Here is a 72,089-nt window from a genome sequence, read left to right on the forward strand (position 1 = left end):
AGAAGTTTGAATTTAACAAAAAAAAGTTTTGATTCAGAAACAACTGACTGGATTCTCATAGTTGTAGAGCATTCACTAGGCCAAAACCTTTTCAAATCTGATGGAACTGTTTGTTTCAGAGCTAAAAAATTTTCTGAATCTGTGAGCAGTTCCTGCTTTCGTAAGGGGAGACAGCACAATACATAAGGTTTGTGCTCAGAGAATATTCTAGAGCAGCAGTTTGGCTTTTGCGAGTTGTCAGAGCTTGATTGACTTCATCATCACTGTTCCAGTTTGCACTATCTGGATATTTGGCTCTGCTTCTGATTGCAATTTGTTTTTCACCCCTCCTCATCTAAACTTCTCATCTAAAAGATTTACCCAACCCCTGAAACTGCAGGTGTTCAAATGAAGGCATTACAAACTTTGAACTGTTTTCTTCCTTGCACTGAATCCTAATCTCTGAGAGGAACCCACTGCATCCTGTGCATAATGCAGAGATACCCCGCTGTGCTTTGTTTATAAAAATGTCTAAAATTTACAGCTATTTTTTTTACTCATCATTATCCCATAAACACACAGATATCCAGGTCAAGTGCCTGCATTTGTCTGGGATATTCAAAACAGAAATAATTGTACTTTCCTGCCTTTGTACTGACAAGTGCTTGCGAGGCACAGAGGTTTTCAGTCCTTGTTCAGTTGGCATTCAGCACAATCTATTTGTTTTCCATTTAGCATTATTTATGTCATACACCCACAAAGGCAGATATAGCCTTTCTGTCTGCTTCCCTGCACCACAGAAGCTACTGATCAATAAAAAAGAAGGCTACCTTCTCTTCTTAAGGAACTTTGAGTTCTAGAGTCCAAACAGGATAAGAAAAGTAACAAAACCACCCCATAAAATGGAAACTCACTACAACCCCTTTCTAACTCAGAAGCTGAAGTGTGGAAAACACTCTTTCTTCCTTAGCTCCAAACAACATATCAGCCAAAGGTTGAAATATTCCTGTGTTTACATCTCACAGGTGCCTATTTGAACATTATCAGTGAAGAAATAGTTAATTCTTATGTACAGTCAGACTTAGGTAGCCCTCAAAGCAAGAGAAAAGTCCAGGGTGTCAAAGACTGTGAGTACCTACATGTGGTTTGTATCTAGTGGAAGTTGAAGGAGTTCAGCCCTTTTGAAAACCAGATCCTGTTCACTGAGGGTCTAAATCCTTCTGTTAAGCATGGAAATTTGGACATTTCTGTCATATTTCCTCACTGGTAAGATGATGAGTTCAGTCAAACCTACTTGTTTAACCCCATTCCATCCACTTCCCCAAGCTGAAATGAAAAATACATCTACACTAATCCCTAGCAGATACTTGACTAAGCTTTTTGCAAGAACCTTCAGTAGTGTTAAGTCCAGTTTTCCAGGTAGTCTTTTCAGGTTTTTAATTATCTGGAATAATAAAGCATTTTCTCCGTTGCAGCAATCTGTGCTCGTTACTGTCTGTTCTATTCTCAGTGGATGTGAATAATGGTTTGTTGCCTTCATTTCTGTTCCAATGTTTGACAAGCTAGAAGACCACTAAGTTTTCTCACTCGTCTTCTCTATGCCCAACCAACCCAGTCCTTTCATGTGTTCCTGTTTTATACACTCCTTTCTGTACAAGACAATGTTTTCCCAATGGCATGTTTGCTTATATGGTGGCAGTAGGCCAGAAAAGTACAGTACATGGAATTGCTAGAAGAAATCTTGCCAGTTGCTTTTTGATGTTCACAGTATATTAAAACCCATAGCCAAAGCAAACTTTGTTCTTTATGCACTCCCACCAGATTGCTGCTGGGTATTCTTATTCATGTCATCTGAACAAAGACATGAACATTACAGTTAACAAAGTTTGCAGAGGTAGTTTATTCATGGTAGTAAAATGACCTGAATGATCAGTCAACAGAATGTCAGGCAGAATGTAGCGCAGACAAGTTGATGAATGCAGGAAAAAGTTGTGTGAATTTCTCCTGATGGGCTCCAAATTGGCATTTCCACTTGGTGGGAAGGTCAGGGTTTGGCACGGTCAAGTTCAGGGAAGGCAAATGGGGATCAAAGGCTTGAAATGGCTTCTACAAAAGGAGCAGTTTTGTGACTGGTGAATCTTGACTGGAAGAGATGCTTGGGGTGAGAGCCACAAAATCACGGCAAGCTTGGAGAAAAAGATGGGGACTTTTCTCTGTCACTGTATTGTACAAAAATAATGGGAACCATGATCTAATCAGGCAAGAGGAATCAGTATGTTGCATGTTTCATTGTAGACTTATGAACACTTTCGTCTGGGATATTGTGGCTGCTGGATGCAAGGGAATTTACCATGGGCTCAGAGAGAAACTGGACAATTTCATGGAAAAGAGCTTCACTAAGAGTAACTAAACACACAGAAAGGCATAGAGCCCAGGAATCTCCTGAAGAATATAGTTAGAGGGTGGGAAATCAGGATAAAACATCCTTGTACTGAATTTTGGCGCTAGTGGTTTGTGGAGAACATTAGGCCTCATGAAGCTTTGATGTTATCCAATGCTATCTTGCTTCCTAAACTCAGAACAATGCACTGAATTTTTGCCAGGTGCAACCAATATTTCTTCTTCAGAGGAGATGAAAATGAAATTCTGGGCTTGTTGAAGACAACGACAACTTTCTCATTGACGTCAACAGATAAGCACTTCATTCCAGGAGCTTCAGCCACAATAAATTTTCACGGAAGTAAACACTGCAACCAAGAAGCCTGCCAGGATGCTGAAATTTATGAGAAAATAATGCAAAATTCAAGGTACAGCACAGTGTTAATCAGATTATCCCAAATGCACAGAACAAATGTCCTGAATGGTGACTCTCAGAGACAAACTTAACTAGAGTAATATTTTGATTTATCATATTTGAACTCAGAAACATTATCATAGAAATAAAATTTTTCTGAAAATAAAATTACTGTTACCACACCATGGTAATATTGTCTCATTCCTTTTTTGAACTAGAGCAATTGAGAGACCTGCAAGATTCTAGTCAAAAGTGGAAGTTTTAGGGCAGAAAATGGCAGTTGATTCTAGAAATGATTTTCATAGACTTGGCACTGCTGGCCCATTAATGCTTTTATTGTAGAAGATAGATATGGTTTTACATATGGAGAAACTTAATTGGAAGTTTAACTTTATTCTGATCTAAAAGCCCTTTCTCTGTTCCTGAGGTGTGACAGCCTCATATGTTTGTTCTGATTGTGACATTGATCACTGCAGTTTGAGCTCTGATACCCTGCAGAGACACAACCACGTTTCCCTCTAAGGAAGATACAAAATTTTTGTACAACTCTATGGCACAAACACTGCCCCTTCCCTCCACTGGGTACACTCCTGGGACCAGATACTGTATGAAGTGTCACAAACGGTGTGAAATACAAGAAAGTGCTGGGTCACTTACTGGCAATTTAAACACTTAGTAAAGACTCTAAAGCTTTATGGAATCATAATAAGATTGCATCAGTTCCCAGAAAGGGCTTGGGCACCGCAAGAAAATGCATGAGTGTTTGAGTGCCCAGAGTAGGACTTCAATTTTCCAGTTAATCCTCTACAAGAACTATAAAGCCATTATAGATATAGATAAGTATCTAAAGTGAAAACATGTACAGAGATATGTAAAGTAAGCAGCTGCTCCTATGTTTTGCTTGTTCTATAAACAGTACTCAGTAATCCAGTCCAGGGACAGAGCCTGGTGCATAAGAAGCACTATATATACAAATATCAGGAAACTTGCCTATTTAGAAAACAGTAAGTATATTACAAATATTATTTCAGAATAAATTATTCTCTATTATGTCTGGAAATTTAGCTGTCATTTTAAAATCAAATCGAAATATCACTTTAATAAAATGTTTCATTTATTTCTATCTGAACAGTTTTGAAAGGAATGGAAATACTGCTAAAAGGAAAAGCCATCTTTAAATGGCTTAGCAATGTTTTTGTAATGAGGACTCAGAATTCTGCTTCCCAGTATGAAAAGCCATCAGCTTTCCCTTACATTTGGTGTGGCTTTCAGTTCCTCAGAGAGATTCTAATTCCAGATTTTATTTTTTGGCAAAGTTTTTTAGTGCAATATTGGCTTGGCTGAAAATCACTCCAATGAATGTGACTCCATGTCAAAGTGCACAAACCTGAATATTTTGGTGGGATCTGTCAAACCTCAAATACTCTTTCTATTGACTTCAGTGGGGGGGGTGAATCAAGGTACACTGCTGTATATTTCCAATACATGCGTGCTTTGTAAATAAGCTTGGAGAAATGGTGTGAATGCACAGAAATGGTTCTGTGACTGCTAAGCAATCAAGAAGATATCCCTATCCTGTGACTTGTTTTATGCATGGGGATGACACAGACTGACATTCCTGGGGCTATTTTTCTAATACTACAGATACTTCTGAACAGTGGGTTAATGTGCTTGACATGTCTGGTATAATTATATCACACTTTTGTCAAGAAAGAGTTTTACTCTAGTGGTGTGTCAGCAGTTTATAGAGGAGTAAAGGCCAATCAGTCTCAGTTAGGGAATAGATTAGAGACATCTTTAGTGGGAATGGGACAGAAAACAGCTATGCAGCCAGGGCTACATCAGTGAACTGGGACTGTATGTTGCACCACACACAGTACAGGAATAGTGAGGAAGGGAGCAGCCCCTGTTTCCTTAAAGAACCTCTCATTAATGCTCTTCAGAAATCACCATTCACTCACCTGGTTTGTGGTTGGGCACTGGAACAAGCTCCCCAGGGAAGTGGACACAGTGCTAAGATTGTCTGAGTTCAAGAAGCATTTGGACAACCCTCTCAGGCACATGGTGTGACTCCTGAGGCTGTCCTGTACAGGGTCAGGAGTTGGACTTTGATGATTGTTGTGGATCCTTTCCAACTCAGTATATTCTATGATTCTATGATTCTATGATTCTAACTTCACCTTATCCCTTCACAATATATTGGTTCACCATAGATGACTGTAAAAGGACCCAGAATTTCAGCCTACTTATTTTATCCAGAAGGCTAAAGACTTAATTACCATGAGCAGCAATCTAATTGTAGGTAACTCTTCAATCTTGCAGAGAAATCTTGCAAGATCCAAGATTTGCAGGCTGAAACTGGAGGATTTCAGGCAAGAAATAAAGTGTGTTTTTATTTGTTTATCTTTATTTATTTATTTTAATCAGTGAACGAAGTAGCTCCCAGAACATTTTATGTAGGTAAAGGTATTTTCTTTAGCCTTAAAATTATTAGCTCTGATCCAGTAGCTACACAGAACAAGTCACTCTTGTCTTCTCCTTGGATTTAGTTGTAGGTGGGTTTTTTTGCACTATAAAGTATACTATAGCAAAATTTAAAGTCTGTCACAGTGTCCTGTCAGTTCTTAATTCTTCTTATTTAATCTTGCCAGCACATTCTCCTGCCTCAGCTAATTTTTTTATATTGATTTTAAAAATACCTACGGCTGCCAAGTTAGAAGTATTGGTAAGCATGCTCTGGGTTATGGATAAATAAAATGGAGGCAATAGAACATCATTCTTTGAGTAAATATATACTTCAGAGGATGAAGTGGCTTTAATTATAAAACTGTGCTAAGAGGACATTGGGATAGACATAGCATTATATAGGTAAAGATGAGGAGGCAGTGAGGGGCAATGTAGTTATGTGGAGAAGCGTAGTCTGGAAGAGCCAGAACTGAGGCTCCCCTGCAGCCATGGCAACACAAGTGGCTCAGATAGTTATCATGATGCTTCCTCTCACCTTTTCCAGCAGCAGAACATCAGTGCCCCTCCATCAGCCATAGGACTATTGTGTTTATGCATGCCATGGCTTCTGACAGATTCTTGCTCACATTAGAAGTCTTGAGCCTTCGACTGTGCTGGCTGGCTGCTATTAGAATGATGCATCTTCCCTCCTTTTTTCTTGTTTTCTTTATGCAAAATCAAACTCCTACTGTAGTTCATAACGGAACATCCCACAGAGGAGGTTATACAGATGTCTGGGAGGAGATAATCCCATGGGGCTGATTGTCTACTTGCTGTACATAGATATATACTTCAATATAACATGTTATATTTAGATATCTAAGTGTGTCATAGTATAGCCATATAGTTTATGTATATTAACCAGGTATGTACCTTACCTTATGGCCCATCTTCGCGAACGAAGATTTGGGGAAAGGTCTTTTACCTTTCCAGCCTGTGCAATGGATTTTTTAGGTGAGACACAGCCTGCGCTGAACTGAGCCCACCCTTTAATCCTAAGGTTCATCTGCCGGGGCCAAGCAAGCTTGGACAATGGCAGTGAGGTCCTCAGGACGTAGGTTTGTTTAGAGTGTCCTTCTCATAGATGGATGGCCACACAGGGCTAACGATATATCATCAGGGTATAACATCTAGGTATATCATGCTGTAGATATAATTTAGTGTTTAATCTAAAGGCTCTGAAATGAGCTCCTTTCAGAGCAGTGATGCTGGAAAAGATTGACTGATGGTCTGGCAATTCCTAAATTCTCTTTTTTAATATTTTTTTGCAATAAATAATTTTTACCAGACACTCACGAATGTTATGATTTTATGCTATTAAAATGCACATCCAAGTGTTCCATTATCTAATGAGCAAATTTGCTAATCTCCTAGTGAAATCATGTTTGAATGCAATATATTTTCTGTTTCATAGCTGAGAAGTGCACATTCTTTACTCTGTTGTAGCATAGCAGTGTCTCACAGCCTAACACCCCCAGAAAGAAGTGCTGAGATTCATAAGATTCCTACTTCTCCAAAGGCATTTTTCCAAACTGACATGTAGTCTTTAAAAGAAATGTTATAGCTGGAAGGGTTAAAACTGTGTGAGCTTCATACAATTCCTTTTTCATAAGAGGCACAAAGCTCTTTGTTATGCAGATCTGCGTCTGTACCAGTGATGTACTTCATATCTCATGTGCTGCTATTCCTTCCTACCTTCAGTCCTACGTTGATAGAAGCTGTCTTATGTGGGAATAGAAATCTGCAGGTGGGATCTCTAATGGGTATTAAGGTAGAGACAAGTAATTGAAGACATACTGAGGTTATAAAGTGATGACTTCTGAGCTTAGGGCCACATTTGCACTCACCCTGAGGCAGCTAACTGAAAATATTAGCAATGACACATATTTTATCCAGTTCTTTGTGAGTGTAAAACACTTCACAAAGGTGGTTAGAAAAGCTATAATGGGAACTGCACCACCGTTTGCCTCAATGACTTGTCCACCCAGGAAATTACTAACAGTGTAGTTCTGCACCACGAGCTAGTCCTGTCCTTTGAGGTCATTCCCTGTAGGGAAATGGCTGCATTTCATCTGGAACAAAACTCTAGGTGGGAGAAAAGAGTAAGATATGAAAGATGAGAGAACTGAAATAGTCAATGGTAACTGGTTCAGGTATATTTTTAAGGGCAGCTTGGCTGAGTAGTACCACTTACATGGTGATTTGAGCAAGCACCAAATGTGGAATCAACCATGGTGGAATTACGCAGGTGATGGGAAAGGCTTTATTCTGCTGTGGAAAGTGGATTAATGATTGGGGTATTTCCAAAGGTGGTGCTTGTCACCGAGTATGGTGAATGTTGACTATTTCTTGTTATCAGGTGACTGGGTACTCGTGAAATTCAGGTGTGGTTGGAGCAGGACCTACTTTACCAGATCTTTCTGGGAAAATGAGGTACCAGCTTTAGCAAAGCCTCCACTTCTGCCTGGACAACTCAGGACATCTAATTTGTTATTTTGGTCTAGTGACCTTTGATTGTCCTGACAAGTAATTGCGGACATGAGTTTAGCATCCCACTTGAGACCACTTTAGCCCAAAGACAGGCAAACGACTGAATAATGCACAGGTAAATGCAACATGCATTTCCAAACCAGCAAAATTTTTCTTTCTTTCTTTTTTTTTTTTTCCCCTTCTGAATGTCACAAGTTTCAACTCCTAACACTGCAGGTATTTAAAATGGCCACACTCCATGCTGCAGGACCTTTTCACCAGGAGAAAACTTTCATACCAAAGTGAAAAAGAAAATATTTCAGAAGCTCAATTTTTCCTGGTTGGCTCTTTATATAATTATTTTTCTGGTTTTACTTTGTAGATAAAACTCCCCACTGCTTTTCTCCTAAATAAAACATTGCAAGATTAAAATATATTTGCATGCATGCTCTGTGATATCATTTTATTCCTCTTTTAGCTGACACAAGACTTCTTGCTTCTTTTGCATTGTCATCTATTGCTTTCAGCAGTCTCAGAAGTAGTGCAGAGTCACTGACTCTTCATGTATTTTCTGAGATTTCCAATGATACAAAATTAGCTTTTATTTTTTAACAGCTTTTGCTCACAGGTGCTTAATTACCCTCCTATTTAATGGTTTTATCCTCATTACTTCAAGGTCAGTGTGAACAAGATTATCTTCCCTTTGACCCTGATGTGCCAAGGGATGCAGTCAGCATCAGGGAGGAAGGGCACAAGCACAGTACTCAGCATCCTTCCACATGATCTGCTAAATCCTCTTCCAGTACACATTGCACTTCGGGGATTATTGGAGAGAGTCTGGTCTCCAAAAGCTCCCCTGTCAAGTTTCTTTTACGTGCCTTCACTGCTGCACAAAGGTTTCTACAAAGCAGCAACTTATTTTACGAGACAAGACCAGAGGGAGCCAGGGAAGGGGGAGGGACTTCCTAGGACTTTGTTCCTCTTCTGCAGAATAGGAAGCTGCTGCTGTGAGTGCTTAAGTCAATGAAGCATTGAATTTGCTATCTCCCTGGGCTCGGGTCATTAGCTGTGGTGTTATTATGGTTGTGCAGGTTAATCTAGGCCTGTTGCAATTCTCTGGGTAATTGAAACGCGGGAGAAAAGCCCCATCCATCAACAACCTCTTCCTTTAACGGGTATCTTCTCTTTGAGCACCAAGGTTTGTTTTCCCTGGGGCAGGTTACTGTGCTGTTACTAAGAATACAAGGATTTTCAGACAAGGAGGACTTTGCATGGCAGAGATTTTGGAAAGCGTTGAGCAGAGCTTGATGGCTTGTAAAATTATGCACTTTTTAAAAAATAAATTTACTATTGAGCATGGTTGATTTTATTTCTTTCTAATGATTGCATTCAGGATGAAAATGATGGCTAGAAGGCTTGGATGCGATGATAAAGATAACTCACATCTGAAGCAGGATCACAGTTCAGGGGAAAAGATCTGCAGAGAGGAGGAAAGCTGCAAAACCAAGGAACAACAAAGCGTGTATGTGTATCGAGCAAAACTTCCTGGGAAGGAGGAGTAGGTACAGCAAATAAAGAGCAGAATTCTTTACTAATGACAGTAGCAGAAGTGCTCTAGTCCTGATTCTCCACAGCTGTAAATAGCTATAGCCCCAAGAGATAAATAAAAGCCCTTGAAGCTTGTCTTTTGTTAGGAATAGTAACCTTTTCCAAGAAAGTCTAGCTAGAAAATAACTTCAAATAAGGTGTTTCAAGAATAGGCTTATTGTGTCCAACATGGTCATGGTCTGTCATTTGCAAGAAGGGTATTGTACATTGTGACCTAAATATACAGTGAATATACTATTGGAAGGAACTACTTTTGGAAAAAAAAACCACTCAGAGTGGTCAGAGCTTGGTTGTCTTTCTGATCATAAGCATCAGTACCAAAAAAAGCAATTTTGGTATCAGAAATCAGAAACTGGAAACAGTAGGGATGAGTCTGCTGTCACCTGAGTGTTGGAACTAATCACTAGTGAAACAAAATAGCATTTGTTTTTCATAGGTCAGTTCTGAAACAAGCAATAAACATACACAGAATATGGTATTAATATAGAAAGTCATAAAACTTAGAAGGCTGATATATTCCCACCAGGAAAACTGGCAAATATAACAGGGAGAGCGTTAAGACTGTCAAAGAGAGGAGGGTCGGGAGATTTGAGTACAGATAACATAGGGTATTTTGCACACTATAGCAAAAAAACTTGTTAGGTGAGATTATTAGACTGGGATATGATATTACTTACACCAAATTCAGTGAAATATTATTTACAGCTGCTGTATTTTTCTCTTATTTTTGTTGATATAAACTAGGACAAGAGTTGGCACAGAACCTCTTAGAGCAATTCTTTCTATTAAACTTCATGATCTTGTCTGTGTTTTTTCCAGTATTGATTGGGAATTCTCTGTATGCTCTTCTAACATTAGCCTTGTGTTCTTCCAATGCACTTATGGCAAAATTATTTCCAGGACAGTAGAGAATGATGTATTATTTCCATAATAAATAGCCAAAATAATCTCCAATTAAGGAAGTTATGATATTGTCAATAAGACACACTAAAACAATCTAGTGACTGGACAGTGGTGCTGAAGCATTTGCATTGTATTTAAGGTATATTATTTCTATATATACAACTGTTCTGCAATCTGTGGGCCATTGGAATTATGTAATAGTGCATACATGCCTTTTAAAAAATATATATATAATATTATGTATATAATGCCTTTTCAACTATATAAATTGACTAGGCTGCAAACGTAAATTTGGATCAAAACTTCATCCCTCAACTACACAGTAAGACTAGAATGGAAATGTTAGCCTGCTTTTTCCTACCAGCTGAGAAAATTGCTGTTTGCCTTTGGGAATATATTTCCCACAGAGACAAACACTATCACTCTTCTGGAAGGCAGAGATGCATCCACTGACTGTGTGTTAACACAGGAGTTTGTGAAGCCCTACAGTCGGTGGAAGAACTTGAGACATTCAGAATGATTTTGTACCACCATATGTATTGGCTGGAGAAAAGAAATACCAAATTCCAGAAGGTCTTAATTTCTCTTATAAAATCAGTATTCTTTCAAATCTCACCTTTTCAAAAGGGAATATAATGATATATGTTTTTCTTCAGCTTTATAATCATGGTGTAATAAATTCTTTATTTTTCAGCTGTAGCAGCACTTTCAACAAGAAGGTCTTAAATTGGGTATATGTGACCTGGTGGGCCAGAAGTGTCAGTATCAAAATGTCAACTTGCTCTAACCATGGAAATTTAATGTGAGTCATACTGGATAAAGTAAAACCTAGGGACTTTACTCTGTAAACTGGCCAGGTCAAATCATTATGTAAAGAAGGAAAATAAGTCAGAGCAAGCAGGAACTAATTTTCTGCTTATGGATAGTATGTGACCATACCATTGGCCTCGATTTCAATACCAAATAGTTTGTTGGATACTGGGCTCTCCCCAGAGGCAGCTAGGAATTTTTTTCTGATTTTTTTAGTGCGTGTTTGAGATTATCAGCAATATCTCAATCTTTTTCTTCCTAGATCCTAATGAAAAGAAATACAATTTTTGGTATAAAAGTGTAGTGCCTCTGGAGCCTATACAAACCTAGACTCAAAGTTCACTTTCTTTCAGTATTAACTTCATTTCTCAATCCTAGAATAGCTAGAATATTTGTAGCAGATAGAAACAGGCACCCAGAGAAAATTATTTCAGTGCCTCATGGCAAGGCTACTAAAGGAAATTGCAGTCTTTTATATCCACATTGATCAGGAAGCTATTTCTGTAGGATTCGTTCAGTTCTGTAATTTCTATTTCAGATTAATAAACAGATCCAGAGGAACAGAATTCACACATCACCCCTAAAACCTCTTATTCAGCTGTTTCTAGAAGTTGCTGCACAGCTTTTGCTTTCAGCTCTGCTGTTGAATTTGAGGTATTTAAAAATTTCATTACCTTCTGTGGCACTGTGAATTTTGCAATAAGCAAAATGTCAGGGAGTAGGTATGTGAATTCCCTCACATTCTTTCTTTCATGCCACTGGTGTATGTGAGTTCACTCTTTCTGTGTGAACCATGTTTTTTTTCAACTAGTAAGATGTTTGACTACCAAATCATATAATCCTTAGACTTTTTTTTAATGTGACTCATTGCCTCTCTTGTCTGCTAATTAATAAGGTTAAGCAAAGTTTTTGTTGATGAAATGCAAACATTGCATTTCTTTCTGCCATTTCAGAGAAGTGTCCCCAAATTATTTTATAATCTATATTCATTTACATTAACATAGCCTAAGAACTAATTTCTAGCCAACAAACCAAACCTTATGATTGTTCCTGGACCTTAGAAAACAGTGGTGAACAAGTAACAACTTGCTTTGATCTGTCCATCCCCCTATTCAGGTTTTAATATTAAGCTACTTGCAGCTGCATTTGAAGAAACTTCAATATTTATTTTCTCAAAGGCTTTTTTTACCCATGTAAAAATTTTGCAAATGATCTGCTGTGTATTTGCCAGCAGAGTAGTTTACTCAGCTGTGTTTCTAATTCATGGTGTTCAGAATTCATCACTTGCACACAGTTGCTGGTTTAGGTAATTTAAACTGCCCCTAATTAAATGATTCCAAGGAAACTTTCATGAGCACATCTCAACCCTTTATTCCTGAATCCCATAGATGTTTGGGCCACCGGCAGACAGAGGCTGCCATGTCTCCTGATGACTCTGTTGTTTCCATCCATCTGTACCAGCCGTGTTTGTGTCTCTTATTCCTAGGTGCAAGATGATTTAATGCAAATATTAGTGCTTTAGGTGCTATATAGTAAGCAGACAAAAGGTAGTGACATATGTATGGCAGTTCAGAAACAAAATAATTTCTATTAAATATAACTGCTTTCATCCATTTTCAAATAAATTCAGATTGTTCTACGTTTGTATTACTGTATTATTCATTTAAACTGTAGAGAGGTGCCCTTTAAATAATGTAGAAAAAATTCTGAATTGAATCAAATAAATAATAGACATAGAAAGATCCATAATGGAATGGAGTTGTTTCAATTAACATCGATCTTGTTAAGAGAGTGTTAAGGACAGAAGCAGGGCTGGGAAGACAAAGTGTTGTGTGTCAGCAAAACAGGATCAGTGGGATCCCCGGGGCTGTTCTGGCTGACATTCTAGTTCTCAGCAGGAGCAGGGCTTGGTCTGGAAAGTACCCAGAAGTTTTCACTCACCAGACCCATAATCCTTCTCAAAGTGCCTTTTTTAGTTGGCCTCCAGTTTCTATCGTTCCTCTTCCCTCTCTCTCAGAGGACCAGGATAAACCCAACCTTGCCTCGGATGAGGAGCAACTCTGCAATATCTTGGCAGTGCCCAGTTTGGGAATTTATTGCCCCATCTAACACCCCATCCTACAGCCACATGAGCTGCAAGGGTATTCCTGACAGATCAGAGGGGTGTCAGGTTTGCAAGGAGACAGCTCTAATTTCTAGCAAGTCTTCCTTTTTGTCTGCCCAAAGAAGGGCTGACGAGCAAGATACAATGCTCTGGTGGTTGTGTGGCTGGGTACCAGTTCATGGAGCATTTACAGTCAGGGTTTCAGAGCAACTCTACATGTGCACAGCACAAAGTACAAGGACACCAGAGTCCTGGCTGACAGTACATTGCAAAAGTGGCCCAATAACTCACCTATTAGGCCTTACTTTGTGTTATATTTTATCATATGACTCTATAATACCTTATTATTTTTTCATAATACCTCTATTTTACAGTGGAGGGTATGTTAGATACACTTAGAGTTGGGTTTGTTTTGTGATATTTCACTCTGGTTTTAAAGTTCATGGCATTAAACCAAAAGACAAAACAAACCTCACAGGCAATGTATTACCAGTAAGAAAGACAAAGCTCTCTTAGGAAATCTCTGTTAAAGAGGTACTTTGGTCATATGGAGAAATTGTTGTTACTCTCTCAGCATAGAAATAAAAAGGCAAGAAATAACAAATCACTAATGGAAATGACAAATTCTTTCTCTTTAGTATTAGAGTGAGATTCTGCATTGACTATTTCCCTGGCTGTTCCATTAAAATGCTTCAGGAAATAAGAAAATCAGAGCGATAAAGAACAGTAGTGCTCATAATGGAGAGCCCCAAATGTTTTGTAGAATCAGGCATTGATCCACTTGACTTCAGAGAGGGCAGCATTGTATCAGCTGGTGGAAGGGTGCCAGTGCACTGTATTATCAAGCTTATAAAGAGGTCTGTGACCTTTTCAAATTACTACAAAACTGCAGCAGATTAGCAAAATGCCTTAGCACTTAGAGTGGAAAAAAAATTAAATATTTTATGTGCCCTGAATAATAGCAGAAAATACATCTTTATTTCATGTTGTAATAAACTTTAACATTGTTTTCTACAAGAAGCTTGCATCCAAGAAACTATGCTCTTAATGGAAATATTAAGCACAACCTTGGAAGAGTTATTAAAGCTTCATATGAATGGCCAAACAGGGCATTGCTGAATTCCTTTCTATTTGTCTTCCTTCAAAGATGATATAGTAGCAATAATAAATGTAGGGCAATAATGGATATAAGCTTAGTAGAAATATTCAGAAAACCAAGCAGATCACAAATCTAATAATAATGAGGAAATTATGAGTCTGATTCTGATATTTTTTTGTGTTGGTGGACAAAAATGTCTCCTTAGCTGTCAGTACAATCACTTATGAGTAAGTGATAGAAAAACCAGTCCTTGTACCTTGCAGGAAGAATAAAAGACTGTAAAGTATCGCATATGGTAGTTCAAATGTGAACAGAATAATGAATTATACTGCAAAAATGAAGAAGGATGTTAATCAAAATCAGCACATTTTGTAAGAGAGGATTGTGCCATATTTGAAATATTTTGGGGGGCTTCACGAGGTGGGGACATTTTACCCAGTAATCTCTTGCTCATTTCCAATTCCTTTACTTGTCACTGTGATGGGTGGAGGACTATTGTTCTTATAAATGAACATTTCACAAATGCTCTTTATTTGGCTGAACTGGAAAACTCATTTATCAAACAAGAAGGGATCTTCAGGGCTGATGCAAACAAATTTGATATTTTCTGAATAGGTGTTCTACAGCATGAACGCTGCATATGCCTGACAGCTTAGGAGAGGGACAACACACACAGAGCACTGGCCTCTTGGCCGTGCTGAATCTTTTAAAATATGATTATCTTTGTTGTTTTGTAATTCTAATAAACAGCTTTAGTGACAGGTTAAATTACTTGGGCCATTTCAATCAAATCACAGCTGCTGTTTAATTTACAAAGCAGTTAGGATCATCCTCTACACCTGTGGGCTTTTGAGTAAAATAAACAAGTGTGAATGCTTTCTCTCTTCCAGGTGCCATTTGGTAAATGTTGCTGTATTAGAGACTTCAGACTTCGGATGAGTAAAGTACATTTAAGTAAACCAGTTGATAGGGTTGTACATGTAAGAATATCTATCCGACTTTGACAAGGCACAAAGCTTTATCTCTCAAGACATTAAGACTAAAATGAGCAGTGCAGCTTTGCAGGTGCACTGTGTTCTGACAAGGCAATGACATTAATGATTAACTGCTTTGGGTCATTGCTTTGATGTGTTCATTCGCAGACAATCCTGTAAGATGTAAGAGAGGCTGGGTGAGACTTGTTTTCCATTGGAGTCTTCAAATGATTAATTGGTGAATAAAGATCGTATTTATTTCTTTCAAATACAGTTACTATAGATTGTATCATCCACAGGTATAATCCCTCTTGATGTATTGTACTGGAGAGCTCAAAAGTGCAAATAAATATCTGTTCTCTTGTGTAACCATCAGCTGGGGAAGTGTTAGAAATGTATGGACTCAGGCTGAAGAGTTATCAGTTTCTGAGATCTGATCTTGTATCTGAAACCCCCTGGAAATAAACTGTTGCTACTACTGAGTTTGGCTGCTAATTTGAAGGTGAACATATGAGGGCTACACGGTTGGTACTGAAAAGAGTCTGAAAGTGTTCAGACCATCTATTCAGAATGGAGGTTTGATCTGTCAGAAGCGTTTGACCATCTGCACTGAGTAGTGGGCTTTGGACTTGGTATGTAGGCCCGTATGCTGTTTTCAGGGCCTCATAGAATCCTTTGTGATCCCCTGTATCTGCACATAGTTGAGTTTTTGCAGCTAGATCGGTCCACCATTTGTTCTGGATGTCACGGAGTTTCTGTTGGAGCTTGCTGCAAGCAAGACGAAAGGCTGTTTTTCTAGCGTGACAGGATGGCAGTGCAAGGTGTGCTTGGTGGGCAGTTCTCTTCTTCCTCAACAATTCCTGGATTTCTTGATTATTTTCATCAAACCAGTCCTTGTTCTTCTTGAGGGAGAACCCTAAGGATTCTTCAGAGGATTGGAGGATGCTACTTTTAATATGCTGCCAAATTGTTTCGGGAGAGGAAACTGCAGAATCTGTGGAATGGTTATCAAGCTTAGTTTGAAGGTTTGCCTGGAATCTTTCTCTTACTGTGGCTGATTGGAGATCGTTAACTTGGAGTCTTCTCCTTGGGATACTGCCCCTCTTGGGTTTGAATTTGAGATAAAGGTTGAGTTTACAGCGCACAAGCCGATGGTCTGTTTGACATTCTGCGCTGGGCATCACGCGGGTATGGAGGACATCGCGGACATCTCTCCGTCGCACCAAGACATAATCAATGAGGTGCCAATGCTTAGACCTGGGGTGCATCCAGGTTGTCTTCAGACTATTTTTCTGCTGAAAGATAGTATTGGTGATGGTGAACTGTTGCTCCGCACAGAATTCTAGCAGAAGTCGACCATTATCGTTGCAGTTTCCAACACCATGCTTGCCTAATACTCCTTTCCAGGCTTCAAAATTCTTACCTACTCTGGCGTTGAAATCACCAAGGATAATGATCTTATCATCTGCGGGCACCTTTTGGGTGAGACAGCGCAGGTCAGTGTAAAATTTATCTTTTTCAGCAGGGTCAGCTTGGAGAGTTGGGGCATATATACTGAAGATGACAACGTGTTGGTTGTTGTTTAGTGGAAGGCGTAGGGAGATAATGCGGTCAGAGTGACCTGTCGGCAGATTTTCGAGTTTAGGGACAATGGAGTTTTTGATCATGAAGCCGACACCTGAGAGATGTTTTTCGGTTCTGGGCTTACCTGACCAAAAGAGTGTGTAACCGGCACCATGTTCTCTGAGGCTGCCTTCCTCGTGAAGGCGAACTTCACTGAGAGCAGCAATGTCGATGTTGAGACGAGCCAGTTCATGGGCAATTAGGGCAGAACGTCGCTCAGGACGTCCACTATTGGCAGAGTCGAGCATGGTTCTGATGTTCCAACATGCTAGAGTTAATTTGAGTACACCTTTGGAGGCAGGTGCATGCCTTTGTTTTTTGCTCTTTGTGCGACCGCATTGGAAGAAGATGCCCGTTGGTCTGCGGTTAACCAACCGGGTGAAGGTGGAGATGAGCTTTGTTTAGGCCACCTTTTCTAGGCCCCTCTCCGAGTGGAGCAAGCAGTGCTGTCCTTGAAAAGGCTGCTTGGTCGTTCAGGGTGCTGCCCCTAGAGACTCTCATCTCCGTCAGTCTCAAATGACCAATATCCTGAACCGCCTGCATGCAGGGTTGAGTCTGCGGCTCCCAGTGCACCTTTCACCTACCGTTTCGACCCTCGCCCGTCGCTGCAGGACTTTTTGCATGTGGGTAAAGCCTTCAAGCCTGCGCAATGGATTTTTTAGGTGAGATGCAGTATGCGCGGAACTGAACCCACCCTTTAATCCTGAGGTTCATCTGCCAGGGCCAAGCAAGCTTGGACGGTGGCAGCGAGGTCCTCAGGACGTAGGTTTGATTAGAGTGACCTTCTCTGAGATGGATGGCCTTACAGGGCTAAGCAAGCTCCATCTGCCCGGGTTTGGGATGAGAGTTGTCCTTCTACTCTTTTATATGGTTCCGAATCATGGGTCATCTACCGCCACCACCTGCGTCTCCTAGAACGCTTCCATCAACGCTGCCTCCGTACAATCCTTAACATCCATTGGTCAGACTATGTGACCAATACATCTGTTCTTGAACAGGCAGCAATTACGAGTATTGAGGCCATGTTGCTGAGAACACAGCTGCGATGGGCAGGGCACGTCTCTAGGATGAAGGACCACCGCCTCCCTAAGATCCTGCTCTATGGTGAACTTGCCACTGGCTGCCGCAAGAGAGGAGCTCCAAAGAAAAGATACAAGGACTCCCTGAAGCAACAACTCAGCCTCGGGCATATTGATCATCATAACTGGTCCACTCTGGCCTCTAATCGGGAGGCCTGGAGACAGTCCATTTATAACGCTGCTGATGCTTTTGAGAAAGCACGCAGGATCACTCTTGAGGAGAAAAGACAACGCAGAAAGAATCGAACCTTGCAGAATATATCATCTAAGGAGTCTTTCTGCTGTGTCTTTTGCAACCGGACCTGCCTTTCTCGTATTGGCCTTTTTAGCCACCAACGCGCTTGCATGAAAAATGGGTAGAGCCCTTCCCAAATCTTCGTTCGCGAAGCCTAGCCATGATGATATGAGGGCTGCATTTACAAACTGTCTGGGGACTCCCAGCATCAGAAGCACTGAGGGGATAATATGGAATCTGAACACCACCTAAAACCCAGGGTTTGGTGACCCTTGTAATGTAGAAGTGAGTTTCAAAATGCTATCTTATGTTTTATATCTGTTAGTTTCCATATTTGAATATACAATTTTTTTATGATTGAATTGCCAGAACAATTGGAGTGTTGAGATACTTCATATGAAGAAAGTTCGCTAATATAGATTAGTATTTATGAAGTCAGAAAGGACTGAAAGCAAAATTGTTTTCAAACAAGGATTACAAAGGTTACACAATTCCAGTTTCCTCTAAGGTGGGGAGACCTTCCTCCTGATGACGAGCAGAGTATTATGTCCATAATACTGGTGTTCACCCTACTTGTATTGTAGATATCGCACCATGAATAAGTGACAAAGTCTTTTGTTTGGCATTGACTTTCAGGAATAAAACCCTCTGGTAACTCTGACATGCAGGTATTACATGACCTGCTACATAAATACCATAGAATTTCTGTATCGTGTTAGTTGCAATTACTGTTCAGAAATATTAAGCTATAGTTTTCACAGAATAGGGTAGTCGCATTCTTTCACTGGAGGATCATTCCTGATGGTCATGTGTGATTTTTTCTTGCAGATTTTTTTCAGCTTTCCTTTCACAAGTACCTCCTGGACAAGTCTTTATAGTCTTTATACTGCCTTGGGTCTTGTAGTGGAAGATCAAAGCTCTTCTGCCTAAATCAGCAATCTTTGGGGTGCTGCTTGAAGGTGTGGCATTGCCTTCCCTACCATGTAGAGCCAAATGGATGAATAGTTGGATGGCATTAGTACCTCCAGTGGGGAGGACAGAATGGCAGCTTGCCTCAGTGATGCTCAGCTTCTGTTCAATAACTTGCTTTTTAGCATGCTTTGTTTACACTCTGCTACCAGGCATTCAATTCTGAAGTGGCAAAGGCTTGCCTGATAATTTCAAGTAACATATTCTGGAGGACAACACACTGTTAGAGCTCTATGCCTCCGGTGACTTCTCAGTGCTCATTTTCTCTTGATATTAAACCAAGACATTTCAGATCCTCTGTGGCATTTCAAATGGTTTTGGAAATCAGACTGTAAAGGTAAGATATCTATCATGATCATTATACAAACAAAGTTCACATTCTGCTTGGAGCAATTTAAAATATTTCCAGTGTTTTCAGGTATGTTGGTCTTAGAGGATCTTTTGAATTAATTTCTAATTCCTCTACATCTAAACTAATTAATTCACCTTTAACCCCATTCAAAATGAGAAACTTCTGATGCAGCTGTGAGATGCTGCATCAATTGGTCATTAATATAGCACTGGGACAGCAGAGTGGCAATGGGTTCATTGCCTGAATCAGTGGTTTTACTAGTGTAGCTTCCTCGTTAATGTCACTTTCTGTAAAGCTGTTACAGAGCCAAGCCACCTGGATTTTAACCTGAAATCCTCTAGTCCCAGTGCTGACAAATAGGAAAGAAGACAGCCCCCACTGAAACACTGTGATGTGGGATACCAGGCTTGCAAGCCGGGAGACAAAAGGACTAATTTCTCAGCTGCTGACTTGCCACGTCTCTTAGTCTGTCAGTGCCATTTCTCCTTCCACTGTGTCTCATTTGTTTTGTAAGCTCTTGAAGCAGGACCTAATCTTGTTTAGCATTTGCTCAGGGTGTAGAAAAGGAGAAGCCTCAATATAAAATATTCTCTTTTTAAGCTGCTTGAAACGGAAACACATATGATGGTAACAGAAGGGTGAACACAGATAATAACTTTACTCCTGACCACTTGAGGAGAATAGACCATTATTACTGCTTTTTGACTTCTCAAGAGAAATGAAAGAACCTGGTCATTTGATGCCTTATCCTTGGAGACTAATAGCTGATATTTTTTAGAGCAAAATGCAGTATGGTTGTATAACTGATGAAAATTATTGCTTGTGAACACAAGAAATTTTGAATTATTTATTTATACTCCCAGTAGAGTCAGAGTGATATTATTTTGTGCGTGAAATACATTCAATTAAAACCTGAGCTGTAGCAGTAGGACTGAACAGTTTTTCCAGTTCAAATTCAACTTCATAAATAGTTGAGACCACAAAAAGGGGAGGAAAATATTCAAATATCCAAATACAGCATCTCAGTGATTTGAAGTTAAGTTAGGCTTTGTTTCAAAATGGCATTTTTTAATTTAAAAATGAACCTAAACTAAATGCACAGATTTACGTCCATACTTTAGTCATCTTTCGACCAAACAAAACAATCTAAGCTTCCCACCTATTTTGCTGCAGCTAGTCAGAAAAACATAATTATTCTTCAAGAGGGAATCCACTTTTGTCCACACTAATGTGGCCAATACTCAGTCATTTTTCAATCAGCCTAAGTGGCCATACTCATTATATCTCTATGGTTTGTTTATGTCTAAAACATGTCGATATCTCTTTTCATTAAAGTGAAATATGACAATTTTATCAGTCTAGTGTATTCCCATTTCAGATATACTTTTAATGAAATTAAGTAATTATTTTTAAGGCTCCTATAAATTAGAAAATACATGTCAAGAACTGTACTAAGTAAATGGATTCATAATTACAGGTAGGCTGAAATGTCTGACAGAGAACCTCATGCTGACAAAACCCAAGGTCCCTGCAGAATTACTGTGAGGTCAAAAAAAACCTGACACAGAGGTGCTGAAGTGGCAGCACTTTTAAAGCTGCTCCCAGTGTTCAAAGTAATGACCTTTCTGAGACCAGAAGGTAAATATGGAATGAGTTCATGCACTGTGGTCTTGCTCTGAATATAATTATGTTCAAGATGCAAATGAGCCAATGAATGACAGTGAGGGACAGAGGATTGGTGTGTACATGAGGAACCAAACGTCAATAGATATCTCAAGTGTGTTTTCAGCTTCACAGAGTATGTGACTGGAATTATCGTTGAACTTCTTTATAACTCTTGCATTGTTAAACGTAATTTGGCATACACTTGAATAGGTGGACTTCTGAGACAGTGCAAATCTGAGGTATGGACACCATCCACCAGAAACAAGAACTTATCCTCCTGCTACTGATACACTGTGCTCTGCAGATCACAGGGATGGGTGGGCAGAGACAAGATCAACAGCAGAACTCTTCTGTTCCTGCTCTGGACAGCTGTCTGCAGTTGGTGAGCCAGGGACAGGTTAACACTGAGATGGAAGGCAAACCCCTTAATTTGCCATCTCTGAGGAACAGGCAGTCACATGCTACCTTGAGAGGAATTCCTGACTATATAATATGAGACACAATAAATGTCCCCTCAGATAATTGTTCAGGAATTTATCGTCTTACAAGTCTTATGGTTATTACAGGGAATAAAAGTGCTGCATTGTGCGCTCACCGGAGACTTGGAGGTATCAGTCTGAAAGAGCAAAGAATGACTAAATTGTAGAAACTATTCTAGGAGTGGTTTTAAAGCAAGCTTTTGATGGATTCAGGGCTACAGACTGTCACAGTCCTACACTGTGTATAGATTTTCAGCTTCATTTTGTTAAGATGAAAAGTGGATAAGAGAGTTCACCACCCTGTTCTGGAAAAGAGTCTCCTTATATGACTTCTTTTTAAGTTTTTATAGGAGACTTTCCCAATATTAGCTATCAGGGACATTTCAAACCCACCAGGTTGAACAATGAATCAGTAACCATTTTTCTCTAGGAATTGAATTAGTAATATATTTTAGTGCAGCAAGTAAATTACCCATTTGTTAGCTGTGTGGTGTTTATATCTGCATTTACTGGCTTCTAGAGCAACATGTAGAGTGGATAGCAAATTACGACGTGGCATCTGCAGATTTTCTTTTACAGGATATACTCTTTGGACTAGATGATCATCCTAGGGCCCTTCCTATGTAGTTAACATGCAAACAGACTTGAAGAAGCTGGGTGTAATGGTTTTAGCTGGGATAGAGTTAATTTTCTTCATGGTAGCTGGTTTGGGGTTGGGCTTTGGATTTGTGCTGGAAACAGTGTTGATAACACAGGGTTGTTTTTGTTATTGTCAAGCAGTGTTTACACACTGTCAAGGTCTTTTCTGCTCCTCAACCACCCCACCAGCGAGGAGGCTGGGGGTGAAGGAGGAGTTGGGAGGGGACATAAGTCAGGACAGCTGACCCTAACTGACCACAGCCAGTCTCCCATCCAGGTAGATTTGTTCAAACTGGTAGTTACCTGTGTAACAGTGCATGTCTCCCTCTGGGTATTTCCCCATCTTCCCTTCTGCTGTGTGCTGTTCTTTGGATCCTGAAGGCCTTCCTGGGAACAGTCTATTTCAGTGTCACGTCATCAGTATCTTGGCATGGAAGTGTCTCAGTTGATATTCTGTTGCAGTTGCAACATTTTCTGGCTTTTTTTTTTTAATTCAAATTGCAGTTAGAATTTTCCTGGAATTGGTCTGTCTAGAGGTACAGAGAGTAGTGAATAAGTGTTCCGTATGAAGATGTCCTTGCTCCATTATTTTCTACTTTGTATTAGTTCATTTGTGCTGAAACCCTCTCAGTAATCTTGCAGTCAAGGTGCCCACAAGTCTCTGCAGCCATTTCAATGTTAAGGGCAGACTGCCTTCAGCACTTTCATTTCACTTCAAAATAATTTCTGTAAGTATTTGTTCATAATGAGGCTGACAGTGCCCTAGGACTGCACCTTAGAAGTGAAAGCATTTTACTGGTGTGCACTGCTCAGAGAATCACAGAATAGTCAGGGTTGTAAGGGACCTCTGGAGATCATCTAGTCCAATTCCCCTACCAAGGCAGGGTCATCCAGAGCAGGTGACACAGGAATGCATCCAGGCAGGTTTTAAATACCTCCAGAGAGGGAGATGCCATGACCTGCCTGGACAGCCTGTTCCAGTGCTCTGCTACCCTCAATAAAACATTCTTCCTTATGTTGAGGTAGAACTTCTGTTTTAGTTTATGTCCATTACTCCTTGCCCTATTTCTGGGCACCACTGAAAAGAGTACAGCACCACCCCCTTGGCACCTGATGTTGAGACATTTATAGGTATTGACGAGATCCCTTCTCAGTCTTTTTTTCTCTATACTAAACAGGCCCAGCTCCTGCAGTCTCTCCCCAGAAGAGAGATGCTCCAGACCCTTCAACATCTTTGTGCTCCTCTGGTGGACCCAATCCAGTGGCTCCTTGTCTTTCCTGAACTGTGGAGACCAGAATTGGACACAGTACTCCAGATGTGACCTCACTAGGGCCAAGTAGAGGGGGAGGATCACCTCCCTGGACCTGCTGGCCATGCTCTTCCCGATGCATCCCATGATACCATTGGCCCTCCTGGCCCCCAGGGTACACTGCTACCTCATGGTCAGCTTGTCATCCACCAAGACTCCCAAGTCCTTCTTTGCAGAGCTGCTCTTTAGTAGGTCAGCTCCCAACCTGTACTGGTAATTGGGGTTATTTCTCCCCAGGAACAGGACCCTACACTTGCCCTTGTTGAACCTTATTAGCTTTCTCTCTGCCCAACTCTCTGGCCTGTCAGGGTCCTGGTGAATGGCAGCACAGCCTTCAGGTGTGTCAGCCACTCCCCACAGCTTTGTATCATCAGCAAACTTGCTGAGGTCACAGTCACTGAGGTCATTGATAAGCAGGTTGAATAAGACTGGACCCAGTATTGATCCCTGGGGAACACCACTGACTACAGGCCTCCAACTGGATTCTACTCTACTGATCACAACCCTCTGAGCTCTACCATTCGACCAGTTTCTGATCCACCTCACTGCCTACTTATCTAACCTGCATTTCCTGAGTTACCTATGAGGGTATTATGGGAGACAGTGTTGAAAGCCTTGCTGAAGTCAAGGTAAACAACAATCACTGCTCTCCCCCCGTCCACCCATCCTGCCATGTAATCACAGAAGGCTATCAGATTGGGCAAGCATGATTTCCCCTTGATGAATCCATGCTGGCTATTCCTGATGACCTCTAGAATGTTATTTTCCATCAGCTTTCTTGGGATGGAGGTAAGACTGACTGGCCAGCAGTTTTCCCAAGTCCTTTGTCTTGCTCTTTTTGAAGATGGGAGTAACATTTGCTTTCCTCCAGTCAAAACAGGTGGGCGGTTGCTCATACCAGATTCCTGGGGTCAACAAAAGCAAATAGGTTATTGTGTCCAACTGGTGCTTCTATGCATCTAGAGCTATGGTGATCCATAGCCACATCCAGGCAAAAATCCCCAAACACACTTTCCACCAGATATGAAAGACTGGACCCTCTCATCCAGTGTGGGCTGTTTTCAAGTTAGGCAATAGTTTAGTCTTACATCACAAGCTGCTCCCTCTGAACTCCCCTTGCCCCTCCTACACTTGGCAACCTTTTAAATCCCAGATGTTTAAATGCTGACTCTCATTCCCCACACCTATTTATCCTGCCCATTAGGGACAGTTGCCTTCGGGAGTTGTTAATAGAGTGGGATGACTTGGGAAAGGGGCATGGCAAAACACTTCTGCTCCAAGAGGAGGAAATGTTCAGCTCCCATTATACTGTGAATTCAGGGATTTGGGAGGTGGTTAGAACACAATAAGGTGAGGTTACAGTCCCCCTTTTTCATGTAAAATGATGCAGACCTGGTTAAAGCCTTGCAATTTCTGGGTAGTACGTTTATCTTCAACATCCTTTGACAAAAAGAGTAAATTACAAACTTGTGGTACTTTCATGCTTGAGTCTCCTAGCAACAGCAGTTCCTCCAAAGATGATCCCTGTCATTTCAGAGTGACTGAACCTGGACATTTAAAAAGCCATCTACGGATATAATGAACTTTAAATAAACCATGTCTTTATGGAAGCCTCATTTCCCATTTAGCAGATTTTATTTCCAAATCTTGTGATAGCTTAATGATAAAATATAATGATAGCTGTGCTTATTGTGAATGGAATCACAAAGGAGGTAAGTGATTTCTTATTCATAAATACACCTGAGCTAATGTTTAATAGGCCAGCTGTTTTTTAAAAGCTTGTCTTCTCTGAGGTTGGGAAAAGCAACTCTTATTTACTGAATGAAAGGCTTAGGGTTTTAGACCCAGTATGTATTATTATTCGTATACCTGAGATCCAACTGTGTGACTGTGAAGTAATTTTACTTGTCTTTCATATTTCTAAATTTCAAATTTTATTCAAAAATTTTTCCCCACCCCATTTTTCAAAACTCAGGCTTTTTTTCTTTGTGAAATAGAGAATTGTAATGAAAAGACCTCTGAGGGGTTAAAAACCAACTGAAGGTTTTAAAGAAGTAGATATGAGTTGTGCTCTGAGTGGTGCACAGCTGTATCTTGAGGGACCTTCAGAAATCTGTCCTGGCTACAATGCTGTTTGGCACTTTTATTAATGGACTGAATGATAGTATGGAAGTGATGCTTGCTCACTTTGCAGATTCTCTGGATGAATGGATGAGAATTTAAGCTGATCCTGATGTACTGAGGAACAGGATGCAATCTGATGAGGATGAAGCTTTACACTCATTTAGATATAGTCCTTTGGAGTGTTATATGTAGTTATGCATTTCCTGGCTAACCAGAGATGTCCCAGAAGAAAATTTTATGCCTGTCTACAAGAAGGCCTGGAAGGAGGGTCTGAGGAAATACGGGCCTGTCAGCTGGACCTCGGTGCTGGGGAAAGTCGTGGAGAAGATCATCTTGTGTGCCGTCATACAGCACAAACAGGACAACTGTGGGATCAGGCCCACCCAGCATGAGTTTAAGAAAGAGAGGTCCTACTTGACCTGATCTTGTTCTATAACAAAGTGACCCATTCAGTGGATGAAGGAAAGGCTGTGGATGTTGTCTACCAGGGCCTTAGTAATACAGGTCTTGAAGAAGTGGAATCCATGGAGGTATTTAAAAGACTTGTAGATGTGGTACTTAGGGACATGGTTTAGTGACAGACTTGGCAGTGCTGGATTAACAGTTGGACTTGATGATCTTAAGGTTCTTTTCCAACCTGATTCTATAATTCTATCATTCTGTATAGCTAGCAAAAATGGCCCCAGGAAAAGGATCCATCACATAGAATAACCTACACATCAGATATGAATCAATAATGCAAGCATGCCTGGAAAAAGCCAAACATTTTGCCTGGTAAAATATCACATGAAACAAGTCCTTCTGCTTTATTGGGCTCTAATGAGAGTGCTGCATTCAGTTTGGGGCAGCATGACTCTGGAAGAATATCGACAAGAGCAGTGACAAAGATTGTGAAAAGAAACTCTATCTCTGAAAAAAGTGGCAAAATAGGATTTGTTTACCTCAAGAAAAACCTCTACAGAAGCAATATACTAAAAATCTTTTAATAAGTAACTGGAATGCAATGAAAAATGGCTGTTCCCCAAAATAGGTTGTTCCTCTTCTCCAAAGGGTCTCTCTCTCATATACAAAACTAAGAACCAAGGAAGTCACTACAGGAGGAGCAGGTGAGGCTCTGTTTTGAAGCTTACATGCAAGGCACAGATTTAGAGTGCTCTTTTCTTCATGCATTAAGAAATATGATGCTGTTTTACAGTTATCTAGAAAAACAACACATGCAGACAAACTGGTCAAGGTTCTGTGTCATTCAAGTTTCAGATATCCAGATTATCAGGTATAGAAGCCTATATTTAACGTTTGACAATACATACCATTATTTTCCCATATATAAAATTAGAGATATAGCTGGGTCAGTGGCTGATAACTGCATAGTGAATCTAGTGTGCTCCTTTATGGTATATGCAGTCTGAACTGTAATTATTGATTGTACTGGATTGGTTGCATACACTGTCAAAAATGCATATAGGAATTCTCTTCCACCTGTCATAATAATAGATTCACATTATTTCCCTCAACATTTAGCAGTGTGCTGGACAAATGTTAAATAAATTTCTAAAATGATATTAGGTATGATGTTAAGGGATGAGGACAAGGCAGAAAAGAGGTGGGGAAGGTTGTATTCTTGTAGTACAGATTTATGGTTGCAAGTATAAGAGTACAACGTTGTCACCTAGAAAAGGAAAATTATCGAATAAAAGAGGGCTTAAATGATACACATTTCGAACCAGCTGTTGCCAAAGTATTTAAAGCAGTTCAGTTTGGTCTGTTGGAGGATATCACAAGAATTGGTGTATTGATCTACTTGAACACATCTGAAATTAAACAGCAGCATTAACAATAAAATAGTGTTAGGTGAGAAGCACACACTCCTCTGCTTTATCAAAAAGCAAAAATCATGGGGATGCAGCACATTTCTCTTTTCCTGTTGGCATTCCCCCATCCACTGAAGTAGCAGGTTCCACTGTATTCTCATCAGAGCTCTATGCACACATCAGTGGCAACACCAGAGCACAAAGCAGCAAATTAATAGAAACATTTCCATTCTCTGCTGGTAAATGCAAGGAAGTTGATCAGTTACCTTTCATTATAATTAAATAGCCATTGTAAAACTTGTCTCACCAAGTGAAAAATTATAGACTTGCTAGGGAAATACACGATATTTTGAAGCATCTGATAGTGGATTAAATTGTTAAAGAAACAACAGTATTCTACAGAGAGTACGAGAGGCATAGGAAAGATGTTTAAGTGCAATAGGATAAATACATTTGCAACATGAAGATGGGGAGATAAAAACACTGTATCATGTACAGAGCAAGAAAAATTAATATTAAGATACAAGTCTGGTCTGTACTCCTCTGTGCGCCATCTCTTGCCTGCAGAAATTATATAAAGCAGAATTCTCTTGAAGCAAGTAAATCAGTGTTGAACTCTCAGTGTCTTTAATGGTGTAAATAAAATGCCATTGATACACATTTTTGCACTCATGTATGAAATATGATAACTAAGATGAAGCTAGAGTAACTCAAATTTTACAGAAATATAGGATCTCATTAGAAATCAGACTGGAAGACACCTTCATTTCAAAACTGGGTCAGCTGTGAGGTCTGACCAGGATGCTTAGGTGTTTATCTAGTCGGGTTTGGGAAACCTGCACAGGACAGGTACTGCCCCTCTGGGCAACCTGTCTCGCTGTTTGACTGTCCTACCAGTGAAAAGGTTTCTCCTTGTGTCCAGTCTGAACCTCTCTGTTCTCAATGTATGCCTGTGTCCAGGCTCTGGGGCCACTCTTAGGCCTTAGTGCCCATGACTGGTCTCACCTGGGACCTCAGCCACGCTCCATCCGTGGGTCTGGGAGCTGCATTTAAGCTCAGACTTTGTCACCCAGTCTGTGCCACTTCGAACAGATGTGGTAGACTTGCCTCTGGCCCTGGCTCTGTCTCCTTTTACACCTGGCTGAACTCCATATAGGGAACCTGGATGTGGTCCATCTCTCGCTGTGGCTGCCAGTGGGTCCTGTTGTAAGCACCTGGCTCTGATTGCTGTGTCAGAACTTGTGGGGCTATGTCACATTGGTGAGGGCAATGCCTGCACTGGGGCCACCCTAACTTCCCAGCTCACCCTCCTTTTGCGAGCAGCCAGCCCTTGGTGCTCTCTGACAGGCTGTTGTGCACATTACCTCACCTAACACCACTGGGAAGAGCCTCCAGGCAGGATGCTGTCCGGTCCCCTGAAGCTGTCACTTCTGGGGGCTGAACAAGCCCAGTCCCTCAGTCCCTTCTCAAAGGGCTGGTGTCCCAGTCCCAGTGCCAGCTTGGGGATCTTCCACTGAACTCACTGCTGTTTACGTTTGTTTGAAAAAACTCATCTAAGAGAATATTTTCTGTAACAGACCAAAGTCCATAGCTCTCCTAACTGAATTCTGCTAACCTCATGTCTGTGGGACTATCTCCTGTGTCAGAGTCTTTACTTCCATTTCCAGATGCTATTTTAACTGATACCACTGGACTTCAGCTGTTTCTTAATGAAATTGTCTAGAACATCTGTAATGGAAGCAAAGTAGCTAAGTTAACTACTAAACAGTAAATTATATTTTTAGTATTATTGGAACCATACAGCATTTCATCACTTCATAGTTTTTAGTTAATAATATTTTATGTATCAATGAGTATTTAAATCTGATTTTCTTAGCCTCTGTTTTCTAGATAACTCAATAAAAAACAGACACAAATTTAAGCATGAAAGAAAACAATGAATATGAAACGAATAAGATTAAATACCCCATAGCCTTCTGAATTAAAACAAATAAAGGAGATGTGGCTGGACAAGTCTTTAAAATAGAGTCATTATATCATAGTTATTATAGCTGCCTTTATTTAATGATAAATACTACTTTCTTCTTGAGCTGAAATTTTGAATCAACTAATAGGTTGGCACTTGCAGTAGGTAGTGGTGGAAAACACAAGTAAATGCTTCCACATCTGAAATCACTGTTGCAGACTTTTTAGTTCTAGTCAAGTTTTAAATGTCTGTGCAAGACTTGCAGGCAGAACCTCTACTTAAAATCAGTCCATGTATGCAAAAAAACCCAGACAGAACAGCAAGACAATTGAGAAAAAATGTAAGGCCTCTCTATCAAAGTAGCATTCCTCCAGTGAAACTTGACAGTGTTACATTTCTGGTCTGATTGTTGTATAACTTTTAATATTGTATTTGGGACAGACTGGTCACAGTACACAGGTGGGTGGCTGTGACCCAGTGACTTTTGCTTCTTATCCTTTGCTGCTATTCCTCCTTGGGCTACATGGCTGGTCACAATAATAACCCTCAGGCAAATATCTTATTCTCTCTTTTGCTTGGAAATATTCATCTTAAAGCCTTTCATGAAATGCTGAGAGCCTGTGGAATTGCAAAATCCACTCAATCTCTGGAATCCCTCTCTGGGACCTGTATAAAGTAAAGGCAGTTCTCCAGTCTTTGTTGCTTTCACATTGCTTTTACTTCAAATCCCTTTGGAAGTAAGCTCTGTTTTGTGTTCTTCATGAACAACAATTATGTCTTCATGAGAGATTTTTCACAGGGATTTCTATAGCCTTTTTATTTCTAGGTAGTGTATAGCCATTGTCTAATCCTAGGTGTATTTATGGGTAATCTCCAAATTAAACTGTGAGCAGCTAGAACAGCTCAGGATATTCTGCATCTCATGGTAGATGAATACGTGAGTTTCTTGCCAGAAGACAGTGGCTCAGATGATGTATCCCCAATAGAAGAAGTAAATAAGTTAGGAACTTAATTACTGCCTCACATGATATGTATTCAGAAGTTTCAGTGCATAGCAAAACAAGTTCAGGGAATTGCAGTAATTTCCTTTACCACTTTATTTGATTGTGTGACGATGGAGAGGGAATGAGGTAACTTCATTTGCATTACAATTATTATGATTTCTGTTTTTCAAATCCAAATATTCACTCAGATCAGGAATAAGAATAAAACATCCCATTAAGATCTTTTATTCACAATGTTATTTTGCATCAGTGATAAATTACAGCTGGTTTATATTCCCTGAACTGTATATTAAAATGTCTTGTAATAAGCAGATGTTAAAGAAACACTCCTAAAAATATTGTATAGGCCAGTTTTACAGTGGAATTAGTCAAAAGTTTTATGACCAGAAAAAATGAGGAAAATTGGCATCTCTGCTAAAAGTTGGTATGGGAAGCGAAGTATTTACAGCACCTTGCTTGCAAAAGTAATTAAGTCAGGGGTCAAAGATGGTGCCAGAACAGACCATAAATCATGAGTTTTTAAAGCAGATCACCTCTGAGATTTTTTAAATTTGTTTCTCTGATATGGAAGCCTTTAGGCTGTACATATTTCATCTTATCTTCCTAAGCCACAGGAACTTGGAAACTTACTTTTTGTTCCCCAAATGAAAGCTGAGATTATTACGTACAGACATGGCTTAGGAGCTTGGATTCCAAGAAAGAACACCAAATGCATTGTAAAGCAACCACTGAAAGTTTAAAAACCAGCTTTCTTTCTTGACCTGTTTTTCCTTTTTCACATAACTGAACTACAGGATTAAGTGGCATGAATTGGATGAATCTAAATATATGAATGTTTGACTAAGCACTTATTGGTGATGAAACGAAGCCAGCACTAAGAACTGCCACTGAGGGCTCTGCTGTCCATCAGACAGTTAAAATCCCGAAATCCTGTAAAATTTTGTTTCTAGTTTAAAAGCAGTGGTTCTGGTTCTAGAATTACACCTTTTTTTCCTTTGTTTGATTTACAGTGTCAGGAAAGGTTTCAGAAAGTTTTGTTCAGTACTTTGAGGTACTGTTGGAATGATTTCTTCTGTGTGTTTCTGTATCAGTGGAGAAATATACTGTAACACCGTGGATAACAGAGGGACATCCTCTTGGACAAGCAGCTGGAAGGAGAACCTTTCTGGTCCAAAATCACAGAATCACAGAATATGCTGAGTTGGAAAGGACCCATAAGGAACACTGAGTCCAACCCTTAGCCCTGCACAGGACCATCCCCAAGAGTCACACCATGTACCTGAGAGTGTCATCCAAACGCTTCTTGAACTCTGTCAGGGTCGGTGCTGTGACCACTTCCCTGGGGAGCCTGTTCCAGTGCCCAACCACCCTCTGGGTGAAGAACCTTTTCCTAATATCCAACCTAACTCATCCTGACACAACTTCAGGCCATTCCCTTGATCACCACAGAGAAGAGATCAATGTCTGCCTCTTTTCTTCCCCTTACAAGGAAATTGTAACTGCAATGAGGTCTCCCCTCAGCCTCCTCTTCTCCAGGCTGAACAGAACAAACGCCCTCAGCCGCTTCTCACACAGCTTCCCCTCAAGGCCCTTCACCATCCTTGTTGCTCTCCTTTGGGCACTCTCTGATGGCTTAATAGATTTCCTATATTGTGGTGCCCAAAACTGACACAATATTCAAGGTGAGGCTGCCCCAGTGCAGAGCAGAGCGGGACAATCCCCTCCCTGGACAAGCTGGCGATGTTTTGCCTGAAGCCCCCCAAGACATGGTTGACCCTGCTGGCTGCCAGGGCACTGCTGACTCATAACTTGCCATCGACCAGGATATCTGGGTCCCTTTCCATGGCACTGCTCTCTCTCATTCCCCAGTCTATACAGACACCCGGGGTTGCCCCATCCTAGGAGCAGAATCTGGCACTTTCCCTTTGTTGAGCTTCACATGGTTGGTATTTTAATACAATTCACATGGATTGAGAATAAAATTCTAGCTTCTCAATGCCTGCACATGTTCACTGAGCAGGACTGATGGAAACGGGGACTGTCCTATCAGAGCAGGAACCTTGTCCTTCTGCTTTCGGTTGTCTGATAGCCTTCTCTGACAATGTATCTACTCCTGTCTTCCTCAATTTGATGAGACTGAGTTAGAACACTGCTTCAGATTACTCCTACTATGGAAGCCCAAGGCAGAGAAGGATTTTGAATATTTTCCCATGCACCAGCCTTTTATTTTCTTTTAACTTTTTTATTTTTTTCTTTCTTTTATTTTTGTTTGTCTGATTATCAATTTGTAACACAGTATATATTTTAAAGACTGTTGAAATTTTTCTCCCTAACTTACTTCTCCAGATACTAAAATGGCAGCGTGGCATGATGGCTCCCTTAGTAATTCAGCAAGAGTTTCGGTTTCAAAGAGAAATCGTTACTAAATCACGGCAGAAGAAGAGATGAAACTATAAAAACTCCCTCTGGTGTATACAGATTGAAGCTTAAATCAGACTCTGTATAAGCGTGATCTGAGCTAGCAAAGATGGGAAATAGGCTTTTTGGAGACAATGTTCCCCTCAAGGACTCTGTATGACTTCCTGAGCAACTGATTTAAAATTTTTTTTTGAACTTGCATTATTTTGCTTATGATATTGTGATTAGAAACTACCTCTCCTTTTGTACATGTAGTTGTTGGTGTTCTTGGCAAAAAGAGATCCATGATCTTTGCTAGGCATCTTGGGCATTATTATAAATATATATACACATACATTCCTGCACTATCTTTCAGAACTTCTATTCTTCCGTATCACTTCCATATAATAAACAAGGAAAAACCTTAATCTACACTCTCTGCTTGTTTGGTTGGTTTTGGTTATTTTTTTTTTTAAGGATGAGAATTTTTTACTCTAATTCCTAGAAAATTCAGGTTTAGTTCAAAATTCTGGGTTTTTCTTTTTCATACCATTGTAAATCTGTAATTGCTATTGTGAGGAAAACTGGACTTATGTTACCAAACTGAGAGCACAACCCGGCCCTCCAAATTTTGGAAGAATTCTTAAGATGCTTGGAATAAAAACCAAGATTATAGGTGACATTTCAAATCAGACTGCCTGTAGTGTGCCTGCATGCATGAAAAAATAGAAGCCTTGTTGACAAGTGAAGAATGGTGAGCTGAAATAAAGAAATATTAAAATATGGAAGAGCAGGAAGTGAAACAGAAAGGGGAAAACTACATGAGGCATAATGAGGATGATAAAAGAAGGAGGAGTAAGCACAGCTAACTGAAGAGAACAAGGGGAAAAATGCCAATTACACATGAATCAAAGGCTTAAAAGATGCAAAATGCTAATTGAGATAATGAAAGAAATTCAAAGGGCTTTCTGCAGGTAGCATGTCTTCCTTCAGATATTGAAAATAGTTTTGAGCAGGGAAGGAAGGGAGATGGAGATAGTATCCCAGCCAGAAATAAAGCCATTAGCTTCTTGAAGTACGTCACCCCTGAGGGAAAAGCAGTGTGGAAGTGTAAAGTGATATTGCTCCTTTTTGGTAGTGGGCTGAGGGAGAATTGCCTTATTTACAGTACTATACCAGCCCAGACATCTGGGACATTGCTTCCAAATTTAGAAGAATCTGTGAATGCACCTAAATCTGTATTTAGGGATCTGAATAAACAGGTTAACTCAAGGGCTTTGCCCTAGATTCTCCTTTCTCAGACAACTAGCAGGTGTATATATTTATTTGTGGACAGAGACAAAACAGATGAAAAATCTTTGTTATATATGCAAATAAAATATCACCAGTCTTCCTGGGCTAAACGTTATCTATTTGGCTGCTGTTGATAAGACTTGTACCACTCACTATTTGGCTTAGACCGCTGAAGTTTTCTAAGACAGAAGGAAACATTTCAGTGATTATACATCACATTTCCCTTGGAGAAAACAATTACTTTTGTATAATTCCTTCTTTTCCAGTATAACTGCATGGCGACTAAATAATATAGCTAAAAAAGAAAAAATTGTTCCTTATATTTGTCCATGTATCCATCTTATTCCTTGATAATGAAAATGGAATTTAGAAAAAAGAAATAGCAGAACCATAATTTGGTTCACAAAATTTTTGGGAAATCTCTAAAATTCTTGAAAAGGAAAATAAGAACACAGGAGGTCTTTCAGATTTGGAGAGTGGGCATGCACAGAAACAGTGCAGTAGAAACTGCTCACTTTGAACTAGAATACCAGTCTGTCCAGCTCTGAGATGGATGGTAAACTTCTGCTTATCAAAAGATGTTTTTCATGTGCAAGATTATTCCCATTATCCAAAGAAAGCATTATGCGTTGTGAGGTTCAAGTACAAAATCTTGCCAGGGGTTTTCTCATGGGTGGCTGTGAGACAGTCCAACTACCTCTAGGGTGCTGTCAAGCTGAAATCCACACTTTATATGGAGACAACCAAAGTGTTATTCAATGGCATGATGGAGGTAGGAGCCTTCAAACCATTTAGTTGGTAAATGGCTCCAGTGAAGCCCAAGTCCTGTACCCAGTTACTCACCTGAGAACCTGCTGGAATCACATTTGCACTGGTTTCACAACCCCACCTCCTAAATAACTGAAGTTAAATATGTCAAGGATCTGCAGGGCTGGGGCTACAGACACTGATAGCTGCAGAGATCTGAAGTGATCACCATCTGCTGTGGTGCAGTGCTGGAGCTGTACTTTCTAAACAGCAGATTGTTTACTTAGGAACACACTACAAAATAAACCTTGAGTTATCTCAGGTTATTTCTTTATGTCTTTGTAGTTGCAGTTGAAATATCCTAGAAAACAAAATTGAGGTGAGAGGTGGATGAATTGATGTTGTAATTTGGGTGTTTGGTTTGATTACAGTCATTGCTTTCATTCTTTGAAATTTTGTCTTCATGAAACATCGTAACCTTTTAATGCCAGGCAACCTCTGAGAGATGCACAGCCTTAAACTGTGGCTCTAAACAATGTTTTCTCTCTATGGGGATTTCAAGGAAGCTGTCAACGTAAATGCATATAAATCTGCCAAACATGCACAGCAGCTTCTGAAAAAACATTTCTTATTACAAACACTGCATGGGGATAATGGACTGCAAGAGCTATTTCTTTTTTTTGAGGGGAAATCATTTTTCAAGCACTTTGCAACACAAACGTTCAGCACTACAGCTGTCAATTAAACACAAGTGAGAAAACATAATAACATAATATAAAGCATAATACCATAACATAATCCCAAAGCATAAGCTATGGCTATCTGTTGCCCCTTCTGAAAAAAAAAAAAACAACAAACCACTTCTCATGTCTTGCAGGATTCTTCATTCCTGGGATAAAATAAAAAATGAAATTCAGCTTTCCTTTCACTAACTGAATGGCAGTGAACTGCTGCCCAGCACTGGAGCAACATTAAACACCCCCTCAGGCACAAACTTCCATTATTTGGGCATACCATGGTGGAGGAATCCTTTCTGCATTTTAACACTGTTAAACCTTGTCATCTTCTCAGCAGCAAGACAGAGGAACAGCGAGATACTAACACAGACCCAGCAGTTGCCAGTGACAAAACAGCCCTTTCTGAGCTCTGTCACACATTAAGAGCAACTCCCCTAAGCTGCATGTGGGGAAGAGTTGCCAGACCAAGAGTACATGTGGTGAGAGATGAAAAATCACTAAGTAAAATAATTTTAGGGAAAAGGCTCCTAAAATATTGAGATAGTACCTCTTCTTTTTTCTTTGTATTTCTTCATTTTTTAAAAACAATGTATTTTCTATTTCCCTCTCTTCAAGGCTGTGCTGTAATGACATTAATGAGCTCTTACAAGTTCACTGATCTAGGAATCTCATTGTAGGGTAAAGTAATAGTATTAAAGCCTAAAAATTAAGAAATTCAATTGTTTTAATTATGCAATTGCATGGGGAGCTTGAGAGTGTGCACCCTAAGCAGTCAGGCACTGCATTAAAAAGGAAGATAACAGAAGTCCTCAAAGGGCTGACAAAGGCATGCACAAGACACCTGTGGTGATTTGTCGAGGAGGCTGTGCAGCTTGAGTAATATCTTGCTTTACAGCTCCGTTACCTGGGCTGATTCACCCTGAGGGTTCAATTCACCTGACTTAAACTTTTTTAAAAATTGCACCTCTAAAGTACTTACTCTCCATCCTTAAAGGATTCATCACTGTGGCGAGTAAATGGTGGCATGTGCAATGAGATGCTGCCTAACTGATGAATACTTATTACAGTAAATAAGAAGTTTATTAAGTTTCAAAAAGTTATAGCTTGGGTTTTTTTTACTGAAGCTACTGAACAATTAAACACTACCAAGTGCTGTCTGGTTGCCAGTACACAATAACGAGAATCCTATAAACTCCAGAACAACTTTACTACATGAAAAGTGTGACAGTAAGTTGGGCTGTACAGCTTGGAAAGCCTGATTCAGTCTTATCTTTGAGTAAGATTGGAAAACAAAACTCCAGAAAGAGCACCTACAGTTAGTGGGCGAACAGCTGCTTTTGGAGAGCAAGGTGTCATCCGAGTCCTTGGAGCTTCTGATCAACCAATCTTTCTGGGGTGAGAGCTGTATTTGGTAAGGCAATGCAATGGTTGGGAATGTGCACGTCAAATGCAGATGATGCTCTTTATGACTTTCTTAGTACTCTCACTCTTCAGTAAGGGTAATAGGCAGTTGTTGAGATCATGGTTGAATTTCACTAAAGCTTGGTAAAAGATGGTCCTAGATGAACTCTTTGGTGTCACAAAAAAATGTACTGGAGATTATTTCAGAGAGGATGAAACTTTGCTGCAAGATGTTACATTCATTTCAACATTTATATGCACAAAATTATTCTTATCTTTGCATTTGTATTGTCTTCACACATAGTCCAGTGCAATTTAGAAAGGTGAGTAGTTTTCAAGAGCTGTCCTAGCACCAAGACTATTTCTCTTCCTCTCTCTTTCTCTTTTTTTTCTCTCTCTCTTTCTACTCAGAACTGCAAAATGTCATGCTGCTGTGCCCTGGCAATCCCATAGAGGAGTTACTTAGCACCTACCAAGCTCTCCAGCTTGCTGCAAGATTAGTTCTAACAGCAATACCTAGAAAACACTGTAGATTGTTATGATGGTTGCTGGCTGACTTATGTTTGGTGCAGAACATGAAGTGGGAAATTACTGCCATCCTTGTGAGCAAGATCTTGCCTGTGTGTTTAGAAATTCACAGCTCACTTCTGTTTACCTGCAAAATAAAAAGCAACTTAAAAGGAAATATGGACCCATAGTGGCACCACAATGGGAACACACCTTCAATGAAAGGATTAAAAAGGCCTCTCCTCTCAGTGTCTTTAGTCTAGCAGAACCACGTGTTTTGTTTTGCTCCTGTTATGTACCAGCATACAAAACATTTCATAAAATAAAGGGAAAAAACCTAACAGTTCGAAAAAACTCTGCTTGCCCTTTCTTGACAATAGTAGATCTTGACAAACTGCATTGGCTCATAATAAATTGAAATAGTTTGTGGCAAGTTAAGCATGATCTCCTGGGCAGTGTCAGAGAACGTACCTGGACTTTCTATATGCGATAAAGAACAATGATGCACCTTTAATGAATAGATTATAAGGTTTTGATTTTCAGACACTGTTCCAGGTGTCTGTAGATTTCTATCTTAAAACAGGATAGATCCGCTTTGAAAAGTAACTGTAAAGAAAAGAAAACACAGGGGTTTGTAGAGTCTTTTCCACTTTTTGCTGCTCACATCTCTCTTCCTGGAAAACCTTACTGCAGCCAGGGACTACTGATGGTGGGGAAAGAAAGTTTTTTGCTTCTAGTGATCACCTCCTCTGATGTTATACGCAGACTGCTTCCTGGAGAGATAGAGGAGCGTGTACCTGCCCTTCCTCCATCTGCACCTGTGATCCATTATGTGTTGAGGGAAGGCGGTAAGGCCCCTTTCCCTCTCCCATTTTGTGGAGCACAGTGGAGCTGTGTAGGATTGTGTCTGGCAGTGCTGGACTTTCTCCTTAAGTGTCAGAGCTGGTATTCAAAAGTAAGAGTCTCTGACTCACACATGCACAAAATGATTAGTTGATTGAACCGTGTTGCCCTCTGCATTATCCACCTTGTTCCCCCTCTATGCCAGAAAACACCCTGGCTGCTCACAAGAGGAACAAATCAATTTGCAGCACATTAGCTGAGGAGGAAACTTAACGAGGTTCTTGGTGTGAATGTCACTCCCCACCTCGGGTCAGCCCCCATGTTCACATCTTTCTGTTCTGTGGCCTCATCTGAGGGTAGGCAGTAGGTTTTGTGTAAAACACTCATTAAAGGAAGAATATTTCCACGTATTTCACTAGTTTGACATTCAAGTGGAAAGGAAAAGTAATTTATTTTCCTGTGCCACATACTGCAAAGAGATTAAAGGCAGCTGTCTTGCTAGAAGGTGTAATGGTATAAATAACACAAGTATTGTTACTATGGAAAAATTAATACTGAAGGAGTTCTTGCTATCCATCCAGCATGACACAGACTGGAGGAAGAGGGTGAGACACACACTTCCTATTAACCACAGCAGTTATAGATCTTCAAAGCTTTTTAACTGGTGTCAGCATTAAGGAAATGAAATCTGCTGTTGCTATGGTAGAGGACAGATAAAACCAAAGTATTTGAATGTAAAGTGAGCACAGAGTTGAAAAAGGTTGATGTAGAGTGATCAAAGGGAATCCTTCATGTTTCACAGAAGACGGAAAGAAGAAATGCGGCTGAAGAAAAATCTCTTCCAGTTACATTAAAAAAAGTGAAAAAGTGGAGGAGACATTTCTATACATGATTTTCTTTATTCAAATTGTGGAACATTTTCAAAAGTCTTGGTAAGAACTGAATATACATACAAATGAACAGAACCAGAGGTATATGAGCAACCATCATATAAACTTAAAGAAAAAACAAAGAAGCTTCACCCCAGCAACTCCAGGTTTATCAATATTTTAAGAATTTGTTTTAATTTCTTACTTCTCTCATCTGCTTAATCTCTGATGGCAAAAATTTTAGCAGACTGGATTTCATTCAGTTAATCTTGGAAGTGGGCTATCCATCTACATATTCAGTTTTCCTTTTCTGAAGAGTAAAATGTTGCCTGAACGTGAATAAGTGCCATCCCCTTTTGTACTAGAGGGATGTCTGTTTAAAATCCATACTCTTCATTTACTTTTGGATGTGAACTGGTAGCTTCTCTTCCATATTTTGAGGTCTGATTGAAAGCAAACCTCTGTTCACAAAGGAATTCCATTCATTTGAATTTTTCAACAAATAAATTATCTGCTACTTCTGGCATGAATTAAAAATGGTAAAGTACCTTTCATGGCCCAAATACATGACATTATTGGTTTTTGATATTTAAAAATATCAACATTTGGCAGTTTGATGACGACAGCCTTTAAACGAGAGACATTTGAACTACAGCTGTCTTTTTCTGTCTTAAAGCCAGTAGCAGAGAACTTCTTCATTCTTACAGAGAAATACAACTAAGATACCTTATTCTGGTGCCTTCAATTTTTCTTAATTGTGATTTTCTCTGGATCTCTTTTCTACATCTTGTGAGCTTCACATCTCTTAGATTTTCATTGTGGTAATTGTATTTAAATTCTATTTTCTCCTCCATTTACTCTTTTCATAAAGGAGACTAATAATTTCTTCACACTGATGAGTTCCCCAAAGTCTCCTTTTTAACTTTTTTCTAGTCACCTATGCTCTTTTTCTGAATTTTCTCTGCTGACCCTATGACTTTTGACTTTCAGAGCACAGTTTTCTGCATTTGATTGTTTTATTTGAACATTTAATTGCTTCTCATTCCTGCAGACGTTACTTCCCTGACATTTTATAACAAGACATAATCAGAACATTTCCGCTCATTTTTCTGGCAATAATCAGCTGAAACCAAAAGTGGCTGTAGGAGGAGACCTATTTTGTGAATTTTTATGGATAAACTTCTAAAAAGTTTTGAAGGTATTAGAAGAAACTTTTATTAGCAACTACTTGAAAATTAAATTATTAACTTGCAATAACTTTAGGGTGGAATAGAATAAATACTTAAATTTATCAAAATATTTGCTAGCTCATTAAAAGAACTTTGTTTTTTTCAAAACTGCTTATGTTCTCACAGGAAAGGAGACTAAGGTCCAGCTAGAAACTTAATTTTACATATTAAAGAAGTATTCCATCATAGAACTGAGTCTACAACTTACAGTGAACACGAGGAGGGGTTTTTGCAGTGTGTGCAAATGTTTGAGGGACAATGCACTGACAGAGGGGGTTACTGATGCCTGGGAACCGGCTGCATTTCTCCAACTACCACCTGCTCCATTACAACTGTGAAAATACAAAATGCAGAGGTTGAACCCAGACCTTGTTGCCCCTGTGGAGTAGCATGGATGATGTGGCTTGGAAGACCTTGCTGGGCACATCACACTGGGGCACAAGGTACCAAGGTACAGCACAGCAACCTTGTATGTCACTTTTCCTAATGTAAGCCAAACTCTTTATTTTCTTTAATTCAATGGAACAAACACAGAGAAAATACTTTCCTTTTGTGTCTGTCACTCACATGGGGCACCATGTGTCTGTGACTCACATCAGACTGACCCCTTCAAACCCATTCTATGATTCTGTGATATGATTCCACCATAGTGGGTAACTCAGCATCTGGAAAATCATAATAAATTTTACATGAGAGCTATGGTATCCCAGACTGGCTGATACAGCCTGTGTAGCCTCTTGGACAAGATATTGGCTTTTCTTCTCATGCTAGCAAAAGGATTTTGCACCTTCTCTATTGCTTGGAAATTCCGCTTCCTTAAGTGGATTAATTCCGTGGTTGTAGGCGGCTACAACGTGTTTGAGAGCCCTGGAACTGTGCTTTCAAACATGTAATAAGCCAGGAACTGGAGACAAATGATATTAGAAAAAATTGATCAGAGGCATGAAACACTGGTAAACTTACTTGTGTGTAAAAAGGCTCTGCACCATTATCCAGTGTCTGTTTTCACATAGCTGGAGAGAGGAGCTGGACATCCTGTTCTCAAGGTCTGTTCTCAGAAGTTTTCCTAATCTTCCATCTGACATAACTTTAAATGCAAATTGTTAATTTGATGTTGTGCTTACTTTCTCTTTTCTCTCCTTCCTTGCCTTGGCCAAGCAGTTTGCTTAAGTTTAGATCCTGCAGATTTGCTTATTTTTCTTTAGGATGATAAAAATCAGTCTCTTTGGTGGTATCCTGTTTATTTAATGACCCCAGTGGGAGGCAATCGAGTCTTTGTTCCCAGTGCTTATTCCAACATTAGTGTTCAGGCCAAAGAGAAGTCTGAATAAGGCATTTGCAGACCTCTGCTGTGGACTGAATCAGGTGGTGTTTCCGCACCTGTTTTCCCATGTACAGTTTTGCTTTTACTGCTGGTGTCTCTTGCTCTCAAAGCCAAGGGTTGCCAACAGCTCTGGTCTGAGCTGAGAAGGGGAGGAAGGGCTTTGCAGAGGATTTTGCATGATGCCATCACATGAAACACTAACACAGCAGAGGGGCAGAAGACACAATATTGCCTTCTGAATGCTGCTCTTACACCTCTCCTTGCAAACCTGGCCTGAGCAGAAATCCTGCATTCAGGTGGGTGCTTCTTTTAGGTTATGTGAATGTCTGTTTCATCTACAAGCTCTGGTTATATAAATATGGTATATGCAGTCACATCTTAGAGATCCTTGAAATTCATTGTGGCAAGTGAAGAACGTGGTAAGAACATTTTTAGGCATTTAAATTAGACAATTTATAAGCTTTAGATAATTTGGTGGCTATCATCTTCCAGTTTGGACATTCCCCCTCAAAATAAAAAAGAAAAATTGCCCAAAAGATCCTTCTTAGTCTGAAGACAAAAAATGACATTTTGAGGAAAACCACTTTCTAAATTTGTAGGGACTATAAATACTGCTGTGTAGTAGGAGAAGACTTTGAGCCACTAATGATGGCTATCACTTCTCTCAAGACAAGAGGGATAGTGATGTACTAGACGTAGAAACAATGTTTACAGTCCTGCTTCTCTCCCCTACTTGAATTATAATTTAAGTGGATACTATTTCAAGGCCTGCTGCATCTAGGAAGGGTCATCTCACAGCCACATGTCCCAGCATGGAAGGGTAACATAAACCAGGGCCGCTGTGGAACAAGAAGCAGTTTTTAGCTGCATACCTTGCAGCTTGCTCTTGTACAGCCTGTCTAGATTTGCTGTAGCTCCACTCTGACACACTTTGTTACCTTGTATATCCATGGGTATAGAGGGGTCTTAAATAAAAGCTGTTTTTTGAGACATACCACGACATCAAGTTGTTGAGAAAGGCTGTTGAGGAAGTGTAGTGGAGAGAGATGTAAAAGCCAGGATACATTTGGCTTTTGTAAAGCTATTCCAAATTTTTTCCATCAAAACTCTCTATGTACCAGCTGTTTTTAATCAGGATTTGGCTTGCATGACCCCCTTTTGCCCCACTTTGGTGCACAGACTTCCTTTTGTAGGGTGATGTGGGAGAGGGGTAACACCTTTTCTTGTAAAGATGCTTGTCAGACATGCTCCAGTCTTCTCTTTGGTTGGAATTTTCCTGTGTTGTTTTTTTTTTTAATTAATCTTTTATTTCACAACTAGTTTCCACAATCCTTAGTGCTCCTGAGATACTTGCCATCTCATTGTTTGTGACACAGCTTGCTTGCTCTGGTAGTGCGTTGTAGATGCCCTGCTGAGGAGAGCTCAGCAAAGGAGGTTAGAGATGTTGTTTATAATTCAACACACCAAGGAAGGATAATCCATCGGTGGGAAAAAAAACCCAAACAACCTGTGGTGGAGCTGGTCTTACAAATGGACAAAATTTTCCACGCTAAGCGGGGCTAAGACCCAACAACCTTTCCAGTACCAGAAGCTCAGCACAGGAGCACAAGTTACACCTGCCTGCCTCAGAGCTGGAAAGAAATGCTTACTCAGGTTGAGGTTCAATTCAGCTCAATTTGTTGTTAATAAAGGTGTAGGCTGTGGGGCCACATTTCTATATTTATTTGTGAATCTGCAGCTTGTTAACAAATACCAAATATGAGTGATTATATTTACATTCCAGCACAAATCATTCAAAGGAAATGATCAGACAGTGAAACTACCAACTGAGAGTTCATGTTTTCTTAATGATGGAGGTTTGAAAATACAGACGAGCTGGAAGATCTGTTTAAAAACTATTGAGTATGTGCAAAACTGACGGGGTGAATTCAGTTGATTTAATCCAGATGTTTGCATTTTAAGTAAGGGAGAAGAGACATCAATGAAAATTTATAAGAGTAGTGAGATTGTGCATAATGAGACACTGGAGAGAAGAATGTAAACCAGAAGTGTCAGTGAGGATTAAGGGTATGAGTGTTTTGCTCCATTAGTATGTATTAGTGCAGCCAGCCATGTTTGAATTTCAATTTGACATAATTTGGAAATGCATTCTATTGTAACACTTTGTTAAATTGTGTACTGGGGATTTCAGGAGAATTTAAAGGAATCAGGCACTCTGGTGCCAACAAAATTCAGTGAGACAGTTGTGGTCCTTCATAAATTGTGGTGGTTGCACATCTTTATTAAGCACTGTCCTAGTGAATTCAGTGTGGGTCATGCCCAGTCCATCTAGGGCTGTACTTGAATTTTTTCCAAAACCCTCAGTAACTAAAAATAGGACTGGGCAAAGTATTGCCCTTAGCTTTCCCTGCTGTGAAACCAGTTATTAAATGCCAGTTTATACCAGTAATGCAGCTTTGCCTGTGTATCCACATTCGATATGTTGCCTGCTTTCCCTGTAGCACAGAGTGTATCACTATCACATCAATATCAAATTCAGACTTAGACCTGGAATTCAGGTCTTGTCATTGACCCTGTCATCGCTTGAGATGACATATTTATTTGCTGGGTACCTATTTCTGGTAGGACCAAATACAATTCATATGTTTTCATGTTCTCCACAGCATCTCTCAATCCCATTTCATGCTTTTATTTCAATATGAAAATATCCCTTACCAGAATCCACTGTTTATTATATTTTTAAGTATTTTTCAGCTTTCCCACCTGGTATACTCAGACTTGAGGAGACTTACATACATGTACAAAGACATCTCTATATTATCTTTGTGAAGCTTTCTTTTGCTTTATATGGACATAAAGTGTGACAATGTCCAGTGCCAGGGCAGGGATACAGTCTAGTTGATTCTGAGCTATGGTCAGGTTCCCCTTTTGCTTTGACCTTTATTCAGTCTTCATGCCTTTTGTATTCTTAGTTGCCTGATTGGCCAGTAAGAAAATGGAGGTTTCTCCCACCTAAAACAGGCTATAACCTGTCTGGTGGCTTAAACTACGTGTTGACAAAAGGCAGTGCAGATTGGAGGGGTGAGTGGTAACCAAGAAAATCTGAGAATACAAAGAAAATTATTGGGTTATAAACCAAAAAAAAAGAAAAAATCTGAAGAAAAATAGAAATAAACTTATGAAGCTGAAATCTTTCTGGTATCTGGTTTCTTTGAGATACATTTAAGAGCTGGTATCTTTAAGCAAAACATGGCAATTAACATCAAGCCAACATTTTAAAATAAACATTTTTTAGGAAATAACTATGAAAAATGAAAATGAGCAAGGTCTCCAGGTAGGGCCCCATGTACCTTGACACTGTAGGGAGTTCTTCATGCTCCTGGATGCTGGACTTTTGTGAAGGTTTACCCAAGGTTTGAACTAGACCCTGGTTTGGACTGAAGTAGTCCTCGAGATTTTTGCTTCTGCCTTCTCCCTCAGCTGCTTACAAACCAAGTGGAAGAGAGAAATATACCTTCATCTCAGTGCCAACCAACTTCCTGGCAAAGGCTTTGAGAAAAATTGTAGGTGGAGGAGGGAATCTCTATCAATTTTGAATACCAGCTGGGGACTTTGCTTATACCTTCATTCTGCTTCAGGAATAGAAATAGATCCTGTAATCCTACAATAAATAAGTAGTTTTCTTCTAATAATGAGAAAATAATACTCTCTCTTGTTTATGTATGGAAAATGTAACATAGCAGAGATTATTGATACATATTTGATAGGAAAACCCTGCAGGACAATCTTACAGCGGTGCTCCTATTAGAGTATTTTGTAGTTTAAATCATTTCTTCATGTACTTCTGAGTTTCATATTTGATTTCCCATCATTAATTCCACTATGAAAGCCAATTTGGTGCTGAACATAAAGAAAAACTGCTGAAGTTCATATTTACATCAGATTTACATCAATTTAAATGGAGTGGCAGGAACTGACCCTGGTTTAGTAAGGACACTTGGTTTTTTTTGTGCATTTGTTTTAGGCAATGAAAATATGGTTTGAGAGCACTAATAGCATCTGCCTTAGATAAAAAGCATATGAGCAATTGCCTGGAGAAGCATTGAGCCGCTCACCTGGAAAACACAGTGTTTAAAACATTATTTTCACACCCACATTTGTCCATTTAGCACAAAGCATTAGAGACATTCAGATCTAGAGCAGAGATTTCAGGCTTTCATTTTTCTGAGACAGTCTGTGAAGATGATTGAATTAAAGGAATTTTTTTTCTTCTCTTGTCACAATTTTCATGACAAAATGCAACTTCTAGACCTACTTTAGTTCTAACTAGCAATTACTGGGTTGTTTATTCTTTTAACACATGACACTTTTTAGCACATCAAAGAAAAGTGCAGTTATATTACTGTACAGTAAGATCATGTCATTCTTCAGGAAGTCAACATATTTCTGGGAAAGAAATATTGTGAACCACTCAATTTCATTGCAATGAAATGTTGCTAATTTTATGTCAGTGTGGCAGAGCCTGGTCATGGCTAGCAAGCAATTAAAAAGAAAGGTTGGTAATTATAGACAGAGAATGCCACAATACTTAAGATATTTCAAAGAAAGCATTTGCCTTTCTGTGTTTCCTGTCCAATTTGCCTGCAATGCAATCAAAATTCTTCACTATAATAGTCTTAGGTCTGTTTGTTTACACGTTACATGAACTACATGAGGGAAATATGTTTTCAGAGGTCATTAATTTATAGATATTTCCCAATTTGCACACAGTGCTGTATTCTGTCTGGCATCATTGATACCAACGAAGGTAATACTTGTATTGTGATTTTAACTCTCTGTTGAGGAATAAAAAGGCCTAATATATCACACTTCATATAACATTGCTATGAAAAATATGAATTAAAATTTTACTTTTTTTTTTCAGTTAGTTGTCATGGTTTAAGCCCAGCTGGAAATTAAGCACCAAGCAGCTGCTCGCTCAGGCCCTCTCTCTCCCCCCACCCTGGTGGAACGGAGAGGAGAATCAAAATAGAACTTGTAGGTTGAGATAAGAACAGTTTAATAATTGAAAATGAAGGAAAATATGGTAACAATGGTAAATGATAATAATAATTGTAATGAAACCAGGACATTGGTACTATATATATTTTGGAACCCTGGTTACACAGTGACAGTTATTCTACTCCCTGTGTATCTATATTTTAGTATACAGATGGCCATGCTTCATTAGACCTATACTGATGTCTGCTTCCATTTTTTACAGGAGGCAAGAGCAGATAAATGGGCATCATATATGGGAAGATATATTATAAAAGCTACCAAAGGCTGTTTTCTTTGGTCATTGGGCTTTGAGTATACTCAGTATTTTTAAAGCAGATTATAAACATATACAGCATGTTTGCTAATGGTTCCAATATATGTTTTCATTGCTAATTGTTTCTCAACATTGTTTAGCATTAAGTAGGTGGCTGAAAATCTGAAAAAAATGACAAGTTAAAAACAAATTTATGCTCGAAAATTTTCTGAGCATTTTGTGAACAGGAATGTTCCCTCTGCTTTGTAGATGAAGTATGCACATTAATGCAAAATTGTGGTTTGAATCTTTTTCCTCCAAAGCTGTGTTGATCTCTCCTTTAGGAAACATTTTCTGTAACTGCAAGCTTCCTGCTGGGTCAGACACGATGAGCTCACAGATCATTTCATATGCCACTTGCTTAAGAAGTGGAGGAAAGAAATTCAAATTCTAAGTGGTGGCAGGGTTTTGAACATGGTCTACATGCCAACAAGATGCATTGCCCAGTATGCCAGTTTGGTGGGAGAGAAGGTAACTGTGGGAGAGAGGTCACTGTGTACCCATGTTTCTTTCTTTCTTATTCATCAATATTTCCAGCTTAGACTTGAGAAAACAGTTCTGTCAAAACAGATTTCTGAAAATTTGTTTTACTTTTCAACCAGCAGCCATTCTCTGATGAAAAAAATGTTGCTCCAAAAAATGTCACACCAGCCTTTACTCTTGATCTTGGCGAGATCTTGGGACAGTAGGGTCTTTGAATTTGAGTAAATACTTTGCTGCATGTTATAATCAAATGTTCTTTAGCTCTTTTTTTGTCAAAGACATAAATGGGAATTCCTCCTATTATTCCCTGGTTGCTGTTAATTACATTCTTCCTTACTGAAAGAGAACAAATAGTTCTTGTAAATTTTTGTAATGTTAGTAACTATGTTTTATTGTTCTGCCTTCAGTTATTGTTATCCAAAGTCAAACTAGGTAATCTTTAAATCCCAGATGTCTTGAAATTTCTTTTAAAGGAGCACAGTTTGCCTCTTTTTGATGCTTCAGTAGGAGATTTCAAGGAGTTAATGCTGTGTGGTGGTTTGGGCTAGGCCTTCCTTGGTGACCAGTTTGTAACCAAGGAAGGGTCCAGATTTACCCAGTATTCCCTACGATTTTTACGTAAGCCAGACTATAAGAAGAGAGGAGGAGAGGCCTTCGCTCTCTTTCCTTCCGGCGGCTTGGAGGTGCAGGTTCCCTGTTGTTGAGTCTGCCGTGTTGGGGAGCGAGGCCTGGTTAGGCCTTGCCGACCTTGGGAGACAGAGGTTGCCGGCGATCGTTCCGGAGCGACTCTCGGTTGTCCCAGGAGAGTAGTGAGATATCTTCTTTGCTAACTCTTTTGTTCTTTAGTTACTAGATCTCGGGCTACTGATTGGGATATATATATATATATATTTTTTTTTTTTATTTTAGTTTTGTTCCTTTTCCCCTTCCCCTTTCCCTTTCCCTTGTGAAATTGTATATAAGTGTAAATATATTTATATATATCAGTTTGGTTGTCCTCTCTCTCGTTTTCGGGTTTTTCTTAGTTTTTTCTCCCTCTTCTCCCTGAGGTTTTTTTTTTTTTTTTTGGGGGGGGGGGACTTCTGGTGGTAAGGTTTGGAGACTTGGCAGGGAGCCAGCTTCAAACCATATCATGCTGTTAAGCCCCTTGATTCTGGTGTTGGCTTCCAGGTCTTAGATGTATACTATGTGCCCTTTGTAACTTCTTGTTCTTTAATTTCTGAGTTTAAAGTGCCCAAGATAAAACAATAACTGACATTAGTCCTTGTAGGCTTGATGAAAGATGAATCACAAGGCACTCATGACTAGAGGAAAAGAGGATGCAGATCAAAGCTCAATGCTGAGATTCACCGAAGTGTTTGGATGTGTTGGACTAAATCTGCAGAGGGACCAGGGTAAATCATTGCCATATTAGCCACTGGAGCCACAGGTCATATGCCACCAGAATTTCCAAAGGTCTTGCTCAGATCTTGCTGTCTGACCTAAGAGATGCTGATGTTTCTGCCTGTTGGTGCTCAAATTACCCCCTAATTCAGATGCCACTGGGGGTCTGGGAGCCTGACTTGCACAGGAGGTTTTCAAAGCAGACTGACAGGCACTTTTGAGTGTTGGGCCTCACAAATTACAGCTGAGGACAGGCTGTACTTACCCCAGTGCCCACAGGCTCAGGGCTTGAAGCCATGAGATTTCCTTTTACCTCTGGATTAGGCTCTGTCCCTAACACATTCCAGCTGCGTATCATAGGTTTTAGGAAAATCCTGTGCAAAGTAAGATCTGGTTTAAGGGACCCAGAGAAATCAGTTCTTGTGAAAATGCCCTGATATGAGAATCCTCTCTGAGCTTACCTTCTGGCAGCAGAAGGGCGGAGGGCCACTGCTCAGGGTACAAATGGCTCCCATTGAATATCATATGAGGTTTAAACTTGTCTGCATGCATAAATTGTTTTTCCTTCTTCCTGACCTTTTCTAGTCTAATCCCATGAGTTACTCCTGCCCTCACAGAATTTGTTCCTGTCATTCCCTATGACTGCAGTACCATGCCTGCTCTGGACCTGCATTTTTTAATTCAGGTCACAGTGTTGCATGTTATATGAGATGTCCCAACAAAATCAACAAGCTAAATCCTCTAATGATGCAAATTGTCACAGCTCTATTATTGGCAAAAGAACTATGACAGTCTCCACGATCTGAAGGCTTTAACTCTAGAAGTCCTGGGCTTAAGTGTCTCTGCATTAACATCCTTTGTACTATCCCTGCATTATCATTCATTAACTGGTAACTACTCATTGAGTGTTGTTTGTACAAGGAGCCTAAAAGCCACTATTTCAGCTCTGCTGTGTATTCCAGCTACACTTGTCCTAAAAGAGAGCTCTGCCTTGCTGGGTACACAGTTTATTTTTCCATCCCCTGTCATTTTATGTTTGTCACTTCAAAGATCTCATTGAACCAGGATTTGTGTTAGCTAATGACACAGAACCTCTCTGCATACAACTTGGCAAGAATAAAGCATATCAGCAAGTAGACACGTTTGTTCTCAGTGGGAGGTTTGTTTGTATGATTTGTTTTCAGTGGCATAGAAAGGTTTCCTTTCTCATGGGTGATGCTGTTGTTTCTTTCTCCAATTTGTATTTCTCTCCAGTGAGGTGGCATCTCATAGATGGTGCCCAGTCTGACAAAACCATGATAAAACTACCAAATTATCAGGAAGAACAAGTCCTTCAGGGCTTGAGTATATGTGCAGCCACAGAGGTATTGTTTTAGTGAAAATACTAAAATACTTTAATTTTTATTTTTTTTAAATATTTATGAATACTCATTCCCTGGGAAGATTTAATAAAGTACTGTCTAAAAAAAAAAATTAAAATTTAAGTTAATTTGATTTTAAAATTCATTAAATCCTTTTGCTGAGTTTTTCTTTCTCAAGTAAGCTGTTGCAGTTTCTGAGTTATTGATTGAAATATGATTACTGGCACATCAACAGTAGATGTGCTTTTGGCTGTTTCAGCTTTATGAGGACCAGTTTATTAGGCATGTAGAACTTTGGGAAGGCAGAATAAGTGTTCTTGACTACTTTTCTTCTTACCTCAACATGCAGTGGGAGAAAGGTGCAAAGGATCTAGTAGTAGGTGCTGTGGTAGTTGTTGTCAAGCAGTATTGTTGCAGGGGTCAGCAGGGAAGTGTAAGGAAAAATTTTCTTCAGAAGTCATAGGTAGAATATGTCCTACCAATGGGATGGATGGGGATAGCAGTTTTAAAACCGTACTGAAAATAAAATCACTTGTTGGCATATGTAAACTGAATGTGAAGTTTCCATCAGCCAGCATGTTAATGTAGAAAGGAATATAGGTGCACCACTGCAGTCATAATAATGTTAAGGGCAAAAAAGAAGCACATCCTACAAGTTTTGCTGTTTGTATAATTAAAGTCTTAATGGTCTCATCCAGGTATGCTTATAATCCAACTTAATTACTACAGGACAAAAAAAAAGGAAGAAAAGGGAAATTAATAGTGTCACAGAGAAAAACCCTCAGTAAAAATGGTGATATACCCACTTTTTAAAAGCTACGACTTTCCCTAGTTATGTTCACCCACTGGGTCCCAAGGTTGATGGCTTCAACCTGTTGCACATGTGGGGAAAGATGAAGTATTAGCATCATGAGATCATTGCTGAGAGAAAAGTGATGTCAAGTTAATGGTTTCTTCTTCCCTGTTCTCACATCCACTTGGAGTAATTTTTATTACTCCTTTTACACCTTGATCTTCATTTGTCTGTAGCTCCATGTTACATCCAATCTTACTACACTACCTTTTTGGTATGCTAGATACTATTTCTTTGTTTTCTGTGTTAGCTGGAGTTTCATCCAGCTCTAGGTCTGCACTCCTCTAACTGACCATCTGTGATTCATTTACAGCCTTGGGGTCATATTGTGTCCCATCTTTTATCATCCCACGCCCACAGTCCTCTTCAAGTCATCCTGTAGTCCCTACACAGGAGACTGATAAGCCCTGCTGTCAAACCAGACCTGTGCTTCTCTATACTACAACATTATGTTAGAATCATAAATAGCTCATCCTACACAGAACAACTATTTGTTATTACTGTCTTTATAAAAGTGTGGTTTAACCTGAGATGACAACTCAGCCCCATAGAGCCGCTCACTCAGTTCCCCTGCGGTGGGATGGGGAAGAGAATTGGAAAAGTGAGAAAACTCATGGACTGAGCTAAAGACAGCTAAATAAGTAAATAAGAAACCGCACATGCAAGCAAAGTGGAACAAGAATTCATTCACCACTCCCATGGGCAGGTAAGTGCTCAGCCATCCCCAGGACAGCAGGGCTCCATCACACGTAACGGTGACTTGGGAAGACAAATTCCATCACTCAGAACTTCCCTCCCCTTCATTCTTTTCCCCCTATGCTGAGCATGATGCTGTATGGTCTGGAATATCTTGGGTCAGTTGGGGTCAGCTGTCCTGGGCCTGTCCCCTCCCAGTTTCTTGTGTTCCCCCAGACACCTTTCTGGAGCAGAAAAGGCCTTGACTGTGTGTAGCTCTGTCCAGCAATAGTGGAAACAACCCTGTTATCAATGCTGTTTCCAGCACAAATCCAAAACATTTCACAAGGGGAAATTGTTTTCCAAACATGATGTCTACAGAATTTTTGGTATTTTCCACACAAAACAATTATTCATAATAATAGAGACACCATTTAAATACTTTAAAAAATCCAAACAACAAAGATAACCAAAAGCCAGACCCCAGCAAAAAGATATTTTATGACTTTACTGCACTTGGAATGGTTAAAAAATCCATTTTACTTCATGAATTTAAAGTTGTCACAGTGAAAATCTGCCTCTCATGTCTACAAAGATATTCCAATTAAAGTTTTTACTTTTCCATCAGACCGTGACAACATTGTTCTTTTCATTGGTTTCAAGAAATTATTCTTCTATGTGACTTGATATGGCTGCTCTGCTCCTCAAAGGGTAAGGATATATTTATTATATATTACTTGTTTTGTGGTTCATTTTTCCAAGTGTTGTATTACCTAGCTGCTTGACTCAGTGAACTTTCCAGTAACATAGTTAATATGATGAGAGGAAGAAGCAAAAAGTAACTTTTAGGGATTGGGCCACAGATAGAGATTCTTTGGACTAAATTTTAGTTATTCAGGGCCTAGTCCAGTATGACATCCTGTTCTGCAAGACTAAAAACATCCCAGTTTATGGTAGTTGTGGATGGTTGAAGTCATGGTTATTTGGGGTCGTAAAAATGTCTTGGATGAAAAAGATAATAAAATGATTCGATATTGCTGCTATTTCCTCCATTCTAGTGAGCGAACGTGTTTTACCATTTATATTCCCTTCACTTAACAGGGACAGATAGAGACAGAAGAAACAATTTAAGTGAGGAAATAATCACTATGACTCAGTGCATGTGTGGTAGTAAGAAATTTCAGTAAGAGCATGAAGACACAGACTGCTGAAGGAGTCGAAGCAGACAGGGCAATGGTTCACGCACAAATTGGTGACTCGGTAGCTCAGAAACCAGGAACGCTGTTCCAGTGACGATGTCAAAACTGTGTGTTGTAATTAATGAAACTCCTTCTATCAGAGAACTGGATTTGAGAGCTTTAGCAGAAGTTCAGTTAGAGTACAGAAGAATCATGTTTTTTATTTCCTAGTGATGCTGGAACAAATAGCCCTGATTTGCACAGTGATTGGAGAAAATTAGAAAATGCGTATGGGATTTTAGGTTTGTTTCCTGTCATTTAGATCTCTAGCTTGTGGTTGAGCAGTGGAATTAAGATGTGAAGTAAAAACAAAATTAGAACCATCCCATAGAGAAATAGGCTGAAAGCATTTTAGAATTTTCTTTGGAAGCTGTTGCCATCTCTATTCTACTGGGATGATGTTTCCCATGATGGGAGTGTGTAAGACCTGTGGTTTCCACACTACAAACAGGAACAAGAACTATTCCCAGACTGCAGTTAGAGCTATTCTGAGTGTGTTACTTTCTCGCTGTCACACTTTGATGCTCCATCTCCAAGAAAACCCTGCCCTCTGCATCAGGGCATATTCTGGGTAACAGATTCTGCAAGTGAAAGGTGAATTTTCACCATGGGAGCCAGGTATTGCCTTGATCTCCACCACTCCCTGTGGACTTTTCTACTGTCTGTCCCCATCTGGCATTTTATTATAAAAACTACATTGCTCTTCAACTATCTATTTCTTTTTCAGACATTAGGACAAAGGACTTAGATGCTAGAAAAGGCAAAGAGAGCATCCCTCTCAGCCAAAATGCAGTGAGGTGGGACATGGATTCCTTAGGGCCACGTACAACGTGAGGTAACATAATCCTCTGAGAGATTTGGACAGGGATTTGAAACAACTTTGCACACACTGAGCAAACCCAGCGTGCTTTGGTGTGTCCTTCCCAGTATGGCCTTGAGAAGTCTCATTATAAGTGATATGAATGGTGATTAGCAGTGGGGTAAGATCCTGCTGTCCCCAGAGAAGCAAGCTTACCAAAATGTATAGCGTTATTCTCCCTCCATGAACTTGAATATTATTAAATTAATAAGATGCTGCTTATTGCATTTGCTGTGAGTCTGAAAACTGCAGTCTGGCATCTTGTGGCATTGCTTCTTTGACTGTTTCCTCTGAATGTAGCTGCAACTGTACGTAGTTCAGGAGGAACAGAAGAACACAGAGGTAAGACATCTGTCTTCATACAAGACTTATTACTGTTGTTAGTGTTCTTGCCATGTGTTTGATATGAATTAACAGAGGGGTTAAGTGGCAAAAATTAACTGACTAAAACATTTTACAGAGGAGGATGTCAGAAAGTGCACCTTCTCAGCACCATTGTAGTACACTCTTCTTAGTACAGCCTTTTCCTCTGATCACCAACAGGTTGATGAAGTCCCTCCTTCGTGATTTTTTATATTAAAGTGAAGATGCAAGACAGAAATCAAGAGTGCAAGAAATACTGATGGATTCAAACCCAGGCTTAAACTAGCAAGGTGTGTTCCCTTCTGCCATCTACCATAGAGATGACTTGAAACCCTCTTGAAGCACTTGATGAACAAAGAGCACTGGATTACAAAGAAATAAAGACCAAGAGGGCACGAGAAATCCTACATGGTTAAGCTACATGTTAAGTGATGCTTAACATCACTTGAATAAAAGTTAGGGATAAAAATATACACCTCTGGCTGAATCTGTTAGCAATCCTTCCCATGTATTAGGCCTCTCCCAAAACCTTTCTGGTCTCTACCCTGACTGGCTTCAGTCTCTGCCTGTCCTTATTTCCCACTTTTCACTTTCTTCCACTGGTCTCTTTATGCTTTTCTGAAACAAAAAAAATTTAGCTGAACTCCACCGCTTTTTATCCCCTCTTCTGCCATAATTTATCAGGATGTGATCTTCCAGGAGATATAATGTAATTTTCTGGGAGATATTGCATTGCCAAGCATTTAGGGATGACTACCACTATCTTATTTATTTCTTTCTTTACCATCATCAACTCTTCAAGGATTTTCAATTTGGCTCCAATATAAGGGATCTCTTTTGTTATCCTTTACCCAAATACAGGTGTGTATTTTCAGTCTGAATCTTTTTAATACTTTCAATGTATGTCACACTTCTTGATCTTAATTAAGCACTCAGAATTGCTGTATTTCATGCTTCGGAGCCATACTTGAGACAGTTTCTATACTAAGGAGACTTATGTTCTTTATTTTTCTTCTGTAAAACAGAGGAATTTTAGATGATTCACCTTCTGGATTGTATTTGTTTAATTTCAGTAATATCTCTGCATCATGAGAATGCAAAATGAAATCACAAATTTTTAGGTTCTTTTCTCTTACTCTAGCACATACAGCTTTTTATTTCGTTTTATCCTTTACCCTGGAGTGAGTCTATTCATTATGACAATAATGTCACACAACACAGTATCTAAATTACCTCCATAATGCAACTCATCCAGAAACAAATAGGAGCTTATAGCATTATCATTTCTGCTTCATGCACAAGCACACACGCACACTTTGAATGGATTGTGACATATGTTTGATTCACAGCTCAGGTGTGTAACCCTTTAAGGCCTCAGCCAAAATATATTGCATCCAAGAAGCATATTTGCATTGACTTCAAATAGGACTGATTTATCAGGCACTTCAAATTTTTCTATCATTCACTGCCATTTTTAATCTTCTACCTTTGCATGAAATATAAGCTTTTTCTGTGTTGCCAGCATTCTCGATGTTCTGGTAATATCAGAGATATAGCAATTAAAATATTTTTTCTGGGTGGGTGAATATATTTGTCTTCATTAAATCTTCATTTCAAAGCATAACCCAGAGGGAGTTTGTAAATTAACCCAGATATGAGCTTTTATAAAGCAAAAGCAAGCCTATTCTTTGAATAAAAATTACATTTCACTGAATTAGTTTCCACTCTCAGAGAGAAAAAACACATTATTGAAAGTCTAACTGAAAGGCTGGTCCCACCAGGATAGTTTGCCTTGGTAGTATCAAACAACATTCAGCCTTACTCTCCCATGCTGAATAACTGTAGTGACATCCTACTTGATTTTTAGTTTAACAAATCTAGGTAATATTTTTGCTATGAGGAAATCAACAGAACTATGCACAATGTGATGTTTTAGCTATAAGAAATTTAAGGAGGTTTTGTTAATGTTTTACTCACTGTATAACATTTGTTTCTATGTTATATCAGAATGACTTAAAGTAGTTTTGGTTTTGTTCTGTGTTGTTTAAATCTATTCTCTAAAGATCTGTATTCAAGGAACTTCGATACCATATCTGTTATGCTTTCACATTTAACCATGTTTTCTTCTTGATCACAGCTGGGCTATTACATCCTTTGAAGCAAAATTCACTTCACAGCATTTCAGCCCAGTGCTTTGCCTTAGAACGCATTTGCTGCACAGCTAACTTGCACAAATTAGGTATCTTTTAGGCTTATTTGATATAAAAAAAAGAACAACCCAGAACCAGTTGATAGAGGTTTTCAGTGTTTTGTGCTCTGAATTCTCTGAGTAGGTGACTTGCCAGACTAAAATAATAACAACTTGCAAAACCCTTCACAGCTCTAAGACTGTGAAAGACAGACTTTCCAGATACATGAGTGTAAACCTGGAGATGGGTAAATAAAGAAAGTCTGGATTCCCAAGTGCTCCTTACCCCCTCTGCTATTCCTAGCAGTGTCTCTATGCCTGCAGCTCCCTGTTTCTCTGGACTCTTTTAATTAACTTACTGAATGCTTTTGTGTTACCTTCAGTACAAATACTGAATGTGCTGATCTTTGGCTCCCAAAGAGCCTTGTGACTAGTGAGCCAAGAACTCAAAGTTCGTGTTGGAAGTTACTCTAAAAAGCAGAAGAAGCTGGTCCTTCCCTGGAAATCAGAAATATAATCTGTCTCATGAAAGTGGCTCTTTCCTGTGTGTTATATAATGAAGAATTATTGTCACTCTTGTTCTCTTCAGGCAGGCACACTAACTAACACTGAAATATTTCCGTATCCTTAGTCCTATCATGTGCTAGAAAGATGAAAAGAGGGCAGCACTGTTATTCCATTTAGGTTTTAACTAAACATGTGGAATACAATGTACTGTTGGATGGTTTTGCAAAAAAACCCCAAACAACTGTCTAATATTGTATTTCATAAAGCAATTTGTCTTTTCTCACTTGTTACATCAACAGCCTAGAGGTTGTGTTTAGCTGTGTAAAGTGGACTTTGAATAGAAATGTTCTGCCCCTGTGCCTCAACAGAAGTAATTCTTTCCTACCTAGAAGGAATTAGTAATGTTTTCAGGTTTCCTTTTACCATAAATCCTAAGCATCTGATGTGCATCATCAACACACAGGAGGGATAACCCATGGCCCCAAAGCTGCCTAGGACCATTTTCATCTCCAGCTGTAAAAGGATGAGGGCTGCAAGAACACCTGTCTCTGTGTGCAAAGGAGCACATCCTGCTCCCTCTCAGTGGGATACATTCATCCTTTGCTCAAAAGAAGCTGTTTCAGTTTCTCTGCAACTAGGAGACACCTGAAGTCCAGAGGAGCTCCATTTTTGCAGTTGCTGATCGGTGGGGAGCTGCAGGTGGGACTTGTGAAGTTACAAGGATGAGATCTGTGCAGGTCCAGAGGTAGAGTCTGAGCACATATACTGGCTTCTCTCACACTTTCTGATCCAGCCCTGAGACCTATTTTCCCATGGTGGCGCAACTTCAGCAGGAAATATATGAAATGTTTCTCACTGAGCTCAACCCAGAGCCTTTTGGCCAGAGATATCACTTGGGCATGAGGAGAGAAGCCAGGGTGGGAATGGACATGTCACTTCTCAGGGCAGTGTTCCATTGCAATATAAAAGGGATTCCTTCCTTCTCCTCATGTAATTAAAAAAAAAAAGAAACAAAAAAGGGTACTCATCACTACAATTTAAAGGACACTAGTACAGTTAGTGCATGTGAGAGGGCATTCAGGGTTGAGATCCACAGTGGGTTTATGACCATATCCTAAAGTCAGGATTTAGAACTGCTAGAGAAAACAATCAGTTCAACCTGCGTCAGGATTCACAACTGTAAGGAAAAGCCCCAGGGTGTTACCATGGTTTGTGAATCAGGAGAGAAGTACTCATATTGAGCAAATGAAATAACCATTTCTAGCATATATGGGGATCTGCAGTCATGTGTGGTGTCTTCTGCAAGGGATCCTTTCAGCCCAGCTATGCAAATGGAGAAGTGCCTTTCCTCAGCCTCCTGCAGAAAGCATAAACCTCATTAACAGTTTCAGCCTTAGGTAATGAAAACTGTAAATCTGTGATACTTCCCTGCCCAGAAAGGAGCTGCACTGGCTGAACAAAATTAATCAGCTCACTGCACTGAGAAATAGTTTAATCCTCCTGCAGTGGGGAAGGAGGGGGAAATGAACAAATATCTTCAGGGAGCAGGGCTGGCTTATAGCTCATCAATGAAAAAGAATGGCTTTTAAAGGAATTTAATTTTGCAACTGTTGTAAGGAAAAAACCCAACCCACCTATTTAATACTCATTGTTCAATATTGTTCCTTCTATCACTGAGAGAATCAATTTGTAGCCTACATAGACAGTTTGGCTCATTCTTAGAGACCTCTGTATCTTCGGACAGGCAAAAGCAGATGTGCTGTATCTGACATATGCCATAGTCACTGGCAGCAGAGGAGCCCAAGACCAGCACAGCTCCGCAATGTGGGTTATCTGTACTAATTACACCGTGTTAGAGTATCCAGTCCTGATCACAAGAAAGAGGAATATAGCCTCACACACCCTAGACAGTACAGGTAAAGGCAGCAAATACTTTGTGGAAAGTTTTTCCTCCATTTCGAAGCTGGGGGAGGTAGAATACTTACAGTTTTACATAGTGGATCATTACATAGAAGATCTGGTTTTGATCTATCGAAAGGATCACTATTGGCTTTGATTTGTCGAAAGCCCTCTGGCTTGCCTAGGTAGCAGAGGAAAATGAAATTCAGTAAATTCAGACCAGATCCACATTCACTTGCCTCTTAAGTGCGCATTTCTTGTTCATTTCTGTATGAACAAGCACATCAACTACTTGCGTATTCTGAGGAAAGCATTGTACAGACCTAATTTTAGTGACTAAGCTGGCAATTATTCTGAATTGAAGGAAGTTTCCTGTTTTGACTCTCTTTACCAATGCTCTTTGCAGCAATGAGCATGAAGAAACCTTAATGACTTGCAAATCTTTTGAATAAAGTTAATACTGAGCAGGCTGAGGAAGTTGTGGAGCTCACTTTCAAACTGCATTAAACTTTTCAGTATCACACAGGAAGCCTACAGGCTTCTCAGATTTTGTTCGGACAAACTACATGTAAAATTGTAAAAGGACATTCACTTTTTAAAGATTATTTTTAAATTGAGTCACTGCATTATATAGGTTGTGGAAAAGACACCTACATGAGAGACAAGCAAAAAAAATTACAAGGTGGATGACTGTTTCATTTAATAGAGATAACTTTCCACCAAGGCACAGTGGGAAGAAAAAAATTTTCCCTAAGATTTCTGAACAAAATTGTTTTTAAATTGTGCTTAGGCTGAGTTATTTCTGGTGACTTACATGTTAGGTTATACATGAAACTAGTAACTCAACTGTTTATTAGTGATTCAAATATCAGTAATAGTAATACTGTCTATTTTATCTACTATTTAGTCTACTCAGTTTTATATATTCTGTCCTCCTAATACTCTATGTGATAGCAAGTTCTAATACTTTTAAAGGTGTCGTTTAAGAAAAATGCCTTTTGAATTGGGTTATTTAAGAATTACAACAGACACTGACAAGTTATTCCAGAGACATAATTTGAACTCACATCAATATAAATTACTTTCAGGAAGTGTGTGTCATATATTACTTCATCAGTGCAAGGTAGTGCAAGATTAATGAGAAGGATTTAAAAGGAGTGTGGAGTGGAGTAGTAAGTAAAAGAGCCACCATTTTTCTGTTTTCATTGAAATAGATTAGAAAGGAATTTTTTTAAAACCATATTTATTACTTGAATATCTATTTCATTTTTTTTCTGCATGGATCAAACTCTGTCAGTACATCTTGTTTTTGAAGTGGGGCTGGGCGAGTTTTCACTGCCATTCTCAGTTATCAAACTTCAGGCTGGGATTTGTCGGCAAAGTTATTGTTTACCTGTAGTCCAAACTCATTTGCTCAGAACAAGATCAAAGATGACTATTCTATGTTTTATTCCCATGAAGGAGGATATCTTGAAGCTGTTTTGTCCTGTACTTAGCAGACATTAGATTAAGGAGAGATTTTTTAGTGTAGTATTAGGCCTTTCCAGATCTCCAAACTGTAACAGTAGCCCCAAATCAACACCTGTAGTATTTATATGTATATGTCTTACTGGATTTTCACATTTTCTTATCTATATCCTTTCTATCAAATTGTCCAAACCTAAGAAGGGATGATGGTTATATTATTTAATGAATAATTTTCTTTGTGCTTCAGCTGATTCAGGCAAACTTGAGTCTCTTTTGCCAGCTGAGGCCAAGATTTTTCTAGCACAGTGGTTTCAATTCACCTCTGTTTTTGTCTTTAAACTTATGGTTTTCCTCACAGCCCCACTCTGTATGAATTATCTTTTACATCTGTATTGACATTTCCTGAACTAGAAAGGTGGCTGTATAAGTTTGACACAGCATAGCTTAAAAAGAGTAAATTATTTTGGGGAAAAAGACCCCAGTGGGGGATTCAGAACTTCAGAAGTATCTGGAAAGCTGTATTTGACCCAAATCAAACTCTCTTTTAGTTCTGATGTATCAGGGAAACCTTGCAGATGTTTACTTGCATTTAAAACATGAGTTCAGGAAAAGCAGTCACTACTGGAGTTTGGTACTTCTTCTGCTCCTGTGATATTCATCACTTCACATCCCTTAGTCTGTCCTTGGCCAAAATTCATTAAAGTATTAAGACTCTAGTCAATAAGTTGAAAAACATAAATGTACAGACATACAGTTCAAATCTATAGGGCTGTAAAACCCAGGAATTTCGAGACTGTAAACACATATTTCTGAATCATTCCTTTCAGAAAGGTTTATCTTTAAATATCCTTCTTCTCCCTTGTTTTTCTTTATCCAGTGTTAGTTATACGTGCTAGGCAAGGAAAGCAGGATTATTTCATGTTTTCTTGGTACTACAGAACTGTTCTATGGAAGATTCTACCTTATAGTGTTTTTCACCATTTTCAGTGTCAGAAGTCATTTTACCATCTCTAGCAGCATCACTGGGATCTGTACATGATGACCTTACCACACAGCTCATATTTCTTTCGTAACTGAAACAGACTCTTACTGTAAGGGAATTTCAAAACTCTGTGGCTTTTTCAGCTTGTTTAAATGATACAAAAATTGAGTCTGTCTTACCAGTTAAGGAGCATATGGCATCCAAGGATGTCTAGACTAAAGGTGAAAAACATTCATATCTTCCCTAGAGTGTTCAGTTTACTAATAAAAGATAAGCATTAGTTTTTCTTAACTTTATATATTTTTTCCATGATTTACTTTTAGCGTTTTTCCTCCACTATAAAATGTTAAACTGTATGGTGTTTCAAATAAGGGCATTATTGTGGATTCTGATCTGAATTCTCCCCTTATTGTTGTTGTTTTTGTATGACTTCAAAGTGGAAATAAATCAAAGAGAAAGAAAACCTCTGGTTTCCAAGGAGATGTGGTAGGTCCAGAAAGGTATACACTTAGAACCATTCCATTACCAGTATAGATGGTGGAGATTAAATATTTTTATTTAGTAGTAGATACTGTTAAAATGAGTGCAACCTGCATAGAGCAAACAGTAACAAGGCTACTTGCTGGATACCTCAAGGAAGTGATAGAAACATATATATTAAGAAGAATAAAAAATACAAGCTCTGACATTGGTTAGACAGAAATGGGAAAAATAGTCAGGTTGGTAACCATACAGACCACAAAGAGGTAATTGATAAATATTTCTTGCCTCTGTTTGATGTATTAGAGAGTATATTTGAAGGTATTTTTTATTCTCCTCAGTTACTGCTGGAATTGAAAACAGTTAGTATTAAAACCAATTATTTTTAAAAGCAATCTGAAACAACTTGAATGCAGGAGTTTTTAAACAGTCAGCCAAGGAATTATCCTCAATAAGATTCAGTCTGTAATGAAGTTTCAGAAGATTGGCAGAATATTAATGTTGGATCAATGTTGAAAAATGATGTACAGGAGACTTGGGTAATTTCAGGCCTAAGTAATAGCTTAATAGCCTATATAAGTTAAATAATAAAGTGGCTGATGCATGACTCAATTAGTAAAGAATTATAAGGTAAGAAATAGGACAGCAACCAACATTGGTCTCTGGGAAACAGGACTGATGACTGCAATGAGATACAATGAATTCCTTACGACTTTTGCCTTTGCAGTTTGAATGGAAACTCAAAGATAAAACTTACCACTGTGAATAACGGTAAGATTTAAAATGTTTAAACAACTTGGAAAAAATAGATAAAATGTATTTGTCTTGCACTGAACAAAGAAACAGCCCTGTCCTAACTGGTAACCTACAGGTAACCTCAGTAGTGTTAATATCAGAAAATGCAACGGTGTAAGCAAAACTAGATGGATGGAGACTTCTTCATTGAAGGAGGATTTTCTCTGATAAATTCACCACAGTTATGCTGGAATTTTTGTCTTTATTTTATGTATAATCATCTGTTTAGGTGTTTAAACTGTTTAACTGTTTCACTGCTTGCAACCTTTCTCTTAGAAAACAATTTCAGTATGCAGCATATCTATTTCTTTCAGGTACTTTTCTGCATTCTTAAAGAGGTTATGCTTGGTTGCAACATTTTTAGTGGAGACTCTGTTTAATTTATGAAGAAATTCAATGTCAAATACATAAAAGAAAATTTCATTGGCCACGACTTTTGGTAACTTACTGCAGTGATTATTAGAGTAGGTACAAATAGCAAAAATTAATGATTTCAGGTTTAACTCATAAAGAAAAGCCAAATAAAATATTTCCTGAAGTAAATGGGTGTGGAGAAATTAATTTCTCATGTATTGCAAAGGCTGAATCTTGATTTTTCTTTTCAAAAGTTTATCCAAAGTGAGGAAATAATAAAGAATGCTGAAGTAGGTAAAAGAGATTACGAGCTGTGAAAAGGAAATATGAAAGCCAAGATGAGCCAGTTTGATAAAAGACTAGAGAGATCATGCAGTACAAAGGCCAAGTCCCAGTTTGGGCTTTTCTGCATTTGGCAAATATTTGGCCAAGAAAATCAGCTTGGAGAAGGGTGTCATTACTTTGAAAGACTATTAATATATCTGCTAGATGGCCTCTTCAAGCCCTTGAAGAAGCAAGGATAGTTAGAAATTTTGACCTAATGTCGTATAATGTGTCAAAGCATTTTTTTTGACAGCCATTAAAAGTGACTTGAAAGCTATTTGCCTCTTGCTGCTTTGCTTGGATAGGTTATGTGGCAGTTGTATAATTAAGTATCACTTCTGTACACTTTTCAAGCTCTAGACTAGATTGAATTTCAGCCAGCCTGCAGAAGGCTGCTGACTTGTTTCACAAAGACCTTTAGCAAGTTGTCTGGCTAAGGGAACATATAATCAAAATGCTGCATTGCAGGTAATGCGACTAGACCAAAAACTAGTTTGTTAAATGCATCAGGTGCATTTAGTGGTCTTCTTTCTAAGTGGTTTGCTTTTCTATAGTCTAATGTATTACTGATATTGATCAATGCTGTACTGTAAATCTAGGATTGAGTTTTTGCACCTCCTAGGTAGGTGTACATGGCTTGCTCTCTTGGCTGTCTGGCCTCATGCCCATCTGTTTGGACTGCAGGATCAGAGTGCTACCCTGTCCTTCCTTCTTGTACTCTAAAGCGTCTGCTGATGCTAATAAGTCAAGGCAGCATAGCTCAGGAGTGAGGAAAAGAAAATATGGCATTTTTTAATCCTGGCACAAGTTTTTCTTATAAATGGAATTACAAGTGGGATACATATGAGAAAACTGTTGTTATTAAGTAATTCTGCTTATTTGCTCTGGAAGAACTAATTGCATACAGTATTGAGCTCTAGGAGGCTGCCTGACCACAGTGGATGAAAGATCAGTTGTAAGATTTGCATTTGCTTGATAGGCAGCCAACACCGGAATTGTTTTAACTGGATCTACCCATAAAATTATGTGAGTTGCCTAATTAGAAGACTTCTATGAGGTCTACAGGTATAAAAAAAATCAGAGGAAAAATCCCACAGGTAAAACATAATCAATTTATGATTTTATGATTTTTCTTCTAATACAGTTCACAGCAGCTCTAGTTCCTAACCTTGGACTAGGCTTTGCCCTTGTGCTTGTTCTTTCCTCACATAAATGTCATGCAGTTCTCTCAAATGCAGCAGCAATTCCTCTAGGTTGTCTCCTGTCAGTGCAGACAATGCAACGACCCAGTCATCTCCCTGCCCTTTGAGTAGTGGTAGATCAATCCCAGACTGAGCAAGGTCAATCTTTTGGGGTGTAGGCTGAGTGGATAGTGGCCTTCCAGTGACTGGTGCCTGAAACAAAAACAATCAGGTATTGGCTTGATACGTCTTGTCTAACCCGAAATGCAACATCACTGAATGATTTCTAAGTTTTGTGAAAACAAGATCACTTTGAAAGAAAATATTTTGAAGGTATCCAAAATATTTCTTTCTGGCAATTCAAAAATAAATTGTTGTGAATTTATTCTTTTTCTTTCCCTGTTTTTCCAACTTGTTAAACTTCAACCAAATTTTATGAATAATCTTTTATCTTTCCAAGACTGTATTTATTAGTTACAGAGAAAAGATTTGCCAGTTTTCATTTGGAAATGAATAAAATATGCATATGATTCTGCTTGTTAACATTAAATCTATTTCACCAAACAACCTTAAAATCATGCTGTAATCTCTAAGGCAGCCACTATATCTCTGTAATGATCACCTAAACTAAGCAGGATCTGAATAGTCTTTTGCCAAGGAATCTCAGGAATCTGGGGAAATAATCAAACAACCAGTACATTCAGATATGATTTCTAGACAGGGAAGAGAATAATTTCTGAACTTTGATGGCTGTTGGATAAGGAATATATGTAGCCTAAAAATTTAAAATTATATCTTGAAATTTAGCGCTGCAGTGTTGTCTCATGGTTTCTGAGAAGTGAGTGCTTCCTGCTGCCTGTGCCCAGAGGGGCCCTGCTATGCTTGCTCACTGTGAAGAAGAAACATTGCCAGAGTACAACCACTTCCTCATCACTTTTTCATTTGGCCCTTTAGCCAAAGTCTGAGCTGTAGACTTCCTAAATCAACAAATGAGCATTGCCAGCTTCCAAAAGACACCTGACGCTCTGGGGTCCAGCTTTCAATGCTACAGTGGTGGTGGGAAAACTCAGCTCCCAAGGTTGTCAGTGAGGACATCACTAGGAAGCCTCCAAAAAGATTAATGGTTGCAGAAAAAGGGCCTATGAACCAAGAATCTGTTTGGCTTTGTGTATGCAGACAACTTTAACTACTCTTGATAGCCATACAGTGCCTCGAAATGGCTTCTCTGTCACTTAAATTTTGGGTCTAGATTTTGAACTCTGGCCTTCTGGGAACAATGTTCCAGCAATCAAAAGTAAGGGTCCTGGCCACCATCCTGTGCAGATGCAAAAAAAATACCAAACAATTTCTCAGAAATGCTCACTCATAGTTCCTAAGAAAAGCAGGAAAGAGACACAGTTGTTTATCAGCTGTTGACAGGGAGAAAGATACAGAAATTTTTCCCAGTATCATTTCTATCCCTTCTGGACATACAGGAGCCTAAAGCCAGGCAGAGGCTGCAGATTCTTCAGAGAACTTTCTCATAACAAGTAAATTCATGGTCTGCAGTAAGATTGTAGGTCGCACTTCCCCCCCCCCCCCCTTCCCCCAGATATTTAATCTCTTTTATGTTTAAAAGACCAATAGGAAGAATTTTCAGCAATTTATTATGGAGGTAGAAGAGGGAGGGAAAGCAAGTTAGCACTGCAGCCTCATTTGGGTGTACCAGCACACAGTTTACGTTAACCTAAGAAGGTGCTGGTTTACTTTTACCCTTCCCATTCCAGCCTAGACATGATCTCCTCCATCCAGTGCTGGGTTTCAGCTGACCTCAGTATGAGTTACACTGGGAAGATGCAGCAGCTGAAAAAGTAAGTCAGAACAACCAACCAAACCAAAACCGAGGATAGCTTTCTGCTCACTGTGCAGATCAACACTCTTGTGCAGAGGACTGCCAGAGCAGCACCCAGATTCAGGCTGGCTCATTCTGTCATGCAATTGCTGGGAACCAGACCAGTATGAAGGACTTTGTGCAGGACTTCTAGCAAGAAGGCAATTGAGCTGACTGGCTTGGAGACAGCTGCCCTGGCAGACAGAGAGTGGCTGTTAGAGGAAAGCAAAGATTTTCATCTGTCGTGGCAAGTTCCAGGCTCAGAATTTCCTAGTTAGTTTTTCCTTCCTCCTACTGTTATAGAGCTCCTTGTAGCCTCCAGGAAAGGTATGACAGCATTTTAATAGAGATTTTGAAAGAAATAAATTAGTAAGAGAACCAAGACTGGCATTTCCATGCTTGGATACCATGAGCTCTAACCTCACACTATTGGAAAATTCAGCTGAAGGCAATTTTGATTTTTTTAGAGCTTAAAATCTTGTTTTTATTTCCAGTTTACACTTACTCATGATCAAGTTAGGGTCATCTTTTTCTTCCATTGTTATCCCTAAGCTTAAATAACGTTTTTTCTCATCTTGTCTTTACTTAATAGATGTATTTGTAGCAATATAATATTTTACCCCTTGCAGCTGTGGTTTTATAAGGTTAAAAAACTCTGCTGATTTCTCTCAGAAATCAGCTGCTTGTTACTCTGAACATGTTAATATCTAATTTTCTGCCTTATTCTGATTTCAGTTCATCTCTTTTCAACATCAGTGTCCAGGATTACATATAGTGTAACAAATGAAGTTTTATCAGTGCCTTGTATAATGGCATTAAAAACTCCCTGACTCTATGGAAAAAACTTTGCCTGATATATTTAAGAATTACAATTGTCTTTTTAATGTCTGTATCACATTGATAGCTTGTAGTCATCTCATGATTGACTGATACACCTACTTCTTTCTCATTCATTGTCACTTACAGACAGGAAGCTCATAGTCTGTGGGAAAAAAAGAGTTTAAAATGCTTGTTTCTCTTCCCTATGGACATGACCATAACATTTTTAATATTACACTCCTTTTCAAGGTCACACAGTACATTCCATGTACTTCTGTACATTAATTCACTATTTTACCATGTTGACTATACTTCCCATCTTGTGTCTTTTGCAAATGACACATATTATTTCCTTTTTGAGGTGCAGAAAATATGATTTTTTTAAAAAAATCAATTTAAGCAAGCAAGCTCCATGCCTCTGAGTGAAGAAATGTCTTGAAAATAAAACTTGTCTGAAACATAAAATTGGGCATGTCCTTTTATGTACTATATTTACTAATACAGACATAATTGTACAGTTCTACTACCTAAATATTAAAAACTTGATTTTTCAACTCTTTGTAGTTCATCAAAATGAGTGACAAAGTTGGAAGGACAACTTCAACAGGAGCTCACTATTAATTACGGCTCCACACTTATAATAAAAACCTTATCTCTTATAAGTTTACTTAAATCTCAGTTGTGAATGACAATATCAGATTATTAGGCATCAGCCTGAACTATTTCTATTCTCTATGATGGAAAAAAAATTAAATCAAATTAACATGTCTAATTATTTCTAATGAGAAATAGGAACTAGATAACTCCATGCTAGATGATTGGGTGGTTTAGTTGTTTGACTAGATTGTGCTAATTGAGGGGTAACCTTGTAATGCTAATGTTTTTATTTCAAGTAGCTCAGTGGTGTATTTTATTTCTTTAGTACTTTTGATAATAACACACCACTTTTAGCTCTGAGATTAAATATTTTCTACAATTTTCACTGAAATATGTAATGAAAAAAGAGAAAGAAACTTCTTTTGCTACATCCATAATGACATATTTCAAAGATGTAGAAGTGATTTTTGAAAACTTATGTTGAGGATAATCCCTCGGTGAGGGTTCCTGAATGTCCTCAGAAGGCACTTTCACTTGTTGAGAGCTGGAGTGTTATTTTGTTTCTCCTTCCTAGGGTTACTTAACTCATGGTTATTTTCCTTGAGTGGAAAAAGAGGTTTTACCAACTGTCTTATTTCAACTCATCCCTAGAACTGAGAAAGGGTGGGATGCTGATCAGATGTGTTTGAGCTGGGGTAATAGTATGGCAAGAGCTGGATGACACTGCCCCAGGTTTCTGCATCTGCAGCTTGCTCATCACTACCCTGTCAAACTGAGGGCCTCTTGCAGACCCTTCAGGAAATTGGATCGGAGCCATCTGTGCCAAATCCTTCACCATCTGTTACCCAGTCATCACCCTGGTTGCTTGCTACCAGGCCTGGACTTGCTCGTTTGTCTCCATTAGCTGAACATATTGATTGGATTTGCTCCGTTCTGCAGGGAAAGATGTTTTGTGGGTTGCTGGTAGAAGCTTTGTTACTTGTGGTGAGGTGCTTGTTAATGATACATGAGCTGGTGAGGAGATGTTTGATGGAGATGAGATAAGGCTTAATTCATCCGAGGAAGAAAAAAGCTTTACCTATGTGATAGTGAGAGGGGAAAAGACAGTGGGATTAAAAATAAACCTGTCATTGCCCTCAGAGGAAGGGGAAATGAGCTGTTCAGCCTGGCAGCACTCTGACTGGAAGAGGTGTACACAGAATAGTTTTCCATCTCCTGTCTCTTACATAATAAAAATACTTTATGTAAGGGCCACTGAACTACAAATATTATTGCTTTGTGCCCTAGTAACTGTTACTAAAGTCTACACAATGTCATTGCTCCTTAATAGGTAATCCTGTATTCCCAATAACTGCCATTGCAAGAGGCAGAGATTGGAGCTAAACTTTAATATTTCTTATATTGTTTTCCAGAATGCAGCTTTTTTAAGTCTTATAATGACACTTTTTTTTTTTTAGTCTAAGTGATAAATTAAGATCATGACAAAATATAACAATAAAAATAACACTTAGGAAGAAGATACCACAATACTTGCAATGCAAATGGATACCAAAAAACCAATATCATCCAAACGATAAATGTGAAAAATGTGTAAAAAATTTTCTTAATCTGGGAACAGCACTTTCTTCCCTAGAACTTCTTCCATAGTTTCAAGGATTAGGTTAGAATTCTTGCTTTTGTGTCTTTAATAGTAACCTCTGCTTTCAAGGAATTAATCATGCACAATGAGGTAAGGGAACACAATAACACACTTGTTCCCTACTTTGCGGGCAAAGACACAATGCTTCTAAAACCAGCTCATGCTGTAACTGCATGTGCAAAAGTGGCAGATTCCTGGGGTAGCAATTTTGATGAGCATGCAGGGGAGTAGTGACAAAAGTGGCAGCCTACGGCAGTCTAGTGGCCACCGCAGCTTCCTGGTCAAATCCCACAGTGTAGGGGATGAGATTGCACACACTCTGCCAAGGGCTGCAGAGGTATTTACCAGTAGGAGGAAAAGACATAAAGTCTGGCATCAAAGCTGTATGCTCTGATCATTGCTGCCTCCTCTGCCTGTTCGTCTCTTAGTCTCTACTAAGGCTAGGTCCTGTTTTCCTTACATGTCTTGTCCTAGTCTATTCTTTCTAATTTTTTCTTGTCACAATCTTTTTGTCAGTCACTCTTTATACCCCCACATGCGAATTCTGCCTAAGTACTGTCCTTTCCTATTCTTATTGCATATCCAAGTATGCAGGCACTATTGCAGCTATCTGAATTTCTTGTGTAAATAATCTTTTCTCTTTCTAGACATAGAGTTCATATTTTACTAGGTTTACTAGATGTAGAAAAGACCAAACTAGACAATTCAATCACCTCTAGTGTTTGAAACTCTGTGCATGAACCTCATTCTTAACACTGACTTGTCAATAAAATTTCATACTTGATTAATAACTGCTTGTTTCACAAAGCATAAAGACAGAAGTCCCCCTCTGCTCTCATGAGAAAAGAAGGCACTTGGCATAAAGCAGAATTAGCTTGTGAAAAGCACAAAACATTTTTGGCATGGCCTACAGATGAGATTTGGATGACATTTAAAAGTCTCTGTTGGTGAGATTAATCGCACAATGCTCCTGGAAGGTTATAGCTGGCACCTTTTCTTTCAGTCCAACATTTTCATATGAAATAAGTTTGAGTAACCTGTGTTGCAACATGGAATTCCTCCTTGAATTAGCCAATTCTGCATAGAGCAATGAACTTTGTAAGAAGGCCCTGAGCTCTTGTATATGTATAATGATGTTCTAACATCTGTCAGTTGCTTAATTTCCAAAGGGAGGAGTGCTCTCCCCAACTCTCAGACTTGTAATCATCATTCTGCACGCTGCACTCCAAACAAAAGCACTCTGCTGTCGTGCTCTGACATCTAATGAGAATGATTGCTCTCCTACCCGAGGAGAAGAATTGCTAAGCAGCACCAAGGCAGCAATTACAGAAATAAAGGCAGACATTTCCCTGCTGGTGCTGTAAGAAGGTGTCGATGGGTTTCTAAGGAGCAGGGCTCAACCCTTTGTGGGTGAGGTGCAGGTTCATTGTTCTTCATTTGCTGAAAACTTCCTGGAGGATTTACATTTTATCTAGTCTCCCACCCAATCATTTTCTGGTCTGAATTTCCCTAATATTGCAATTCCTTAATTTCTGGCAACTGCAGGTGGGACAGTGTGGATTTTGCTGTGTTTACATCAGAGGTGATCTCTGTGGTGACAGTGGGACAGACTGACCTGATGGGCACTGGAAAAGGCTTTCAAAGTAGTTGAGACTCAGCTGATGTCTTATGCCCTGGCCAGCAACTGCCTGAACTGAAGTATTAGAAGAGACGAACTAAAAGAAATAATTTTGGACAAAAAGACTAATAAATATCAAGACTGCTCTAAGGTCATAGAGATTTTCAACTGAAATGCCCAGAGTATGCCCTGGCCCAAGGTTCAGGCAGTTCAGGTGTTTAGGGTTCAAGGCCTGATCTGGTGGAGATGAGCCATGCGATTTTTGGCTCACTTTTACTGAGGAAGTTGTCAAGGTGTAACTAAGTTTGCAAGCTGTGCATGTTTATGCTAATAAACATGAGAAACAGAGACTGAAGTGGAAATGCTGAAACAGTAAAAATTAGTGGCTTAAGGATCTACAGCAAAAGTACCACATGAGAAATTATAGAACCTTAAGAGAGAAGCAGACACCCAGAAGATGCAAATTCAATGGAAGGTAGATGAGCAATACAAGGTGTAATAGAGGGTGACCGTCCTCCCTGCCTGGCTGTCTGGCAGTCAGGGATTCATGGGGGTTTCATCAGGATGGGAAGTCTAGTAAAGCTTAGCCTCATAACACCTCATTCCTAGCTTTTTTTTCTGCTTATTAGGCAATAAATAACTGCTTTTCACTCCAACGTTACATTCATTTTTCCCATGGAATCTCTTTATATGGGAAAAAAAGACACTTCTCCTCCCCCAAATGTACCTAAGTGATGGCTGTTTAACAACAGGAGCTTTAGTAGAAGTTGAACTGAAAAGAAACACAAATAGTTTCCATAGACTGCACGATTATGAAACCTGGACTTTTTATTTTTACTTTCTGTTAGAAATTTTATGGCATACAAATACAAATCTAATTCAGTCTGAAGTCAGGACACTGTCCAGCCTCTTATGCAGCTTAGAATTTAGGTGATGCTTTGCTGCTCACAACA

This window comes from Neopelma chrysocephalum, unplaced genomic scaffold (assembly GCF_003984885.1).
Source record: "Neopelma chrysocephalum unplaced genomic scaffold, ASM398488v2 Primary Assembly neopelma1_71, whole genome shotgun sequence".
NCBI classification, from domain to species: Eukaryota; Metazoa; Chordata; class Aves; order Passeriformes; family Pipridae; genus Neopelma; species Neopelma chrysocephalum.